Here is a 71,178-nt window from a genome sequence, read left to right on the forward strand (position 1 = left end):
AACTGCTAGAAAAGCTCAGAACAGCTCTGCCCCTTTGCTCAGTCAGCTAGGTAGTATCGACATGTTGCAATAGCTGGGTACATGTACTTTCATGCAGATCTCTTCATGTAAAATTGTGTAAACAATCACTTAAAACAATATGCAATAACTTCCAAAAGAATTCAGATGTTCTGCCATTCAGGCACAGCCCAGCTTATGTCTGGCACGTGCTAGCAAGGACGAGTGAAGGCTGGTCTGAAACCACACAGGTGATTGCAAAAGGTATGGGTTTCCACGGTGCTCCCCTGTTGCAGTGCTCATTAACCAGGGATCTGTGCATGTGTACCACTATATTGCCAGGGTGACAGCAGGCAAAGCGATCCCAGCCAGAAGCTGAACACACAACACTTTGTTTTGGAAGATATCAGGACTGGAAACAATTTCTCACTGATAAGAACAAGCACAGTTGAAGAAGTCAATATCAAACTCGTTTATTCTTCGTATGTGGATAATACAAAATATTCATAAATACTTTGAAGAGAAAATATTCCTTAAACGAACCTATTATAAAACAAATACACATTCTCTTTTCATTTAAAAGCTTGTTAAATAAGCATTCTATTTTCATTTAAAAGCCTGTAAACACCACAAAAAGCAAGGACAAAGATGCTGCTATTACTGAATGAAAACATTTTCTAAAACATAATCCTTTATTCAACTCTAAATATACATATAAAATTCAGGATCTGTGAGTAGTTAAGAGAAAAATAGCATCTGTTCCTCAAATGTTTCAGAATATTTAATAGGTAATGAGGTCTGTCATGCTTAAATCCAATGGTCAAAATATAGTAAAGTTCTATGAGAGATATAACAGCGAAATACAGAAGTCCATGTTCTAACTACTGTCACACTTCTCTGTTACTTCATATACTCATCTAAATAGTTTTATCTAAGTGATACAGATTAGTGTACTTAAGATTAGCATTTTCCTGTCCTCAGGTGAGTCATATGCAATAAATCATGATAATGGATATTAAATGTTACATGTTCACAGAAAATTGCATTAGTGACCCGAGTAAGCGTTCAATTATCTTCATATGACATAGCCATTTCTGCTATATGATTTTAATCATTTACCATTTACTTTTTTTTTACTACCTTGCTAAAAATACAGCAGCTTGCTATACAGTCCTCCCCAGACTTTGTGGGCCAGATAACAACTCCGTTTTCCTGGGCCTGCCATTTTAAATCCTGCCATAAAATCCTACTTGCAAAAACCCTGCCACTTAAATCCTGCCATTATCCTATTTGCAAAGTACCTGTAAATACCACCAAAAAAGAGGTAGTCATTAAAAAACAAAAACAACAACAACAACAAAAAGGAAGGTCAATACTTCTTAAATTCACGACAGAGAATTATGTTTATTACAACACTGATCACGGTATAAGGAAAATTACAATAAAAATACCCTTTTTGTTCTGGACCTGCACTTATCTCACTATCTATGTGGAAATTCCCATGTGAAGAAGCGAGGCAGACCAAAGACTTCTTCAGAATGCAAATGATCAATGGGAATTCTCACAAATAATCAGCAAGTTAAAAACTCAAAGAAGAAACCAAGAGGCAGCTGCTTCTTTGCTCCATGGCCTAAATATTCTATCATTTAGAAACAGTATTTAACAAAAGCTTCAGTTTTATCAAAAACCTGATCTACCCTGAGAAGCCCACGTGAAGAGGTACCCTATCTATAGCCACAGTGAAGGATTTTGAAACTTCTCTTTTAGTACCACGGAGTACCTTTTTATTATCATGTCCATTAGATAACAAGCAATGGGAAAGGCACAGCTTGCTGCACCAGGTCATTTATCACCTGACACAATGAGACAGATGGTGAATTACGAATTACATCACCTCATTCAAATGTGGCAGCAGCACTGTCAGAAACAGTGTAGACTTAATTAGGCTACAAAAAAAAAAAAGGTTACTGCATAATTAACATATTAAAAGGTTATTATCACATATACTAGCAGTTGTTTTTATTAGCAGTTGTTTTATTATTTATGCATCTTCCTATTGCCAACTGCACGTTTTCAAATCACAGTTTAATGGGCTTGTGTTTGCTAAGGGCCTCTGCAATAACAAGCAAAGCTGTTTTGACAGCCAGCCCCAGGAACAGCAGTAAAGCACCAACCTACTTTTCCTCCCTGGTCCCATGCTCAGGACCTAAATCCTGACCTCCTTTATCCTGGGGTTGTTCAGATAGAAACAATCAAAATTTACCCAGAATGTTTACTTGCTTGCTGCTCTAGAACTTCCTACAGATTTAAATACTTCACATGGTTCCAGTGTACTGGGGTAGAAAATACCAGTGCTTAGAGAGAGATGTGGTCAAGCTTCTTCTAGTGAGCACTGCATCCCACTAACATTCGATGGGGATACGCAAATTGGACTGGCACAAGCAGCTTCAACACACATTACCTCCAGAAGTCCAGTCCCATCACGCTTTTCTTCTCTAAGACCACGTGCTGGGTAAGTCCATCGCACACTCATCACTGATGGGAGTTGTATGTCCTGCACGAGCAAAGTCTGAAGTGCTGCTATGGTTGCATAAGCAGATATGTGGAGGTTTACACGACAATGCTTATTTTCTCAATCTTCAGCATATTCAAAGAGGAGAAGCTAATTGGAGTCCAACAGGCAGTTACTGATTATCCTTAAATCTGCTGAAGATTTTTCCTGGCGGTCACTTGGCATTTATTGCAAAAAGGGACCCTGATTACATTTAGAGATACCAAAGGGGTTTAAACTAAAAATCAGTAGCACAGGAAACAAACAAAAAAAAAAAAGTTAAAAATTTTTTACATGTGATAAACTGCTGAAACAAGTTAGGTCTTGTATTGATTGAGAAAAACAACTATAAAGGTATTTCTCAACAGTGGTTAAAACTGAGTGATTAAAAGGAAAATCAACTGCATGTATTGTGACTGAGCATAATGAAAGTCTTTCAGGCACAAGGCCATGAACCGATTTATGGTTGGAAACAGAAAGTCAACAGGTATTGTTACACAGCTTTCCTGTAAGCCATTACAACATAGATTTAAAGACAATTGCACTGTTAATCTAAAAATCAGGACACCACAGACAAAACTTCAATTGATACACAATGTATTTGAGTTTTACAACCATTAACAGTTTCAGCAGAATTTCAAAGGAATGATTTAAAGATTTTTTTGGAATTACTTTGTATTTTAGCTGCAATTTATGTCACTTCATATGATGAAAATTTAAGCCGATTATGATGTCATTTAAGTTATCTGACAAAATGAATCTAAATTTACTAAAGGAAAAAGAAGGGGGTTTCCAGAAGCAGCGACATTTTACTCTGATTTTTCCCTTGGTAGCCAGCCTCTTGTTTTGGGAACTCCGAGTCACCAGTTTATCTTCTTCAAACTTCTGTTTTAGAGTGTCAACAAAACAGGCAGCTCACCACAGTGCTACAGTCACAGAACGTGAATCACAGGATTCCTCTTCCCCTTCCACCCTTACTGGCAAGTTTGTCTTCAAGCTCTGACAAAATTCCCGAGGACCTGTAGAAAGCAGCAACTAGCTACTTACTTCCATTACTCATCCTGTTTTCATACGGTATCTTAAAAGTTTTAGTATAGTGATAATCATAATCTCTTAATGGGAAATACCACACGTATGGAGTTACAGAGGGGTTTTGTAGCACATGCTCATTGTGTATGTCCATTGCATGTTATTTTCTTAAGGAAACAAAATCTCCTATATAACAAAGCCAAAACAGGATGACAAATAGAACTACTGACATGGTAAATACAGAAGGGCATATATTTATATTAATGTCTAAAATCTCTGTATTTCAAACATTGCATTGAAATTATACTTCTGTGTAATCATCTAGTGTGCCTGAAGGATACAGACCAAATGAAAGCTGAAAACAGGACGCTTCAGGACTTGCTTTATTTGCTTTTTGGCACAGGTTGCCCAGAGAAGCTGTGGATCCCCATCCCTGGATGTGTTCAAGGCCAAGTTGGATGGGGCTTTGGGCAACCTGGCCTGGAGGGAGGTGTCCCTGCCCATGGCAGGGGGTTGGAAATAGGGGATCTTTAAGGTCCCTTCCAACCCAAGCTGTTCTGTGATTCTACAACTCTATGGGCTCTAGGCCTAAACAGAGAACTGAAAAATAATTGTCATGCCTCCAGCCACACGCTGTGACGTATCACCCAATATCACAGCCTGAAAACTTGGCTTCTTTCCCACATTCTCTGCTCCCTACCCACTACGGGGCGAGAAGAGGGAAGGTGAAAGCCACAAACAGCCCAAGGTCCATACACGTTAAGGCGAGGCATCGTCTCTGTTCACCTCCGCTCACCCTGTTTGGAAGGGTGGCTGTGAAACTGCCTCTCCTTTGTGGAAAGCCACAGACTTCTAACTCCGAAATAAATCACTTTTAACGAAAAACGTGACTCGGTGCCGGGCCGTGCAGCACCTTCCCACTAACCCTCACGTCAGGTTACCTCAAACCCATCGGCTGAGCAGGCAGCTCGGGCCGCGCGGGTAGGGCCGGCGATCGCCTTCTGGAAATTTCGGCAATGCCTCTCCTTGTACCGCCGCTGTCGCGATAAATCCCCGCGGGACAGCCGCGGAGGGGCCTGACCGCTGTCCTTGGGGAAGCCGCTCCTCGGCGGGTGTGGGGGCTGGCGGGGAGGCGGGCTGGAGTGTGGGGAGAGGCGGGGAAGGACGGCGAGACGAGTCGGGGCGGCCGGGCTGGGGCGCTCTGGGCTCCGCAAGCGCCCGGCCCAGACACGGCGTGGCCGCCCCCGGCACCGCGGGGACCTACGAGCAGCACGGAGCCGGCCCCGGCCCTGGAACCGGCCGAGGATGAGCGGCGGGGAGGGCGGCGGCCGGGCGGGCGCCATCAGCTGCTCCCTGCCCGCCGTCCCCTCCAGCAAGCTGCCCGACCTGCGCTTCCTCAGCCGCGGCGCCTACGGCACCGTGTCGGCCGCCCGGCACGCCGACTGGAGGGTCCCGGTGGCCCTCAAGTGCCTGCAGGGGCCGCTGCTGGACAGGTAGCGGGGCGGGCAGGGGGGTGCCGGGGGCTGGGGAGGTTTGGGGAGGGTCCGGGGGGACACGGGGTGGCAGGCGGGGCCGCCTCAGCGCGGGCGGTGGGGGGACGTGGGGCGGCCCCGGTGCTTCTTCCCTTTGGGGTGCCGAAGGGGGTGGTGGTGGTTTTGCCCCAAGTCTCGCCGTAATCTTAAATACCAGGTGTACAGACCCCCGCATAGTGCTGGTTTTCACTAGTTCGTCAGCTGGTAGCGATCGCGTTCCCTTTTCCTGGGGGTCAAGTGGCAGCACGTTTATTGCCGAGCTGTCACCCCAGCAGGAGGGAGCAGCTTTACAGCCATCTATGCCTCCTTCGCTCTCCATAATGCCAATTTTTTACCGTATCGATGCTAGTTTGCCTCTCCTTAGGGTGTTGCCTCCTGTTTCTTCTGTAGGTGTCTTTCATCTTTACTGCTTCAGGTTTCTTTGATCCGGTGTGAGGCAGATAGGCGGCTGAGACACGCGGGTGTACGTGTGTGCTTGTGGGCTTGCACGCTTAAACCAGCAGGACACGGGTGTAAAAATGTGTCAGCTGTTCCTCCGTTCACAAGTTTTTTGGGTTTGGTTTTTGGAAGGGTTACAAGCTAGCCCAGAAGACTTCTAATCCTGTGACCCAATATGCTAGAATATAAAATAAGAGGTTGGATGGCTTAAAACAATTTATTCCCCAGGTGTGTGTAATACACAGGCTTTATCTCTGAAATCTTGCCAGAATGAAGCGAAATCTCAGTTATGTTTTTAAGCAGAAGCATTGTGCTGTTGTTAAGTTTACTGGTTTCATTTCATTAATATAAATGTCTTCTTAAATCCCCACAAATCAGAAATGCAGTGTTTTGTTCTCTGAACTCACTTGGGAGAAAACGGTAAATATTATTTTTAGCCTTGCTAGGATTTAGATTACTGTGACATCTAAGCTGTGAAAACTTGACAAAAAGGGCAACCAGGGTAATCAAAACAACTCAGTTAACAACCTTATACTATGCAAAGCTCAGAAATATTATCAGAATAACCAAAAGCTGCAGTAAACCTGCTCTAAGTCTCTGCGGCAAGTAACTTGTGGGTTGTACTGTAGGCAATGTAACATACCATCCTCAAAAAGCTGCCGTGAAAACGGAAGACCGGAGAGTTGGCAGTGCAGTTAATCCTTCCAACCAGGAAGCCTGTGCTGTGTATCGCAGAATTTGGTGTGTGACCTGCCCAACAGCAAGGCAGCCTGGGAGCCGCTGTGGGCTCCTGCTGGTTTAGGCATTGCTCAATGCCCCTCTGGTGTGGAGCAGACAAAGGTGAAGTGACTTACAGGCGCAGGAATAAACCTCCGCGTGTTGCAACTCCTTTCCCGGTTACAGCAGAATCCCATGCAGATGTGCCTCGTGGTCTGGGAAAACCCCTAATTTTTCTCAAACCTATTTTTTACTACAGGGAGGGAGGGAGCCATGCGTTTTGTCCCATGCTCTTCCTGAAGACTGCCTTTTTACTTTGATCACTACCTAGAGTTTTACAAAATAGAAGCTTTTTTCCGTCTCAGAAACAAGGACCAACAACTAGCCTTAATTTAACATACCACTAAATTCTAACTTTTGCTGTCATAAAAGCAGCAGGCTTTAGTTCTCTAGGCTTCCATTTTTCCCCATATACTCTGGAGGCCTTTTCTTTGCGAGGACTACATCTACACTGAGCAGTCCACATTCCTCTGGACCCATAGGTCTGTGCTCTGAGCTGGATGGACACAAAGCAGCTCTCACCTGGGAGCTGTATTGCCAGGTCGATACGACGCTGTGCTGAGTCCTGATGGGCATGGACTTGGCTTGGACGCCGCCTTGCCCCAAGCTCAGCTGTACAGGTGCTGAATCAGGCTGGCTCACATCCAAAGGCTCGGTCTTAGATGTGCTGTATAAGTCCCATGTTTGGTTATCTTGCAGATGTACTTGTACCTGTACCAGTCCCCATTGGTGTAAAGTCTAAATCTTATTTTTTTTGCTTAGACTCCTTCATGGTCTGAGTATCCTCACTGTGGGATATTTGAGATATATGCTTTTTGAGTTATAATATACAATTTGAGATATAATATGATTTGAAATACAAAGCACGCAAAAAAAATCTTTTCAATTTTCGGGGATAAAGGCATACTTATTTTTTAATATAACTTGACCTTCACATACTGTATGCTGCAAGGTCTGAAGTTGTAATGATGCATCAAGTTCACGCTTATGAGGAGATTTGACAATAACAAAGGGCATTCATACCACCAAATTCAGGTGTTGGTCTCTCTCTGCTCCCCGTGCAATCAAAGTGTTTTGTTTTGTTGTTTTTTTTTTCAGAGGGCAATTCAAAGCAGGAGCTGAATTTGAAGGAACAATTTACATGAAAACATAACATAGCTGGTCCTTCCTTTTCTTTCAGAAAGTGAAGGCGTATCCCTTTAACCAGTATTATTTTAGTGCACACCAGTGTCCTCTAAGTTAAAATACTGGAAAATCACGAGATAAGTATTAAAATCTCCACTCTGTAGGAGATAAATAGTGGGCCATAGTGGACACATAGTATTTGAAGATGGACAGTAAAACAGGACAGGTGCAGTTGGTTGTTGCTGTTCTGGTTGCTCAGGGTGGTGCCAGTTGGAGTTCTGATGGTATTCTTATTTACTGGAAACATGGATGAAATGTGTTGTGCAAATAGAGATACTTGTGTAGAACAGCAAAACTAGGGAAGTTGTTTGGTATTTGCAGATTCTGAGTTGTCTTATAGTAAGCATCTTGTTATCAAAGTGCAATGTGGTAGGAAAAAGTACTGAAAGGTGGTGGTGCTGCATATAGATACATAGCTTTTTAAACAGAATGTAGGGAACCTTACATTTGCTTAGTTTCCTAGTAATGGTATGTTAACCTTCTTTATTTTCTTTTATTTTCTTTTTATTTAAGTGATAGAAATCACCTTCTAAAAGAAGCAGAGATATTGCACAAAGCCAGGTTTAGCTACATTCTGCCAATTTTGGGAATTTGCAATGAGCCTGAATTTCTTGGGATAGTAACGGAGTACATGACTAATGGATCACTAAACGAGCTTTTACATGGGGTAAGTGCACTCAAAGTCGTTAAATCGTCCCTGATTGTTTTAAATAGACTGTGATTTCCATACTGTTGTGGTTTAGCCCGGCTGGCAGCCAAACACCACACAGCCGTTCGCTCACCCTGCCACCTCCCTCTCCGGGATGGGGGAGAGAAACGGGAAAGTGAAGTCTGTGAGTTGAGATAAAGACAGTTTATTAAGACAGGGAAAAGAATAACAACAATAATAATAATAATAGTATTAATAGTAATAATGTGTACGAAATAAGTGATGCACAATGCAATTGCTCACCACCCGTTGACCGATGCCCTGCCTATCCCCGAGCAGCCGGCCCCCCCCCCCTCCACCCCGGCTAGCCACCCCTATATATTGTTCAGCATGACGTCAGATGGTATGGAATACCCCTTTGGCCAGTTTGGGTCAGCTGTCCTGAGTCTGTCCCCTCCCAGCTCCTGCTGCATCCCTAGCCTGCTCGCTAGCAGGACAGAGAGAGGCTGAAAAGTCCTTGGCTTGGTGTAAGCACTGCTCTACAACAATTAAAACATCAGCATGTTATCAGCGCTCTTCTCATTCTAATCCAAAACATAGCACCCTGCCAGCTACTAGGAGGAAAATTAACTCTGTCCTAACTGAAACCAGGACACATACTTAAGGGGAGTAGTATAGTAAAGTTTATTATTAATAATACTTCAAATTAAAGGACAGTCACTGGTAGTTTATGTTGCTCATATAGACTTTCTGTACCCCCAAAGGGCAACAAATCTCAGTAGACTTTATTTGTATTGCACTTTTTCCTGTAATGTTGTAATCTATAACAGGCTAAATGATGAATTATTGTGTACAATCACTTTTAAGATCTCTGTTGTTCTGTAATTAGAAGCTGAAATACTTGTGCTTACTTTAATCTGGCTTTCAGAGCTGTTGGCAGTGTAAATATCACAAAAAGACGACTGTTTACTGAATTTGAAACTTTTTTTTTTAAATAACATTTATAGAAGTCAAATATTGCTAATCTAAACAGATACAAATATTTCTACCAGGTCTTACTCTCAGGAGTAAGTTCTCCTGTGCTGAACTCTCAGCTGCTGCAATTAGGTTCACAGAATCACAGAATCGTCTAGGTTGGAAGAGACCTCCAAGATCACCTAGTCTAACCTCTGACCTAACACTAACAAGTCCTCCACTAAACCATATCACTAAGCTCTAAATCTAAACGTCTTTTAAAGACCTCCAGGGATGGTGACTCAACCACTTCCCTGGGCAGCCCATTCCAATGCCTAACAACCCTTTGAGTAAAGAAGTTCTTCCTAATATCCAACCTAAACCTCCCCTGGCGCAACTTTAGCCCATTCCCCCTCGTCCTGTCACCAGGCACGTGGGAGAATAGACCAACCCCCACCTCGCTACAGCCTCCTTTAAGGTACCTATAGAGAGCGATAAGGTCACCCCTGAGCCTCCTCTTCTCCAAACTGAACAATCCCAGCTCCCCCAGCCACTCCTTGTAAGACTTGTTACGAGGTTGGTCCAAGCTAATGTAAAGCTACCGTAGCTGTGTATCAATAGCACTGCAGTCTCTTCTGTACCCTTAATCAATACCTGCCTATGCCTTAAAGAGCTCAGCTCTGTATTTGACACAAATACAATAGTGTTAAGGTAACTTTTAAGATTTGAGTTTCCCTGATTTTTTGTTGTTGTACTTATATTTCTAAAAGTAGTGTTTTGTGGTTAGTTTCACAGCTTTTTTTTTTCCCCAATGTCAGTAGCAGGTATGATTCGTGTCTTTCTTTGTGCAGTACTCATAGACCATGGTTTAAAGGTTTCATATAGTTCATCTGTAACTCATATTTCCATATGAGTAATTATGAGTAATACGGTAAATGTCCTGTATACAAATTATGTATAGCAGTCATGAGCTGTATGAATGTTAGGGGATTGGAAGTATAACATCATAACATGCATGATTAATATTTATGTATTTGTTTTAACAGCTAGCCAGTATCAATGTGCAGTTAATGTAATATATGTTTTAAAAGATTACTGCTTGTCCAACTCACTTTCTTATTATTATGAAAGCCTTTGTGTTATCTTGTCAGATCAGAACAGAGGATTATATTCTGGTTTTGTGGTTTTATTTTGGCAGAAAGATATGTATCCTGACGTTCCCTGGTGCCTGAGATACCGCATTCTTTATGAAATTGCTTTGGGAGTAAACTATTTGCACAACATGAATCCTCCATTGCTGCACCATGACTTGAAAACCCAGAATATTTTGCTGGATGATGAGTTTCATGTCAAGGTAGAGTTATTTAATTCTTATGTTTCTCAGCATCCAGAATGAGCCAAAGTGTTTAATTACTGTAGCTGGAGAAGACTGGGGTTGTCACCACGCAGAAGGGACAAAGCTGTATGCCAGATGTTTGATTTTTATCTTTTCAGACAGAACTTAGAAATTCTTTGGAAAGCTCTGTTTTGTTCAAGTGTGGATTTTTGATCCATCTACACAAAGACCAGAACTCCAGAGTATGGGCTGCTTCCGCTATAGCAGTGTTACTCAATAGCGGCGACACTTTCTGATGACAGCCTCCCAGGGGTAGCTCTGTCTGGCCCTTTCTGAGTAGAAAATAGAAAGTTTTCCTGTCTGAGATGCTCAGGCAAGTTAGTTCTAGAGGTCAGAAAAAACAAACTCTAATGTTAACACCATTTGATGCTTATCATTCAATATGCATGTGTATTTTATTAGTGTAGTATAAGAACATGTAAAACAACTTCAAAATTTGAACATGCTGAGATGGCTCTTTCAAAGCTGCTAGAACAAGCAAACATACGTGAAGAAGTAATGGGTTTAAAACTTGAATTCTGTCTTTTAAAATATCATTGCCACGATGTGAAAAAGAGATTAAAAGTACTTCTGACAAAATGGTTAGGTGATTCTTTAATTGCAAGAGGTCTTCTGTTAATGAAATAAAAATGTAAGCTTTGTTTTCCCTTCAGATCCTCTGTTTTTTACATTGGTAGAATGTACTACTCATGTACACGAGAAATAAGAGGTATCTTACACCTAATTTAATCTTGAATGGCTACTGCTTCAGTTAACGTGAGATGAATCTTTCTGTTGGTCATTTGAGCAAAGATCAAGGATGCAGTGCTGATTTCTTCTTTCTCCCTTGCAAAGACATTTTCCTTGGCAGCAAGGCAGCTTACACAGCATTCCCTTCACTCACGCCCTCAGCAGCTCATACCTCCTCCCACTCAGCTCTGCTAGTGTCACCATCTCTAGAGCTTCCTGATAAACCTGACTGGGAACTGGCCCAAGTAATCCACGCTTTTGTTTTTTTATACTCTAGCAGCACTGGTGCGGTCTGGTTCACTGCCTGACCGCATATAAACAGTTGCTTTGCTAGAGTAATAGGAAGGAAGGTTTTTTGGGCTGTAGCACAGTTCTCTGATTTAGGACAGCTAGCAGGAATTGCAAGGAAGGGAATCGCATGTGCTAAACAGAAAAAGTATTGTACGTGTATAAAAGCAACACCATTCATAGAGTGCTTCCGACTGTATCAGATCTACTGAATGAACAAGATAACCTGACCTGTAACAGCAAGGAAAGCTTCAGTGCATGAGTTGTAAAGAAAACAAGGGTATTGTTTATACTCTCCAGAAAGCTTATTTCTATTACATTAATTGCTCACACAGGCACCTCTGAAAATTACTTTGCTCTGATACAAATGCTGAGCAAGTCCAGAGGTCATTGCTGCCTACATACATATATTTCTCCCTTGCGTGTTGGACACTGCAGCTCCACCAGAAGACCTGTTCTTCTGACTGTGTATCTCCCTGCCTGTAATCTCGTCTGACGTCCTGCTCCTGCCTGGTGGATGTCTGGGAATGTTAACTAAGTCAGTTAATTCTTGATGTAGTTGTACTGTAAACTCTGTAGGAAGGGACAAGGAGACTATTTTGGGATGGCCCCAGAGGTCACGGTAAACAAAATATTTGGTGATTTCTTGCAGCACAGAATTTCAGAATACCAAATTAGTTAATCTGAGATTAATGCTTCATAGTTTTGGGGATGAGGTGGGCTGTCCTAAAATTGTTTTGTAAGAGCAATTGTCCCAGGATATGTGCAGGCTAAGTTGCATAGAGCTATTATGATCCTTATTAACTTTGTGCATTCTAGACAGCCAGTGAGCTGGAAGTACTCAGTGTCTTTTGGTTTGCTTATTTTCTGTGAAAGAAAGTGATTTTCATATAGGACAGGCTTCCACCATAGATACCCCAGCCACAGAGTATGTGAATCCATCCTTAAAAGAACAACAGGACAGGGCAGTGCTGTAGGAATAGTGTGAGTCATGAACTGGGAATGTTTTCTGCACTGGAGCGGTGTTTCCTGTTGTTAAGACAAACACGTACTTTTTATGTGTCAGGTTAAGGATTTTAAACAAGCTGTTCCTTCAGGTGTATTTGAGGAATTTGTAACAAGGGTTAACAGATAAATCCAGTTCTTAGAACAACTGCTCTGTCCTTTCCAGATTGCAGATTTTGGCATGTCAAAATGGCGTGTCATATCCATGTCGCAATCACGCAGCGAAACTTCCTTGCCAGAAGGAGGGACCATCATCTACATGCCACCTGAAGATTACAATCCCAGTCAGAAAACCCGGGCAAGTGTGAAACACGATATCTACAGGTAACCCGTGCTGTCCTCAAGGGGACTTTCTAATCTGAATCAAATCTGAGTTGCTGAAATTAGGTTTTAACATGTTTTCAGCAATTTTATTATTTTCAATAACTCTGAAAGAGTCTAAGCAAAATGAATCAGGAAAAAAGAATCAATTGGTAGCTGGAGTTGTTGATTACCCATTTCTCTAGGAAACACTGTGAGAAATGTAATACTCCAGAGCTTAAACTAGAACTGTGAAAAGAGACAGAGGAGACTGGTTCCTTTGAATGAGAGTGTATACATACAGGGAATGTGGGGAGGAAAAAACTGTTCACCTTGCTTCACACGCCTTTGTAATTTGTGTGCGTCAATTAACATAATTGCAGAATGTACTGGGGGGAAAGAAGAAAAAAATTTTTTTTTTTTTGGAAGGGGTTAGAAAAAACAGGGTAATGGGGTTGGAGGAAGTGTAGAGATCTCCTGTCTCTCACTATCTCCAAATAGAGATCTACTTAAGGAGTAGCTTACTTTATCAATGTTCAGGTAGATTTGCTTCAGTCAGTTCTGAGTTATAGCTGAAAGTAGCAGAGTGGTGGCTACCTGTATAACAGAAATGGCTGTTAGGATATTAGAGTTATGATCAGCTAATTTGAAGAGGTTCACAGAGCTCAAAGGTTATTTGAGCAATTGTGGAGGGAATTATCATACACAGATGGAGATTTAGGAGGTATGAAGAGGCGTATCACTGTGACAAAGTCCATCTGTGTTGCGCTCTACCATCTTTAATTTCAGCTGTCTGTGACAGGGTTGTGTTTTGGTGGAAGATAAATCAGCCTCAGAGGGACTCACTGACATCCAGAGAGACCATTATTTCTTTTAATTATCCTTTTACTTTTGAAGAGCACACGAAGTTCTTTGACATTCTGCTTTCCTCACCCTTTGAGGAGAAAGTGTGGACTAGGTAGACATTGAAAAGGAATACCAATGTATTATGGAGAAAGAAGTAGCAGTGTGAAGTTATGGCTTCTGCTTTTAGAGGATTTGAAAGTATGGATTGTGTATTAATGAGTGAGTGGAGATGAGGAAGATAAATGTTAGGAAAAAAAGTTGCATGTAGAAGAACAACGAATGGGAGAAAATAAGAGGTAAAAGGTAAGTAGATCTTAGAAAACTGTTAAATCAAGAAGGAAATGGAGATTATTTGAGGAGAGAGAAAAGAAACTAAGGAAGTATAGTGAAAACAGATGGAAGTTCAAGGCAGGAAAATGTAGGGGTAGAGAGACAGTGGAGGAAATGACCACCAGAAATATCACACACAAAGACCTGTGCCCAGGGTCGGAAGGAGGTGCTGTGAAGCAGAAATAAGAAAGGAGAACATGAATACAGTAAAGGGAGTATCAGCAAGAAGTGGTATGCTGTGGTGTTACAGAACAGAGAGAATAATCTTTAATTATAGAGAGATTCCAAATTGAATGAAAGGTTGGGTGTCTGATTAACAGACTACAGAGGATAAAACAATGTTGGTGAGATATTAAAGCTAATTTATGATCTTTCTAAAGAAACGAATTGTTTAAAGAAAAGGCATCCAAGCCGTATTAATTTTTACAAGTAATAATTGCCATGCCAAATAAATCAGCCTGCATGAATTTCTCAGGAATGCATCAAAAGCAGCCTTTCTAACAAGGACTGTTCTTATTAAAAGTTATTGAAATTATTATTAACATTGAAAACAAAATACTGTGAATGGAATAAGTAGTTAGGAAAGCTTAGTTTAAATGATTGATTTTAAGCTTCAGTTATTTCATTCTTACTTAATTTTTTTCATTTTTGCCTAGTTGGCAGTTGTTAATTTTTTTAATGTTTCAGGGAAGTTAAATGTAGCCCGCATGCAAAATTTGGTACTTCTTGGTGATCTAGGAAGATGCTATCTTTGTGTAAAGTTACTTCAGTAGTTGAAAAGAATGTTTACTTAAGAAAAACATAATTCTTTGCATTGTATCATTTTTTCTTATGATTTTTGTAAAATGATTTTGAAAAATCAATGGAAATTGGATTACATTTTTTAAATATTAAACTTTACAATTTCAGATCTACATTTTTTTTAAATAAATGTTTACGATCAATTTTTAAACACAATGAGAAACTTTGGTTGAGAAGGTAGCTTTATAATGTTTGACATTGGAAATGACAATCTTGAGCAAAAATACTCACTGCTTACTCACTTCAGGCTTAGAACTGCTAGATTTATTCGTCATGCCAAGTTCCTATTCTTATACAGAAAGCCAGATCTGTTTTCTTTACATTATTTTTAGTTTTTCGTTTACTTTATCTGCACTGATTTTTTTATATAACTTAAGTCAGTGTTGCACTTAAGTAATCTAATTTAAGTTAAAAACTTCTTCAGAATTACCTTTATATTAATATGTCCTGATGACTGAAGAGAGTGACTAGTCTGCTAAAGATGGAGCAGATTTGTATGCACTGGGCCACCTGCATTCCTGTTAATGTGAATGGAAAAGAATGTCACTGGTTTGAGTGAGCAGATGTATGTTCAGTCTGTTGGCTGTCTGTCATTCAGAATGGTCTTCACAAAGTGGCTGAGGCTGGCAGGGACCTCTGGAGACATCAGGTCCCACCCGTGTCCAAGTAGGGACACCCAGAGCAGGGTGCCCAGCACCACATTCAGGCACCTTCTGAAGGTCTCCAAGGAGGAGACTCCACAGCCTCTCTGGGCAAGGTCTTCCCAAAAGTCTCTTTCATAAAGTGAATGTCCTAAGTGACATCTCTTCTTGCAGAGATGATTGCGTAAGTTGAAAGTATACATGTCTGTGGGAGAAGCTGGGGTATGTCTCCTGGTGCAAGTCCATATCTTACCTGACTCTTGAGTTTCTGTTGGGACAGGCATGGTGAGAGCCATCCTGTCTGCTGCACCCTGCTCCCTGTGGGGACATCAGAGTGGCCATCAGGACTGGGAAGGCACCATACTGCTGAAGTTAGGTTTACATGCTGAGATTTAAACTGCACATACGTAATTCGCAACATAGAGCAGAGCTAATACAGATTTGGAAGAGGAGCTTAGATGCCCTGTAGCTTTTCTGTACTTCAAAATTATTGACTAGTTCAAGCTGAAGTCATTGATTAGAATTCCTGCTAGTTTGCATAGGTTTGGGGCATCACTGTATTTTTCAGCAAGCAGACCAGTTTGTGCCATGCAGGATCATATTAGTGAAACATTTCTAATAAAATGCCAGGCTGAGTACATTGTTTTATCAATGTCAGCAATCTAAAATAATATCTTCCATACTTTTTACACTTTAAACAGTTACGCAATTATTATGTGGGAAGTGATGTCAAGGAAACAGCCATTTGAAGGTAAGGCCATCTTTTCCTGTAATTTATTTTTCTGGCCTTGTGTAAAGGCTAAACCTGATACCTGGGAGCTTAAGCATTTTAGGGGTTACTTTGTAATAATCCAGTTTGTGAGCATGTTGAAGAATTGAGTTACAGATTAGGCTCTCCTTGTGTTGTTTTTCAAATTACACTGTTGATTGATAAATTCAAAATACTTTTGTTTTTAAAACAAAAAACGCATAGCCTTATTTTGGTGAACTGTAAATACTATGGCTGTAATCTAAACTATCCCTCCTATAGTAAGCTATTTATGTTGCATATATTTCTAATGAATGCACGATGTCTATTTTGACAGAAGTTATAAACCCCTTGCAGATAATGTATAGTGTGTCACAAGGACAGCGACTAGACTTAAGTGAAGAAAGTTTATCAATGGACATTCCTCATCGAGCTTTCGTCATAAGATTGATAGTAAGTGGATGGGCACAAAACCCGGATGAAAGACCATCATTCTTAAGTAAGTTTATCTTGAGTAATGAGGAAATATTTTTAAAGTGGCAGATTTCTGTCTCACATGGCACTAACAGAGCAAGGTTATAGTCTCGAGAGGGAAATGGTAAAGATGACAAAAGATGCATCTGCACAGTCACGTTGCATGGGATAAGATACTTGTCTGCTTTCATTATGCTTATAAACAAATCTTTGGGAATGGAGCTGTGTGTGCAATAAAATTAAGTTGTTAGTTGGAGTCTCCTGCATTTGCTGTCTCTAATTTCCCTGTAGAGAAAGTAGCATAGATTACTACTTGTGCTTTTTTTTCAGTTTATTTTGAAGGGAAGACTTCCTTTTAATTTTTTTATTCACAGGAAGGGGGGGGAAAAAGGTAAAATAGTAGTGTGAATACTGTGGGATTTGTAAGCCAGCCTGCAAACATACCAGCAAATCATTGCTCATCAGATGAGCTGTAGTGACTTCACCTTGTGTTTGCATGTATAAATCTTTTTCACTGGGACTTTATCTTTGATTGTTCCACTTCCCAGATTCAGAAGGAGCGGGTTGATGCCACACATGTAGCGTTCTCTTTTCATATTTCCTTTGTTTAGCTTTTTGTACATGAGATTAAATATAGATACTTGTAGCCTTTTTACAGCAAATTACAGAATTTAGAGCCTAAGATCGAAGAGCAAGCTTGCAGAGATTAGTGTGGCATGGCATATGAACTGAATTAGTTTTGTTTTGATATAGCAGCCCTGGGTTTGTCATGCGTAACTGGCATACTTGTTGTATGTTGGGTCCAGATTTACTCCCCATACCAATTTCTCCCTTACATGAAAAGCTGCCTATTTTTTTGGTGACTTTTGCCTCTTGTTTGGCCGTTACATAAAGGTAATCCATGAGAGTTAGCTGAAAGTCATGAGCGGGTTGGTGTAGTCACATATATCAGCATAGTGAAGCTAGCAGTGGTTCACACAGCTGCCCAGCTGTGCTTGTTTAACTTGAGTGTGCTTTAAAAAGTCCCTCCCTACTCCTTTTGAAAATGCAATCCTAATTATGTAGGGAATGCTGGATCACATTGGAGAGACAAAAGAAATACAATATGAGAGTTACTAAAAGTATTCAAGTGTAAAACAGCACAGAGAGCTCTGGATTAAGCAATCCTTTATTTTGAGTTTCTCACTGCTTAGCTTGAAAATGCAATGACTCCTACCTGAAATACCAATTTATTTATTTTTTCTAAATTTTTATTTTATTTTACAAGCAGGACAGCAATCTTAATGTTTCACTTGAAGATTTGATGAACAGAAGTTTGTTATTTTTAAAACCTTTATAGACATAATTCCTTTGAATTGGAAAGTATTAGAAAATTACTGTTCAGACAGCTCAAAAAGAAATGTCCATAACTTCACTTTTATGGATCAGTTTGGCTGAAAAAAAAATGGACACACAGACAAACAGATTGAGCATCTTTATTTTCAAAGTTTACGTTGCAAAATGAATTACATGTCCTTTTTAGAACCATTTTTGTCTTTGCATTAAGAACATTATGAAAGCTTAGTTTATTTTGGTGTGAGTCTGGCTTGTATGATTTTAAATTGTGGATGTTTTTTTCCAACTAAATAAACCAATTTATAATATTTTCTAAAATCAAAAAGAATAGATAGATCATAGCATTTACGTAGATATTCTTGCTTTCCTCTGTCACATACCCAAAAATAAAATAGTAGCCAATGTCTGTGGTCACACAGAAGGGATAATTACCTAGGATATGACTACAGCGTGAGCTGTCTTCTGCTCTGTTATTAGTGCAGCGCCTGTGGTAAGATGGTCTTTGAAGGAAACATGCATTGCTTTTCCTCTACTTTACTATCATAAAAAGAAAGAGGAAGTTACAAAACCGTTGCAAGATTAAGGGAAGTAAAGCTCACTGATTGGGAAATTTTGCAATTACCATAAAACAGGAAAAAAAAAAAAAAAAAAAAACACCCAAACCCTACTTTTTAAAATAAACTTTAAATAGAAAAGCTTGGTTAACCTAACTGTTCCCCATATTAAAAAGGGACAAGGATTTATCGTCCTGTTTCTACGCAGATCTGTAATTTTGTTGATTCTCCAGTCTTGAAACCTGCAGTTTAATTAAAATCAATAAAGATTAACAATCCTAGTACCTCAGTGTGGAAAATGGCATGCCAAACCTCTAGACTCTGTGTTAGCTGATGCAAGCGAACAAGAATCCCACTACTGAATTAGTGTCTTGAAGCTGGCGGTGAAAAAAAGTTAATGTGGAAGGAGTGTGGTAAAACTATAATAAATTAAAAATACATTAATAAGAATGCAGTGTAATGGATTTCTAGTACAGTAAACGGGTTTTGCTGAATCAGTGGAATTTATAGAAATGCAGTAGTTACGTGCTGTCATCCTTCACTGACATTTTGTTATACTTGCCCAGTCTCAAAGAGATGTTAGTATAATAGTCATCCTCAAATTTGAAATACTTAGTTTCACAAATCTTTCAGCATTGAAAGACAAGGGAGCATTGCACATGTTGTCACTTGCTTACTGAATTGTCATGTGGCTCCCTATGCAGACAGATGATGTTAGCATCTGCGATTTACTGCCTTTGGTGAGCATGCAAATGCTATTACTTGGATTCACTGGATGTGGTAGGTCAGTGCTTTGACTATCACCATTTCCTCTGGTCCTCCATTGCAGCTTCTCTTCTGGATATTGCTGTGGGGTTTTGTTGTTTGAATTTTTTATTTTCCTCATAATTCTTTGCACCATTATTGGAATGGGAGTAGAGCAACACATTCTGAGGTCTTGCACCTTTTGGTCCCATTTAGCAGATCAAGCTTGTTGGGTCTGTCTTGAAATACAGCAAATCCATCAATCTGTCCATTCCAGGAATGCAAGACTTGGAGTCTGGCACAGTCCTGGATCCAAGCTGCGGAGGTGGACAGATCAGGGTTGGTTTTAGTGATGCAAAACTGTTGTAACAGGTGAAAGCAGGAAACTTCTATTTAATAACATGAGTAGTATGTATTAATAAACAAATTAGTTTTGCAAATATAAGAAAGTAGTTTTAGCGATATGAAAACTTAACTTCCACATCAAATCATTGTTTCTCTGTTTAGAGTGTTTAATAGACCTTGAACCAGTCCTGAGAACATTTGATGAAATAGCAATGCTGGAAGCAGTAATTCTCTTAAAGAGATCAAAGGTAAGTAGCTTTTGTTACAGTCATGAGCTGGTAAAATAAATTGGCAACTTCTGCTTTTCTTTGCTGAACGAAATATAATGTCCTTTATTATTCAATTAGTCCATTATCAAGCTTAAACAGATCAAAAATTTAATATAAGTAAAAACGTCTCTTTCAGTCACAGTATGAATCGCAATGTATTCACAAGACTGGAAAGAAAACAGATGTGGAGAAAACATCTCTAAATATACCTCTGAATCCCCAAGAGGTAAATATTTTGCACGTTGAATTTGGACCTTCCCTGGTATGTCAACATCATTAAAAATCCTGAGAGCTTCAAAGGCGGATGTCTTAGTAAGGGGGGATGGTTTTGCAGTTTACTTTCTTGTGCAGTCAGAAAATGTATTGGCTGAGCTGGGATGCATCATGTGCACAGCCATATAAGTGAAGATAGGAAAGGCTCAATAAGCAGAAATAAGAAGGGTACATTTGGTGTATCCTATAAGTGTGGAAAAAGCAGCTATCTGCTCCAGGAGGAATCCAGCACACAGCGTCCGCAAGTGCTTGTCTTCTGCTTCCTTACACCTCTGTGCAGCTTGCTTACATAGGGTCATATGGATTTGTTTGTAAATTTTGGTTCTTAGTGCTACTTCTTTTGATTCTTACTAATAGTTAAACTCATGCACAAAATTGCTTTCTGCCTTGGAAAAACACAAGCATTAAGGTTACATATATTTCTTTTGTCTCAGTATATTCTAATTGTGCTGTCTATTGAGTATTTAGAAAATAGGGAAAAGACAGTGATGGGGAAGTACTTGGTAAATCATTGCATCTTTTTATTTATTTAATGTGCATTTATTTATTAAATGTATTAATGTTCATTATATAACTGGAATCGTTTCAGGAAACGTGTTCTGCCTCCATACACTGTGATGCACTTCCCCTTCGAAGCATCTCTCCAGATATATCAAGACTCAAGTCTATTCCCAAGTGTAATATCCTCTCATCAGGTAGGTACTCATGACTTCATATAAACTTAATTTGCCATCACAGCTTTATGCTCCCTTTCTGACATTGCATTTGCATAGTAGGTTATTGGATATCTGTTTATATCAGAAAAGAGATGTGTTTTATTGCTGTCAACTTGGTATTCTGGCTGAAAAACTAATGTATTTTAGCTCTGATTTTATGTTCCTGTCACTTGACAAATCCTCACAGCGTTAGTTTTCCTATTCAGGGCCATGAGCGCAGCAATAGCATTTGCTTGTCAGTTTGTCATCTGTCATCTTGGCAGTTTAGTTAATCATTTGTGAAGTATTTCTAAATATAAAAAGGCTAAATATTGTGAGGTGTTCTTAAAGCTGGGTAAACTGAAAGTTTCTAATACAGCCCAACCCCTAGATCATTTCTCATTCAATCAGTAAAAAGGCTTTATTAAAGAGATTGGCTTGCAAAAGTGTCTGCACATATCTTTTGTATTTATCACCTCTGACGAATAAAAGTTGGCAAAATTCCTGGGCAAAACTCAGTTTTGAGGTTTTGCTGACATCAGAAGCCAGAAAAAAGATCTGGGACTCAGATGGAATAGCAATACATTATGAAATTAAAACTGCATTTAAGTTTTGAAAGAATGTAAACTTATATTCCAAAAGAATGGGGCATCCTTTGGCTTTGCAGGGACCATTGGTATTAAAGCAGACAAGACAATTAACTGTATTGTTATAGAGCATCAAAAGGTGTGCTGGGACACTGCAAAACTGGAGATATTCTACCAAGACCCATGTCCCTTAGTGCCATGTCGATAAGTCTCTTAAATACCTTCAGGAATGGGGACTCCACTGCTTTCCTGGGCAGCCCATTTCAATGCTTGACCGTAATGGTAAATGTCAGCCCTTGTTGCTGCTGTTTTTTATTAAAAGTTGCCAAATCTTCCTGTGGAGATCATTGACTGTGATGGTACAATTAAACTGACTGATCAGTTGGTGGTCCTTTATAGAGTTACTGCTTAGATGTTGCTGTATGTGTGTGGAGAAACTGTAGTGCCTGTGTCTACAAAACCCCTATTTTCTAACAGCAATTAGAATAAATGGAATTGTGACAATGGCTGTTCAAACCCAATGTATTTTGATAGAGGTGACAAGATCTTGTTGACACACGTGCCGACTAGAAGAAATATATGAATTTCTTTACATAATTTTCATTCTTTCATTCAATTCTTTGTGAGAAGTCACAGAAGATATTATTACATCATTTGTTAAATTATTTTGCTAGGACCCAGGTCTGCTGTCCTTCTTATTCTGGACACTGTAAGCAGACAGATAGCTATGGTCTGTCCTGAAAAATTTGTTTTCTAAGAAAACACGAAATTCATGCTTGCGACATCAAATCCAATAAAAATATAACTTGGAATTTGTAAAATTTGATCACCAGGAAAAAAAAAGCCAGGACCTGTTGTCTACTCTGTGCATTTAACTGTTGCTTGATTTGTTTCAAGTACTGTTGCCGAAGTGGTACCATTATATCCCTGTTGTTATCAGCAGATAGCTCGCTGTCACAGTCTTGTTTGCAGCCCATTAGTAACATTCCAACTATTTTGTAGCTTTGCCTTTTTCTGAATTTTATAGCATACAAATGCTTTCAGATTTGTCATTTACATAAGTCTGAGTTTTTGCAAGGCCCAGCACAACAATGAAACATTTTTTAGACATTTTATGAAGCAATGCTTTGAATCATTAGAGTCATTAAGGTTGGAAAAGACCTCCAAGATCATCTGGTCCAACCATCCCCCTACTACCAGTGTCACCCACTAAACCATGTCCCTAAGCACCACGTCCAACCTTTCCTTAAACACCCCCAGGGACGGTGACTCCACCACCTCCCTAGGCAACTCATTCCAATGCCCGACTGCTCCTTCTGAGAAGAAATGGCTCCTCATTTCCAACCTGAACCTCCCCTGGTGCAACTTGAGGCCATTCCCTCTAGTCCTATCACTAGTTATCTGTGAGAAGCGGCTGACCCCCAGCTCCCCACACCTTCCTTTCATGTAGTTGTAGAGAGCAATAAGGTCTCCCCTGAGCCTCCTCTTCCGCAGACCAAACACCCCCAGTTCCCTCAGCTGCTCCTCATAGGACTTGTGTTCCAGGCCCTTCACCAGCTTCGCAGCTCTTCTCTGGACACACTCCAGGGCCTCAATGTCCTTCTTGAAGTGAGGGACCCAAAACTGAACACAGCACTCGAGGTGCGGCCTCACCAGAGCAGAGTACAGGGGGACGATCACCTCCCTGGTCCTGCTGGCCACACTGTTCCTGATACAAGCCAGGATGCCATTGGCCTTCTTGGCCAACTGGGCACACTGCCAGCTCATGTTCAGGCAAGCATGTTAACTCCAAATCTAAGCACGTCTTGCTTTTATTTCATTCAAGGAATTCATCTGTTGTTCTAGGATTCTACTGAGCATGTTTGGGAGCATGATATTTCTTCCTTTCAGAAATGAGGTTTTATATTGCATTTGATGAATGTGCTCACATATATTAAAAGGATGTTAAGGTACTTGAACATCCAGAGAAGGGCAACAAAGCTGGTAGAAGGGCAGGAAGGCAAGTCCTTTGAGGGGAGGTTGAGGACACTTGGGTTGTTTAGTCTGGAGAAAAGGAGGCCAAGATGTGATCTCATTGCTCTCTGCAACTTCCTGAGGAAGGGAAGTGGAGAGGGAAGGGGGCTGCTGGTCTCTTCTGTCTGTGAGCCGATGACAGGATGAGTGGGAAAGGCACAAAGCTGAACCAGGGGAAGGTTGAGAGTGGTTCAAATTAAAAAAAAAAAAAAAATCTTTACCTTGAGGGTGGTCAAAAACTGGAACAGGCTTCCTAGAGAGGTGCTTGATACCCCATACCTGTCAGCGTTCAAGAGATTTTTGGACAATGCCTTCATTCATGTGCTTTAACTTATGGTTAGCCGTGGTTAGTCTGGCAGTTGGACTTGATGATCTTTGAAGGTCCCTTCCAAGTGAGGCCTTTTCTATATTCTAGAATTGTATTATGCCTTCAAACCATACATCCATATAAATGGATACTGATGGGAGCAGCATCTCATTTTATGACTTGCTTCTGCACTGGTATATTCTGAAAAGGAAATTATTTTTCCACCTACAACTTCTTAGTCACTCTTTAGAATCTGAAGATCTATCTGTACATCAGTTAAGTTTAGTACTGTGTCTAGAAAGTACCTCCTGGGCCATCAAGTTCATTCTTTTATAATTGCAGGCATTCGTTTCATAGAACAACGTTTATAAACCAATCAAGTTGCCAGTAAAAGTGTATGTTATTACTTTGCTCAATAGCCTTTTTTCTAGTCAGCTTATACACATTTGTTCTTGAGTATTGCTTTAGGTTTAAATAGTTCTTTCCCTCTTTTCCCATTTTATTTCCAATGTAGAGAGTAATCTCTTACTACACTTTGTTTTACTAGATAAACAGGATAAACACTTTTGAAGTCCTTTTGTAAAATAAGATACTTCATTGTCATTGTATCCTGCTAGTCCTTGCTGTGCATCTTCTAACTTAAATTACTGAACTAAGGCAGCTACCAGACCTCTGTATTTAATATTATAAAAGAGGTGCAACAACTGTTTTCTGTCTGAAATAAAACCTTTGCTTAATATATCTTAGAATTTCTTTTCTCACATTATCCTTTGTTACAGAATAATTTACCTTTTTTTTTTTTTTCCCTCATGTCAATTGCAAATCACCAGGCACTGCTTGAAGCTAGATTTCATATTTTGTGCTACTGAATTTCCACTTCTTTTACTTCTGTGTCAACTAGGTTCTTTCTGAATAACCTGGGTTAGCCTGTTCTTTCTGAATGACATTGGCAAACTTCATTAGCATGTTTCTTTTTTTTTTATGCTATGGTCGCTGGTCAGGGTCATTCTCTCATACTGGTGTACAGTTCCAGTAGTTTTGTCTCTACTGTTACTAGAGATCTGTGTGTGCCTAGAGATCTAGAACAATCTAGCCCTGCAGAACTTTTTAAAATCCTTTTCTAAAGTTTCTTTTCTCACACCAGTTCTCTCCTTATCATTTCTCATTCATGCAGCAGATAATACCGCATCACAGTACATAGTTCTGCCCTGCTTACTTTCTTTGCCTTCCACGAAATAAAATACTAGCTACTATGAATTCTAGTCCATTTAGAATCATGAGTTTTGGTTCTGTTTAAATAATTCGTGTATATTTTTTTCACGTTTTCGTATTCCTGCTCTTCACAGCGGCAAGTCAACATTGCCATCTAAGCATACACCTTCAGAATCCCACATTTGTCATGTACCCATAAATCCCAAATCGTGCATGGAGTGACATCTTATTGTCATGAGATGCTCTCCTGATTCTTATATCAGTATCTGTGTTTCTTAGTTAACATAGCCAAAGCTCTTTGTCAAGTGAGACTGTGAAAGTCTGTAATGAAAACTATGTACAGAATTGGGTATATGCCCTGTAATTTGTTTCTGATCAGCTGTTTGTCATCTCTTCTCTCCAACTACTGCTTTTGTATCAATCATCATCTTTTTTCTGCTATTAAAATCCTAAAAGTAGAAACTATTATGTTCCCCACCTGATAAAAATCCTTCTTTCCCTTTTTTCATAAAGTTTACACAAAGCTTTCTTGATATCATATGCTGTTTCATCAGACTACCAAAACCTTCCATTCACATCCCACTGAATGTATTCATTGGTCTTCATGTTCTTTCCCTCCACCTGAATAATTTTTAATCTTTCCACCTTTGTTACACTACCAAACTTCATAAAAATAAATTAGTCAGCTTTCATGCTGACTCGCACCTCTTTGCAAACACTTCAGGAATTGTTTTGTTCTTCTAGTCCCCACATCAAATTTCTGTCCATCAGAGCTTTGACAGTTCACATCTACTGGATTTATTCTCTGTGTTCTTTTAAAATAAAACAAGACCCCCAAAAACACAATCAAGCCCTGGTAAAAGACAAGGGAGAGAAATGTGCTGAGAAGCTGAGTTGAAGGAATAATGTTGCTGTATTTGAAATGATGTTAGGTTGTTTACAATTTGTGTTATAGAATTGCTCTAAATATTGTATTTTACAAGCATAATGAATGCAGAACTATTACAGCTTTTTTTCTTTTTTCCTAAGATGGAGATTCTGGTAGTCTACACTCTCTCAGCTGTCAGAGCGTGGATGAAAATCTCTCCATAACTCAAAGTGCCAAACTTTTTGTGCATCCATATAGTTATCTTCCCTCATCTGACAAGAGTATTTCAGTTCCCTCAAATTCCTCATCATCTATGCTGCGGACATCACCAATTCCTTCAGGTATAGCAAACACTGGTTTAATTCCAAGTCCCATAGTAAGTGTCCTAATATTGAATATATGCGCATATGAATTGGAAACCGGAACTGTTGTTCATCTGTAAAATGCAAACAAAGCATGCTGCAAATTAAGAATGCAAGTGATTCTGCCCTTGTAGCCTTCTATTACAGAGTAAGTAAAAATAATGTAAATTGTGGCGTAGTAGATGTACCTGTAGTTCCTAACTTTTTTCCCTTCATTTTAAGCAAACTTAATTCCTGCTGCCTTGGGAGCATTCTCTTTACTAATGTTATTTTTCCTTTCTCCTACTGCTGTAGCAGTGCTGCAATCCAGCAGAATACAGAAAAAAAAAAGTTAGCTAGAGTTTAATTCACAGACAGGTGTGGGGCAGGCATTTATCAACGTAGGGGTTCTCATCCATATAGCACTAAGAGTAGTTATGATTACTGTGGGCACTTGAGACTGGAAAACACATTGACTGAGACTGTGAGTGGGTTATCTGGAAGCATTCACTTAAAAATTAGTTTCTGAGAGTAAACCAGAAACAATTGAAAAATGTCAAGGGAAGGGACAAAGCTTTTTACAGCCTTCTACGCAGAATCTTGGATCCACTGTGGTGGGGGACTCCTAGGAATATGAGGATCTGTACCTTTTCACTGTATAAATCCTCAACTTGAGGAATATATGCTGGAAGCTACACAGGCTTTTTCAGTACACTTCCCAGGGGGATTTTTATTGAAGCTAAGTTAGCACCTCTCTCTTTTTATTACCAAGTTGGGTCAAACACTAGAACAGTTTGTCTAAGTCTATAGAAGTTTCATTTTTGGAGATGCTCAAAATTCACCCAGAGGAGGCCCTGAGACACCTGACTTATCTTTGGGTAGCTTTGAGTAGAACATTAGACAAGGTGAGGGTTCCTTCCAACTTAAATTATTCTGTGATTAGGAATAAAAATTATATATTCTAACCAGGAAATTTGGCAACTATCACATTTTAAACGTGGAATGTAAGATAATAATCAAGTGAATATCTGACGGAAAAAAAAAAAAACCAACACTTTTTACCAGCTCTTTCTCAGCTCATTCTTTGTTTTATGGCACTATTTATTAACAAGAAGTGTTAAAATATTAATCTTTTTTTCTTTTTTTTTTAATCCTCCATGATCTCAGATTTTGTTTTGGAAACAATGCAACAGAATGTAGCTCATCAATGGATCCAAAGTAAAAGAGAAGAAATTATTGATCAGATGACCGAAGCATGTTTGAATCAGTCACTGGATGCTCTTCTATCAAGATTTTTACTCATGAAAGAAGACTATGAACTTATAAGCACCAAACCTACAAGGACATCAAAAGTCCGACAACTACTCGATACCTCAGATAGCCACGGAGAGGAATTTGCCAGAATTATAATACAAAAGTTGAAAGACAACAAACAGCTAGGACTTCAACCTTATCCAGACATTGTATCTAATTCTCTAAGACTGCATCTTTAAATCTGTTTGTTTTTTTTGAAGCCCTGTGAATATTTCTTAATACACAACCATTGTTTCTATTTAGAAGTTTTATATCTGTACTGCTTTGTCTTTACTACACCTTTGTAGAGTCTCAGAAAAGACACTAGACTTTTCATCTAGGCTGCATTTGGTGATTTACCAATTGAATCAGTTGGAGTGCAGCCAGAAAGCCAAACACTTGACACTTGTTGACTGAATTCATACAAGTGTTTTGTTTATACGTGACAAAGTAAAATCATTAAATGATCCCTGTTTTACATATTTTGTGCTTATACGTATCATATTTTGTGTTTATACATAGCTTTTCCTACCATTGCACAGGACTGAGACAACTTATCTCAACTTGGTATTAGTTGTCTTCCCTTCACCTGATCTTTCCTGTAGACGGGGAAAAAAAACTAGGTGCTCTATTTTCAGGCTTGCATGCTGTGTTTGTAAATAAATTTCCTTCTTCCAGCTATACTGAGTATTCCTCCCAAGATACCTGTGAGGAGTGGTAGGTGGGTGGAAGTTTACACTGTATTTTCACAGGATTTCTATTATTGTTTTGTTTTCCCTATTTTGTTGCCAGGGTAAGCACTTCAGACCACTGCATAAGAAGAGTGTGAATCCAAAGAGGAGCCCCAGGGTGAAGACGACCTCGTGCTGATCATCATTGTCCTAAGAATTGATACACTAGAAAGGGTGGAGCTCTAACCTTATATTATTTGGTTACACCCGCTTAAATTCCTCTTGAAATTAGAGTATGATAAGATCCACATCCAGCTTGTACAAGGGAACCCTCAGTTAAAGCCTTGCTTATAGTCACAGTTTTGTGTACATACTTCTTGTTCATGCTGCTGGATCAAACTTCTAATTCAATTTTATTTTCATATTTACATGACAAGCAGTAGTTTGGTTATGTACAAAGATCAAACATGCACTGCACTGGCAGGCTGGAATGTGCGTGAGCCTCTCCAGTGTGGCAGCAGAAGCAAAGTGCTCAGATGTTGAGGGGAAAATGCGGTACCCTGAGCTACCTTAACCTTCTCTGGACAACATCTCTGCTAACCTTTTATGTCTCAAGGATGGTGCTAACATGTTGAGACACAAGTGGGGCAACCTGAGAGCAAAAGGTATGTGTTGGTTTTAATATTTATTTATTTAAAACTCATTACTTTGGTGGCTTTAAATCCTGTAAAATAAAATGATTTTAATTTGCCAGAACACAGCACAGGCAAATGATTTTTACAGGTACTAATAAATAATTTCAAATACTGTCACTACTATAAAATCTGGGAAAATCCAAGCTTCTGGTGCAAGAAAGCTGAAATCTACCCATGCTGCCTCAAAAAGGAGCAGATAAATGAGAGGTCCTAAATGATGGCTGTTTGTAAATTGATGGAGGTATGAGATCTGCTCCATTTCAGTATGATTCAAGCCTCAGTGTTTTCAGCGTTATTGGTTGCCATTAGCTTCATCAATATTTATCTTAACTTTGTGAAATTAATCACAAGAGTATGATGTATAAACTATTGGATGGAAATGAAGTTTTGCAGTTTTTTAAGTAAGTTTTTGGCATAAGCTGTGAGTTTACATTTTATCATGCTTCCTTCTGAAGACTGTAAAATTCTAGCTAGATAGCTGAGAACAGGTTAATAGTGCAGTGAATGGGTGTGCTTTTTTGTAGAGCTGACCTGATGATGTCTAGCAAGAACAGGCTCTGAGGAATGCTACCAGCCTTGCCAGTTGGAGTTCGGTGCCAGACCTGCTCGTTTCGTTGCACATCACACTCTCAGCCATATTTTCTCATTATTACTAGTGCCCAAAGAAAGATTTGTATCGTGGAAGGTAGCAAAATCCTGCTGGTTAGAAAAATCTAAAATCTGGTGTGTATTAAGAGCTTTCCTGAATTGCAGCTTTAGTAACTAGAAAAACAGAAGCTTTTTTGTCAGTACCTTTTTACAAGCTGGTACATTGTGCTTGTAGTAGGGTCTGCATGAGTTGCAAAGTTTGTTATTTTAAATTATGTGTAAGAAGATAAAAGCAGTCCTGTTATGCCAAAAATAAGCCAGAGCGCTCATTGTCCTGCCATGTATCACCTGATGTGTCACATCTACACAGCTGGAGGGGTCAGGGTCTGTACCTCCTGCCCATTTCTCCCCCCTCCAAAAAAACAGTGTGAATGCCTCCTGCAAATGATTGCAACCTCTGGCTTGGATCAATGGCACAATGCTTTGCCCCTGCAAAACTTGAGCATATGAGAGATGCTGTGCTTCATAGCTCTCCATGCTGTGCACAATACATGATAATGTCAGCAGGACTTAAAAATAAATAATAATTAAAAAAAAAAAAAAGCAACTGTCTGTGTGCAAGCTGGCAGGCTCTGTTCCAGATTTGTGATTTGTGCTCTTGCTTCTTCTTGGTACTACTGCTGTACCTATGTACTTACTTGCCTCTGACATGCTCTGCAGCTTTCCTGTATGCCTGATGCAGCTTTTCTGTCAGCACTTGGTGAGCTGCTGATTCCCGGGTATTCTGTGTATGGATGGAGCCCTGGAGAATGGATGGGACAGATCCTAAAGCCATTCCAGGTACTGCCAACTGACTGTGTTAGTTGCCCTCCCTCCAATCTCTTCATAATGCAAAGGAAATGTTAGACATGGAAGATGCGGACCCACTGGTAGGACACACAGCTGAGTGAAAAGAGTGTCCTGCTGCTTTCTGAAGTCTCTTCCTGCTTCTGCCCATTGCCTGTCAGTAGGGAATAGGGTTGGAGTCAGTTAATAATAACGATAGGTCTGGCCTACAGCATCAGATTCAGGAACGGGGCTGCCATGCTCCTGTAATCGCTGTGGGCTGACCCCTTAATGTGCAATCACCTGGAGGTGGCAAAGCTGCAGAAAAAGTATTTTTCTACCCCCAATCCTAAATATATGTGCATCTATAAATTCGTGAGTGTTGTTCTGGCCAAAGCTCAGCACTCCAAAGAAGTCCTGAGGCCACTTATTGAGCTCTTTTCTATCTCCCTCCTCTTTCCTTGGACCATGAGCCCTCCTCCCTGAGGAAGTAGGATCCATCAACCTGCCTTCTCCAACACATTAGGCATGTGCAGATTTCATCAAGAGTGAGGTAGAGGAGGGGGCAGCCACACTGTGGACTAGAGGGATACAGAAGGAGGGTAAGGAGAAAGCTTTGGGGTAGGCATGGGGAAAGGGAGGTGAAGTCTGTGCCTGAGCCGTGGAGGGTGTTTGAAGGGTGTATGGAAGTGACGATTAGACATGAAAGTTAATGAGTCAATGGTTGCCTCTGACGATTCTGTTGTTTCATTCCTGTGAAAGAGGAACAGTTTCTGTGCAGCTGGAACACAGCGCTGATTTTGACTGCGGCAGCATGTACAGGGCTGGCCCAAGAGCCAGGCACAGTCATGCAGTTCGTGCACAGCTTCACCAGGAAGTCCAAGTCTGGTGTGTTTGGTACAGTCGTGCTCAGTGGGACCCTGGTCTGTGCGTAAAATGGTTGCAAGCACTCAGGAAGACTACTGCTTGAAAAGCTAGCCGATTTCTTTATTTACACGCACACACTCTGCCATTACAAGACAGTATTCTGTGCACTCCTTACCTCTTCACTAGTAATTCCTAAGAGATTTTTCAGCTTTCTCACTCCCAAGGAGGAATGCTGCTGATGTTTCAGAACACTACTCTTGCTGACAATCAGAGCTTTCCTCTGAGTTGTAATAGCTCTTGGACAGCCTTTTTATATGTACATTGGAAAAGAAGGAAACAAAAGACAAATTATTTTTGTACTTCTTACCATTATATTTCATATACCATATGAGCACCTAACCCTTTAGTATTGTAACTGCTTCAACTATCTGCAATCATCTTCAATTTTCACTTTAATGAATACCTTGTGTTATTAGAATCACAGAATATCCTGAGATGGAAGGGACCAACAAGCATCAAGTCCAATTCCTGGCTCCACACAGGACCACCCAAAAATCAGACTTTGTGTCTGAGAGCATTGTCCAAGTGCTTCTTGAACTTGAGCAAGCTCCAGGCCATGACCACTTCCCTGGGGAGCCTATTCCAGTGCCCAACCACCTTCTCAATGAAGAATCTTTTTCTAACATCCTCTCTGGTTATTTTTCACCATCTTTACTATACTTGTCTTCATTCACAGCACCCAGAATCCATCTGGTATTCATGATGTACTTAAAAAAAAAAAAAAAAAAAAAAAAAAAAAAAACTTCATAAATAGTCTGTGCTTCTGCCAATATAAACTGTTGCATCCATATAATGAGGAGCAAGCCCAACCAGAGGTCAGTCCTGCAGCTGTTGCTGCATCATTAACACACCGTAAGGCCTTTGATACGGTCCCACGCAACATTCTAATCTCTAAATTGGAAAGATTTGGATTTGAAGTGTGGGCTAGCAGGTGGATAAGGAATTGGCTCAGTGACTGCACCCAGAGAGTGGCGGTCAATGGCTCTATGTCCAGGTGGAGACCAGTGATGAGCGGTGTCCCTCAAGGGTCTGGCTTGGGACCAGTGCTTTTCAATATCTTCATCAATGACATAGACAATGGGATTGAGTGTACCCTCAGCAAGTTTGCAGATGGCACCAAGCTGAGTGGTGCAGTTGATGCCAAAGAAGTACGAGATGCAATTCAGAAGGACCTGAACAGGCTGGAGAAGTGGGCCCATGTGAACCTAATGAGGTTCAACAAGGACAAGTGCAAGGTGCTGCAGTTGCGTCGGGGCAATCCCGGACATGAGTACAGACTGGGAGAAGAACTCATTGAGAGCAGCCCTGCAGAGAAGGACTTGGGGGTTCTGGTGGACAAAAGGCTCGACATAAGCCAGCAGTGTGCAAGTGCAGCCCAGAAGGCCAGCTGTGTCCTGGACTGCATCAACAGAGCAGGTGGAGGGAGGTGATTGTCCACCTCTGCTCTGCCCTCGTGAGGCCCCACTTGGAGTGCTGCATCCAGGTCTGGGGCCCCCAGCACAAGAAGGGTCTGTTAGAATGGCTCTAGAGGAGGGCCACAAAGATGATCAAGGAGCACCTCTTGTACAAAGAAAGGGTGAGAGGGCTGGGGATGTTCAGCCTGGAGAAGAGAGGGCTCTGGGGAGGCCTCACTGTGACCTTTCCATACTTTAAGGGGTCTTATAAAAAATATGGGAGGACTCAGGTAGATAATTAAAGGACAAGGGGGAATGGTCTTAAACTAAAAAAGTGGAGTTTTAGACTAGACAATAGAAGGAAATTCTTTACTGTGAGGTTGGTGAGGCACTGGCACAGGTTGCCCAGAAAAGTTGTGGATGCCCCATCCTTGGAGGTGTTCAAGGCCAGGCCAGATGTGGCCTTGGCCGACCTGATCTAGTGGATGGCATCCCTGCCTATGGCAGGGGGGTGGGAGTTGGATGATCTTTAAGGTCCCTTCCAACCCGAGCCATTCAATGATTCTGTGATGTGATTCTGACCAGCCACAGAGTTTGCTGATCCTCGTGTTCCTTGCTGATCCTCATGTTCTGCTCCCACACCTTGAGTTAATGCAGTTGGCAGAGCTCTGTATGCTGTGCTCTGTCCTGTATGAACTTTATATAAAGATCTGTTTACCAAGTCAACACAAATATTGTCCCGATGTTGCTTTGTTAATGGCAGCTAATGGCAGAGGACATCATCTTTTCAATTTGGGTTAACTGTAAGTGCATCTGTTGTAGACAAGGACTGTGGGGATCTATGCTGCCTGAAACACCAAGATGCTTGGTGGGAATAGGAGGAAGGGGACAGAGGTAGGAAATAGGAGGAAGAAGAGGAGTTGGCAGTGGCTTGGCTATGCTGTTAGCTGCATCAGGGCAGTGGTATGAATGAAGAGGGCTCTAGAAATAGCTGGAGTGCTCTTGCTTGCAGTGCAGAGTATAAAAAGCCTTCCTGAGCAGAAATAGGAGTGTAAGCAAGAAACCAGAGGATGTCATAGCCTTTTCAGGCAAGTATACTTCCCTTTGCTGCTCCACAAGCAACTGTGTATATGTGTAGCTACAACACAGAGAAGAATTGCTATGTGCAGTAAATTGGAATGAGGGGAATCCTCATTGCTGAAGGACTAGTCATATTCTGCTTGGCTTTTAAAATGAATAAGAAAAATGTTATGAAGAACTGAATGAGACTTCCTTTATGTTACCTATACTTACTTAAAATGCAAGGTAAGGGTAATCGTCCTTAGCAAAGGACCTAGAATTTGTGTTCACAGAGGAAATGTCTGAGAAAGAAATGTTTTTCATGCAGGCTGCATGCTTAGTGATTGCTCAATGTTGATCTGTGTGCTGTTGCTCTAAATTTGTGGGAAATGTCAAATACAACGTAACCATTAGGGTCAGGCCAATAATAATACGGGAAGCATTAATGAAGACAACATTTTGTTTCATGTTCCAACATGCAGCCTCTACCGAACTAAAGCAGTGGACTGAAGCTGGCTCAAGTGGTGGGTATATGAACAGTGTAAAGGTGCTTGCCAGCTCTAAGAGGGGGCAAATGCCTGATGACAAAGGTCCTCGGCGTAGCACACAAAAGCCAGTCCAGTGCCCAAACTGAGAAACGTGACAAATTCAAGTTCAAATTTCAGAGTGAAAGTAAGTATGCATTCTTGAAAATAGGATTGCAGACATGCTTTTTAGGCTATAGTCTGTTAACACTGCCCAGATGAGAGCAAAAAAAATTTAAGATGACTGAGTCTCTGGTTAAAGAATGTGGCACTCGGCCTCTTGGCTCTCCCAGCAGAGAATAACATGCCTGCAAAACAGTTCTGTTGCCAAAGTGTGTTTTGATGTATTATAATGTACAGAACCACAGGCTTGCAGGCAGCTGAAGTTGTGCAATCTTTCCATGCAGACTGAGAGAGCTTTCAGGGATAAATAACTTCTTCACAGATAAAAAATAAAATAACTTGGAGGCTGTTTATTCAAAATACTTATCGTGTACCTGCGTTTAATAGTGTTTAAAAAAAGAAAACAGCCATTTCCACGTAAACATTAACTGCAGACCTCTCTCAGTCTATCTCAGAAAGCATGTTTTTACAAGATGTTACTTTAAAAGGAAGAAATAGGAGGAGCACTGACCTAGGATAGAAAGGTTTGGGTTGTTAGTATTTTTCCTTTGTGTCACTGTGGGTTACAGAAGGGAACGTGCAGCACGATGCAGCTCTCCTGCTCGTTTTCCAGTCGGATTACCGAGGCTGACTGGAGGGATATCTGTGTTTGAATTCAATTAGTTCACTTTCCTCTCTGGATTAGTAGCCCATTCTGATTAAGTCCTGTTATCTGGTGCTTCAACTCAGTCCAGCAACTGAAGACTCTTGATCTGCCGGATCAGCTCCTTCCAAATGCCCTTTGACACACGAATACAAATCCATGCCTTACTATTGGTCTTGTTGTTCATGGAAAACAAAAATTCCAGGTTAGTGTTCTTGCATTCATTAACTATATGATCTGCCCAGAAGACTTTATTTTCTGAGGTTTTACCTATTTCGGTAGATACTGTGCTGCATATTGTACTGGCTCCTTTTTTTTCCAAAAGGGAGGGCAATATATTGTTTCAGAAGACAAAGGTGAATACATTGGGTAAGTTGTTTCAGTCTTTACTTATTTTTTATCCTTTTTTAATGTTTATTTAATTTAAATAAGAACTTTACATCAGATCAGCATGTTTTGTGTATCATGCATCTTGTCAGAAATTATTTCAGAAATATTACAGAAAGTCCACAGATACATAATTTTATGGTTAAGAAAAGTAACGGAGTTGTTAAATAATTTAATAATGAATAGAATTAAAGAAAACATAACAAAAAGTGCACAGGTAAACATTAAGTTGTTTGAAATGAAATAATACCTAGGTTTTTCAATTAGCTACCATTAACATTACTCCTCTGAATATCCTTCTATTTTGCAAACTCATCCAACAAGAATAAATGTATTCTTTGTGCGCGGTGTTAGAAACAAGTCTCATCGTGCCTTTCTAAATTAACAGGAGGGAATTAGACTGCATTCACTTACTGTTAATGTCTGGGAAACTGTTGTTCTTGTCTTCAGTGGCACGTGGATGAAGGGGTTTTGTTTTTATTTGGGTTGGTTGGTTGGTCTTTCACCTTCCTTGTTGTCTTATTTCTGTCACGACTTTCTAAGGAATAGAGAGCAGCTGATCTGCAAGCTCTCTTCTGCCTGCTAATGACCTCAGTTGAGGTTGTTTGGAGAAACCACGTTCCAGGAGAGTCTGGGATCTTCTTTCTTGAAAGCTCTCATTGATTTTAGTGTTCACGTAATACCGTAATAAAAATAGCAGCTCAAGGCTAAACTGAGAGTGCGAGAAGAGGCTATTCATACTAGGAATAACTACACTGCCCTGGTGAAACAGATGTGTGCTTATGTAGAGCAGCGGTAGGCAGTCCCTATTCAATTACAGTAGCCTCTCTGCTGAAGGAAGCAAACGTAAGCTGCCGCTTTCTCTTTTCATCTCTTTCTTAGATTTGGACTAGAGTAGCTTCTCTCTCAAATATCCTCCATGCCTTGCTTTGGGGTGGGAATGGAGCACTGGGGGTGGAGCAGGTTCCTCATCTGGGAAAATCAGCCTCTGAGCACGCTAATGTGGCTGGAGCATTTGAAGCATTAATTCATCAAATATTTTTATAAACATAACATTTAAAAACCAAAAGGAAAGCTGATCACTTCCTACTAAGTGGGATGTTTTCTTCAGAGGAGGTCAAAGTGGATTATTTTTTCTATTGCTTTTGTATTTCATGCCGTTCCTTCGTAATGCATAATGTTGGGTTTTTTTTGCTTCATCTTCTCTCACACTGGAAAATGTTTGACAGTGTTACTTATCATGAATACTCCCTTTAAGATTTGCTGAAGTTCATGCCTAGAAACAGTGTTTTAAAGTTCGATCCACACATTTTTGGTCATGTTGAAAACTTCAGGCTCATCTGATTTCATTCCATGGTAGCTATTAATACAAAGGTATATGTTGGTTGTTTGTTTTTTTTCATTTGGTTGGTTGCTTTTTTAATATATTTTGTATTTTTTATGTTATTTTGTTTTGTTTTCTTCATTTTTGATCATTCTACTACACACAAGAAAAAAATAGAGTGTACTTGAAGAAGATACTGTGACTTCTCACGATTTTTTTTTAATGTCTTTCTACACATATATTGGCTCATAATGTAGACATATTTAAAATATTCTAGATTTTGTTTTTAGATCTCTCTAACATCATTCATTATCTAACTGAAACTAGGAAACCTTTTTTTTTCCAGTTTTATTGCCTGGCTTGAGTTCGCTATGTTTGTTGATAGTATAGCAGACTTTCATTATTGAAAAATTACATGGCAGTAGATAATCAAGTAATTAATAGATCATGAAGTTATTTGAAATAACATTAAGCAGTAAATTTGATGCCTGGCATGTTTCCAGCGTCATTGATAGGATATGACCTTCTAAATGCCCTCCTTTTGTAAGGGAATCTGTTAAGGGGAACTATGTTGGCCTTCGAAAGAGATCCTCTAAGCTATCTACTAGTATTTCTTCAACTAAAAGCCGGGAATTTCAAAGCAGCCTAATGAATAGAAGCAGCTCAGTCCCTCGGGAAGTCTCTGTGAGCGGTCCTTTAGACGTCACACTTCCATAACCCCTGACCAAGCCTTTCTCAATCTTTTGGCAAAGGTTAATTACCTCCTCAAGAAGGAGGCAGTCACTCATTAGGCGGTAGATCCCTGAAGGATGGGGAAGTGTTTGAGAAAATGCTACCCTGCCAAACCAGTCCTGAGCTAATTTATGGAAGAACTGGCTTTAGTTCAGCTTTGGTTCTCAAGTATTAGTAAGCTGTCCCTTCTTTCTTCACTTTTACATGACTTCTGGTGGTGACTGGAGGGAAAAAAAAACAAACAAAAAACTGTTAAGAATTATCCCTTTATGGTATCATTTTTCTTAACTTTCCAGCTGACAGTCTACAATTTCCTTTCTGCTGCTTTTTGTACAGATAGTTGTTGTGCTCTTTTTTTTTTTTTCAGAGAGGTTGTGAAGTCTCCCTCCTTGGAGATATTCAAAAGGCTCTTTGACATGGTCCTGAGCAAGCAGCTCTGGGTGGCCTTGCTTGAGCAGGGGGGTTGGACCAGGTGGCCTCCAGAGGCCCCTGCCAACCTTAACCCTTCTGTGATTCTGTAAAATACAGCTGGGAGGTAAACATGAGACTGCAAACAATTCAAGGCCATCATGCCTATGTATGCTCAAGGCTTTCTGCTTTTTCTCCAAGAGGAAAATTTTCTTCAGTTTGTTGAGGGAGCTCCTAAGAAAGAACAGGACGTGCATGCAGACAGGATTTTGGAGTTCTGTGGTAGAGATCACTTGCCAGCGCAAGGCACACAGGCAAGTGTTTGCAGCTGTTTCACTTGCCTGCTGAAGACTCTGAGGCACATCAGCATGTTCATACCTGTCTGAGCCTCTGATTTCCACAGTCCATGGGGGCCCATAGAGCAGGGACTTCCCTTCATGCCATGAAGCTTTTATGTCCTGCATTTCAGACTTCAAACACAAGAGTGACTGAAATACCTGTACATATATTTTCGATGTCATAAAGTTTTCTTATTGCAATAAAGTTAGTTTTTGCACTTTCAGACATGTTAAAGAGAAATGTCAGAATGGAAAGAACCTCCCTTTTTTAATTACTGCATAAATTAAATCTCAGAATGGCACTCTTAGGAAGCCATTCTGATTTCCTGTCTGCTAAAGGATTTAGTGTAAGGACTTGTTGCCTGTTATAATGAAGGTTTTTGCAACTGAATATGGCCACCCCATGTAAGAAGTCAACTTGTTACAGCTGTGATGGGTGTCTCCATTGTGAAAGCCCTCCCAGGCATTAGCTAGTACTGGCTTTATCTTGGATTATGTGCCTTGAAATATCACCTACAGGGATGCCTAAGTGACAGTGAACAGAATCATGTTTGACCCGTGAGTCTTAATGTAAGCTTTTCTGCTCAGCAGCTCAAGGCAGAAGCAATGATGGTCCCAAGAGGGGGAGACAACAGGATGAAGAGTACATGACACATGAAGGTGAAGTGACATGAATGATAGTATGGCAGGGCAGAAGACAAGACTGTGGGTCAGGGTTGGTAGGAATAAAATAACAGAAGCTATAAATATGGGAGAGGATTAGACCATGGCAATAGACCATGGCACCCCTTCAAATGTTTTTGCCATTCTCTGGATTGTAACAGCAGTTACAATCTTTGCACTTGTGACAGAAGCGTCATAATTCTTCTGCTATAATACAGGAAGATTTGTACAGGAAACCAGTTCCTAATTTTCATAATATCTTGAAGACTTTGCTGGGAACTAGTATGAATCCTAAGTAAAACCTTGTTTATTTAAGGAAGACATAGTCCTAAAGAAGGAAAATAAGAAGGAAAAACTTCAATATCATGACCTCACTGAATGAGACCAGTGCACTGTAAAAGCTAGTGGGAATACTGCAACTTGGAGTAGGGAGGGAGCAAGGCTCCCCAAAAGGCTTTGTCCTTAAGGAGCTACTTTCTTGCAGATTTTCAGCTGACATAAATTGGGGAACTCAAGCACAGTAAAGTCACACCTCTTTGTTATGGAAACTGAATCTCTTATCCTTTGATTCTCAGGCTGTTCCTATTTGTGAACTTAGTGTCTGGTTAAAAGTTTTGCTAATGTGGCATTTCTCAAAGTACAGAAGTTTGAACTGTTTCTTGTTCTAATTTTTTTTTTCAAAATGTTTTTATCCAAGGTCACTTATTTATGAAAGAAATATTTCCCTGCACAGCTCTGGTTACACATTTTTAGAGATCTGAAATAACCTTTTGCTAGCACAAGAGAAGAAAAATATGCAGAACATTGTTACTGAAAAAAATAATTTAATCTTTAACTAAGCATCAAAGTTCAGGTTTGATATCATGCACGCAAGTTACCTGTACTACTGACAACCTATCAATTGCATTATGTGTCTTACTTTACAGGCAAACAACTTTATCTCAATTATCAATGAGACTTCATTTCAGGAAAACAGATAGCCGCTGGTTTGATCACTCTACTTGCATAGCTCCACGCTCAGATCATCTCAGGAACAGCTGCATTTCAAATTCTGATTCCCTTCGAGCTGTGGCCACACTTGTGCATTTTGGCTTAGACTCAGAGCTGTGAATGACCCAGGAAAAAAATGTATATATAAAGCCCAGATCAGGCAGAAAAAGCACAAGGTGATTTTATACCAAGTCTGCTGCCAAATAGTGGATTTTGAGAGTTAAACCAAACTCTGCCTGAAGTTCCAGTGTGTTGCTGTCCTGATGGGCTGTCCAGACAGCTGCAGTCACAGGACAGGGCTCCTGCCAACATCTTGTGTAGCCATGGAGAACAGAAACAGAGACAGGAGCTTCTGGAAATAGTACTTCTCCTCTCCCTCTCCTCTCCTTCTTTTTCCCTCTTTTTTTTCCCACCATCAGAAAACTTGTGTCAGTGGTAAGAAACTGGGTATGCTCATTAGGAATTTTAAGGGAAACATGACTGGTGTATTTGATGCCTGAAATTTCTCCCCCAGACCAAGGTGATGTTTTTTATTCTTCAAGGGACAAAGTGAAAAGTAAAAGGAGTCACCTGTGTGTGAAGAAAAGGTCAGCACAGGGTGGAAGACTCAGCTGTCATGCTTGAACACCTATGGCAAAAATTAATATTTAATTTTACTTCATTGTTCCCCCAGTGCTTCTGCGGTTAGAGAAATACATTTGGGATGAGGAAGGCATTTAATCTTTAAAGAGAGTTTGACATCTTTTAATCTTTAATCCTCATCAGGCCTCATTAGTTATTTGATCAACTAGGAGACTGAGTTCATAGAATAACAGAATGAATATATCTTTGAGGTCCCTTCCAACCCAAGCCAAATATATATTGGATATATATTCCAATATATATTCAGATATATTTTCAAATGCAGTGACAGCCAAGGGCAGGGATGTCACCCACTAGATCAGGTTGTCCAGGGCCTCATCCTACCTGGTCTTGAACACCTCCAGGGATAGGGCAAAGGAGTTGCACCCAAACAAAAGCTATAAAGGAATGCATCATTATAAATTATTCAGGGCAGCTAAAACAGACATACATTACAAAGGAAAGCAAAATTTTCAGGAAGTTTAGGATTTTTTTTTAATGGCTATTGATCCACATTTTAACAACATATTTGTAATCAAATATTTCCAGCCAGTGTCCTGTGGAAGAGTTTTGTTCTGCACTACACACACAGCTTTGCTTTATCTCATAAGATTTTGAGGAAGTTTTCTTTGGAAGTGCTTTGGAGTGAGGGAGGGGAAAGGAAGGAGAAATTAATTTCTCTTGAGACAGGCACCAAAAAAAGTCATTGTTCTAAGCAAGCATTGGTATGAGTAAACCTGACCCAAGAATGGGTGTAGTCAGGGGACAATCACTGCCATCCAGGCTGTTACCGTTCCCTTCCCCATCCCATCCCTCACCACTGCAGCCCCCGAGGGGTGTGATGTGTGCACAACGCTGATTTCTCTCTGCAGCTACACAGTTGGGTAGTTTTCCCCAGCTCCTGCTGTATTTGGATCTTGCCCTGTGAGCAGTGGTGCTGGAAGCTCTCACAAACATGTTATATTGGGCTCCCTTGTATGAAAGTGTTCCAGGAACAGGGTGTTCAAAATTCAATCCCTGTGCATGCGAGTGGCTTTCGCCCAGAAGTCAAGTGAGGTTAATAACTAAACAAGATGCATTATTCACTGCAGCTGTAATCTCATCTCTTGGAACAAACAGCTCAAGCTCTTTTCCTCATCTTCATACATTAACATTAACCACCTGAAGCTGGAGCTTTTGAGTATCTTTTTTTTTTTTCTTTTTCCTGTGTTCTTCAGTAGATTATTTTCAGATGTATATGATTTGATTTATATATATATATATATATATATATATATATATATATATATTTGAATAATGAAACAAAGTTCTTCCTGGGCTATCAGCATAATTTAGGGAGAGGTATACCTGTGTGGGACACTTGAGTTCTATTAGAGCATGTTTCCAGAGGAAGAGTGTCTCTTTCTTCCCTAAGATTACTTCAGTAGCATCATGTAGACTTACAAGTCAATACAAATGACAAAGGTGAACTCAGAGTTCAATTTCAGGAATGTGAAATGAAGAAAGGAAAGTTACAGGGTCTGTGACCAAGGACAGTGACCTCTCACTCATCCATTAAAAAGGTACGCAAGGGTGAAAGGTAAGAAGATACACTAGTATGTGATTCCTGGACTACAAGATGAAAGCAGGCAAAACAATTGTTCTTTGTACCATTTGTGCCTTGTACAGTAATTATCTTACTCGAGTCTCTGATGCCACATGCTTTACAAAAGATGTCCTCTCCTCTTGTTTTCAGGTAATGGTAGTTGAAGATGCCGGCGCCCTGGCGAATATGCTGCAATAAAAAATCCAAATCCAAGACTGGAAAAGCTGAAATGGACGATATGGCAGACACAAGTGATAAAATGCAGATGAAAAAAGAAATTACGTTACTAAATGGAGTTTCTTTAATTGTCGGGAACATGATTGGCTCTGGGATATTTGTATCTCCCAGAGGGGTTTTAATGTACAGTGCTTCCTACGGACTCTCTCTAATCATCTGGGCTCTTGGCGGAATGTTTTCACTGTTTGGAGCTTTGTGTTATGCTGAATTGGGAACATCCATTGTTAAATCTGGAGCCAGCTATGCCTACATCCTGGAAGCATTTGGTGCCTTTGTGGCCTTCATCAGACTGTGGTCTTCTTTGCTAATTATTGAACCAACAACTCAGGCAGTGATAGCAATCACATTTGCTAACTATATTGTTCAACCAATTTTTCCTCATTGCGAGCCACCATATGATGCAGTCAGGTTGATTGCAGCTGCTTGTATTTGTAAGTAAAGTTATGATTGCTAGAAAATAAGGATTATAATTGTAGGTGCACAGAGATATTTTTCACAATTTCTATGCCTTTATCTTTCATGAAAATAATTATTGCCTCCGTAGAACATATTCTGAGGAACTCATATGCTTTTTGTTTTGTATTTTATTTGAGGCTGAGATTATTAGAGGGAAGAGGAGAATTCCAACAAGTTGAGGAAAATTGTAGCTACTGATTAAACATATCTCTGTGAATCATGGGTCTAATTTGCAGCCCACACATAGTCTATGTCCTCTCTCCCCTATTTCTTGCAAATCATTTAAGATGAGTAAAAAACTTAAAACCCATATGAAATTAAAAAAAATATTCTGCCTAATATGAGTTTTGTCTCAGGAAATAATGAGTAGCAATCACATACTCCTCAGAGTTGATTTCGTTAAACACAGGGGTAAGCGTTACAAGTCTATCCTCCAGTAGATGGACTGTACTCAAATTCTTTGCCATAAGATTTGTATTTGTCAAGATAGGTCATCCTTCCCTTCCCCTCCCCAATGTGCTATAGCGTGATCTTTTTTTAAATGGCTTAAATTGTATAACAACAAAAACTTCTAAAGGGATGGGTAATTTTAACTTAAGTTAGTATAATGTATACTGACAGTTCTGCAAAGGTGTTCTCTCTGTAGCCCCGACTCTCACCAGCATGGTACAGAAGAAGTTAGCTTCTGAAGAAGGCTCCATGATATAACTTGAGACCATCGTGGCCACTCCATACTCTAAAAGGCAACTAACGCTTTTCCAAAAAAAAACTTTAATCAGCTGAAAGTCTCCACTTGCACAGGAAAGCAGTTATTTATTAGACCAAAAATAATTTCCCCAGTATTCTGCATGCCTCTCTTGAAGTCACTTAAGAAAGCCAGTCTTCAAATACTGATGTTTCTTTAAGCTTTTTTTTTTTTTTTTTTTTTTTTGGTTATTCTTGCTGTAGTCTTCATGTGAATCATCTGTGGTGTACTCTAGTACCTCTGATTTCCATGAGCTCATGTACCAGGTGTGGCTGGCAGCTGCTGCTTTCTCATACAGAAAATTAGCTGCCTCACTACTGACTAGGCCTACAACCAGCATTTTGGGTAGCAGCCCAGAATGCTCGGAAAATTACAGTTTATTATATTGACTGCAATATGCAGTATCAGCAAGCTTATTACTAGCTTGAACAATTTTGATAAGGCTCAGGAGCAGTAGATTTAGTTGGCACCTCACCAACACAGTGCAGAGAACATTTACATCTATACATTGTATGATTTACTGGGAATCTTATGGCAAGATCCTGCTGCCTTGAATTTAAAGACACTGAAGCACATAATACATGTTGTGTTACATACATATGCAGTAAAAGTATCCCTTGCAGTGTTTCAAATAGCACTTTATAACATCACAAATAATGCATAAATGTTCAGTTTTAAAAACTTCAGTCAACACATATTCTATCCTTTTTAAGAAATATTTGCTCCAGTTCTAGCACTTACTGGTATATATTACTTTATTTTTAAATGAGACGTATGTTATTAAGTTATTGAAAACAGATTTTTTTTTTAATTACAGAGCATAAAACATATTTCAATGTCTATGCCACATTTACTAGAGCAAGATTTACAGCAGTCCTTTATTTACAGACAAGTTTAACTTATATTCAAACCTGACACTGAGCAGGAACAATTATTATGTAACCTCTTGGGGTTTTTAACACCAGAATAAAAATAAAATTTGTCCCTATTGCACAACATTGATATGTTAATAGGAAATAGTGAGGGCACATCAGGTCCCGATGCCATAAATAGTTAGGTGCATCATTACTTTGACAGCTGGCTGGACACCCAGTCAAATATGCAGAGTTGCTCGTGACAATGAAGACAAAAGTCCTATGAGCATCTGCAGTTGGATGCTAATTTCCTTACTATAAAGAAAGGCTTCTAAGTGGTTTTCATTTTAAGCATTTACATTTTTTTCAAAACTGAAGTGCAGATGATAGGCAGGTCAAAGAAACAGAAGTAAAGACCAAGAAGCGTGCTGGAGAAGAAATAGCCCATTCTGATCTGTGCTTGAAAGGAACCTGAACTGCCCGTGCTACAATTTTTTTTTTTTTCTCCAGCAGCTGGGCTTCATACCTGATACCAAATGCACACCTGTCTCTGTTCTGAGTTATAGAGTGGACAGGGATATGAGCTGCCTGTGATGCTGAGTGGGTGCTAGAAGATCAGGTGGGCACACCAGCAGGTGGGCAGCACTACGGTACACAGTGCTCCTCACAGTGTTTTATCTGCTCCTTGGGTCTAACTTGTGCAGCAAAGCTGGATGCAAAGAATACGGCAGGAGGAGGAAAGGAGAACAAGTTGACAACACCCAGTCTCTGCAACCAAACTTCTCAATTATTTCCATTAGATACTGTCAAAATTAATGCTTGAGAGAACTCTCTAAGTAGTTCTGTAACCTTCAGGCCTGGGCTCAAAGCATGAGTGGCTCAGCTCCTAATCCATGGGCACAGTGAGAGCACACTGACACAGCTCAGCTCAGTGTCCTGCAAACAGCAGCCAAACTCCTTGGTGCAGAAGTTGTCCTTACTCTGTATGCAACTAGAACTTGAATCAGCAAGGAGAACTTCAGTGCAAAAAATGGATATAAAGAAATCACATCTACATGTGAGCAACTCTGTTGACTTTAAGAAAATTTAAAGGTTTAAAGATTATTTAAAAGGAACAGGAGTTATCCTAAAATTCAAAATCAGGTGTTTTCTTCCTACCTATTGTAATGGAGTAAGCATCACAGGTATGTCATTCATCTTCATAAATCTAGGTGGTCCTGAAATATTGACATTGATTCTGTTGTATTTCTTGAAAGAAGGGTGCTCTCTGGAAGGAAGCATTTGAAATAGTGATGCCAAACACATTGCGCTCTTCTCATGCATATTACGTTTCTCTACAGGTTCCTTAACATTTATTAATTGTGTGAATGTGAAGTGGGGAACCCGCGTACAAGATGTTTTCACATATGCAAAAGTTATGGCTCTTATCTTGGTGATAGCTGTTGGTCTTTACAAAATTGGTAAAGGTAAGAATATTTTTCATTTACTTGAATTCTTAAAAATGAACCATAGATGAATTTCAAAATCCATTCAGGAAGATCAGACTCTATAAGACTTGCATACAAAGTATTATTTATTCTGAAAAAGTTGTCTGTCATAGCAAGATTAGAGGAATTTTATGGCTCACTAGGCACTGGAGTTTAATTATTCTTCTGTCCTTACTGTGGCAAACCAGCGCAACATCAAGTCCTGCATTGCAAGGCTGAATAGCAGATAGCAGCTGAATTAACATCAGTTTGGTGTTAACCAGCTTAAAGTTAGCCTCGATGTCTCAGTCTCATGCTACTTAAAATTAGTAGACTAGTGTTGCTCCTTCTTCTGGGGCACTGCAGCATGGCAGGTATCAGAGGAAGAAGGAACTTGCTCTTTTCTCCAGCTACAGTAACGAGCCCCTGCTCAGTGGTGAGAGGGTGTGTTCATTCCTAGAAACAGGGGACAAAACTGTAATACTGCGCTCCTGTGAATCACTGTGGTATCATAAGGCATCACAGGATGGATGAGCCATCTTTTATGAGCAGTAACTGGGCTGAACTGTATTTACATAACAGCAAAATGATTGTTTATTCCAGTGCTACTTCTGATCTTTGCATATGACAACGGATTTGATTTTATTAGTTTGGGATCTGGTGCAGTGAAGTCTCTTCCAACTCCAGCTCTGTTGCTTAGTTACTAAGGTTTCTTTTTCATTTTCCTTTCCCATGAAATCCCTAAATAGCCATTGTGTCTTTATTCAGTTAAAATAGAGATGGTTTTCTCTCATTGGTTTAGGAACTGTCTTTTTCTTCTGCAGAAACTAGATTGTAAAACCTAACAAGAGTGATTGTTTTCCTATATTTTCTGGCCTTCTTCTTTCCTTGGCTCCAATTACTATACTGTAAAGCTACACCAGACTTTAAGGGAAGGGTTTTGGTTGGTTGATTGGTTTTGTTTGTTTGTTTCTTTAGCCATAGTGGTGCATGTCAGTTGTCTAATGAAAAGTCTAATGAAAACTGAATAAATGAACGCAGTCCTGAGGTTGGTTCCTTTACGCTGATATCTGAGGTCAGGAGGGAAAAAGGCAAAGAGGAAGTCATCTTTCAAGGAGTGCAAAATGCTCAGGGCTTGTAATAGTGGTAAAGGTCTCATCTCTACTCTGTCTGAACAGAACCAAGCACTTAAATACAGCAAGGACTGGGAGGAGAAATGATCTAGACTTCTGGAGGAAGTTGTGATCAGGTCAATGCCCTCTTTTAAACTCAACAGCTGCTTCAGTCTGTGATTCTGTGATTCAACTGAAAGAACAATTGTCACATTTTAGCTTTGCCATACTCCTTCTGACGTGCTCAGATACGCCTCTTTAAAAGGAAAAAAAAAAAAAAAAACCACTGTGAACGTATCTGATTTTGAGAAGGTTTGACAGTTAGAAAGCTTTTCTTGATCCTATTGGATTTTTCCTTTATTTGTTCCTTCCTACCGTTTTCTTCAGCCATGTTGCTGAAGCATGTTTGGATCATGTAGGTTCACCTTCCTCTATTCTTGCAGTCTCCAGAGAAAAAGACTTTATTATGAATGTGAAAGACTGGTATTTACTGTTCTTCAACGACTGCATTGCTTTTGTGGTATCAGTATATTCCTTAATTTAACCACATGGTGAAGTTTCTTCATTTTATAGCAAAGACCTTACTTTCTTCCCTAATAGAGGTTTCAGTGTATTTCTGCCTTCCTTAATACCTAAACCCACTTCCATTTACGTTAGATAGTTCGCTTTCCTCTGCAAATTCAGACAGGCCTTTCTTCCTCTTTTCAGGACTGCAGTGAAGATTCATGCAGTTTCATGAACATTTCTTCTATTTTGCAACTTTATGCAGGTTGTTGTCTCATCTGATTGAACTAAACTAGAGGAGAATTTTGAAAGGAAAGATTTTCCCGTGTCTTCTCTTAATTTTAGGGAGCAGCTTTGTGGGAGAGAGCATCCTACTGAGAATGATGTCCCAAGTTCTCGCTCCATTGGCCACCAATTCATCTGGTGATAATAAAGGCATGGTTAGGAGAGGAGGAAATGTGAGACAGATTCAGGAATTGAAATTGGGTTTCCCAACCATTTCTCCCTGGCTGAGAGGGCATAATGCCATTTCAGCACATCACCCTCCTTTGGTAGGCTAGGGGTCGGTGCCAGGCAGGGCAAGCTGTGAGTTCTGGTAGAATTTCACAAGTGACATCCAAATAACAAACATGGGAAAACATGTTCTGCTGTCTCCCCGTTAGAGTTGCTGTCTGAATGTCTGTATTACTCTCCTATCTGTCAAGTAAAAATGCAACTTTTAGGTATAGTAATGAAACCAGGAATGAATGGGTTTTATTTGGGGGGGCAGGTGAGACGTTTAGTGTAGTGTCCTTCTAGGTCATAACCTTTGATGTGTAATAGGTAATTGGTATCTGCTCTTTGTACAGGAGAAACAGAAAACCTGAGAGCTCCCTTCGAGGGCTCAGCAACAAACCCGGGAATGATTGCACTGGCTCTGTACTCTGCCCTCTTTTCCTACTCGGGGTGGGACACCCTGAATTACGTCACCGAGGAAATGCAGAATCCTGAGAGGTAAATGCATGTTCTGCTTTCAGAGCTCTGGAAAGTGTTCTGCTAAGGCAGGTGATTGCAGGACAAGCTGCTTTCTATTTGTTTCTGATGGAAGTTATTCCAACCATTTTCTCTACAAAAACTCTAATTTCCAAAAGTACTAGTAAGCGCGAGAACTCTTGTGAATTGTTGTCATCTCTCACCAATTGTATCACACTAATAAATCATTTTCCTACACTTATGTATTTTACACCTTACGCTTTGGGCCAGAATTTTTAAAGCAGGAGAACAAATCTCTGCTAAAAGCAGAGAAAAGTGTGGGTCTACCCAGCCTTCTAAAACCTCCCACTTCTTCTCAGTCAGACAAAACAATTACTTCATTTTCCAAGACTGCTTTTGCCACCAATAGAGTAAAACTCTGTTAAGTTTATGACTGTTTTATCATGTGAAATTCAGCTTAACTGTTTATGGGGAAATGTTTAATTTTGCTAAAGACGAAAAGTTAACTGAGAAATGAAAAAAGTCCACAGTAGCACTGGAAATGCCATCTGCTCCTCTCTGTAGGGATGTCCACCCCACTGATATAGTCCACCTTGTTTTGGGACGTGCAAAGGTTATGAGTCAGGAAAAAATCCTATGATCAATAAAACACCTAAGCATGCATATTAATCTCATTGTTTAAGTGCTCTCTTACACTGCTTTATATAAAAGGCAGTTTATAGTTTACAGATACAAATGCACAATTTTTCTCCAAAGCTTATGACAGACCCACAAGCAGCCAACTAAGCTGCTTATGGAATTGTTCTACACATGGCTGCACTTTATTTTGTAACCTCATGATTAGAAAAGGTTGGATTGCACAAAAGTGATGGAGGTATACATTTACAAACGTTTGAATTTGGGAACAATCTTCTATTTAAATTTAAAAAACATGGAATAATTTTGCCATTTTCCTTTTGCAGGAATTTACCACTTTCTATTGCAATTTCCATGCCTATTGTGACTATTATTTACTTGATGACGAATATAGCGTACTATGTAGTGCTGGACATGTCAGCTCTCCTCACAAGTGATGCAGTGGCTGTCGTAAGTTAAATAAAATGATAAAAACAAAAGTTACTGTATGTAAGTAAGCTCCATACTCTTCCCCTGTGGAAGAATCTCAGGTAGCATACTTATTAGGAAAACAATTGAAATATTTCTATGCTGATGATTTTTGCTTTGTTTTAATTTGTATGTGTGTATGTATAGGAGTCCTGGTATATTAGAAGTTGCACATAAAGTTCATATCCAATAAATCTGCTCTTTTAAAATCCTCTTTTATACTTTATAAATCCTGCATCTTACAGTACTTCACTATCATAGATGCTTTCACTAAAGCCAAGCAGAGGAAGAGCTATGGCAAATCTGGGTAATTTAAGAACCAGGATTTGGGCGTGGAGTTTTGTTTGTTTCTTTCTTTCTTTCTTTCATCATTCTAATGTACACTGGGTGATTTTGAGTGCTGTAGGACTGCAGCAGTATTTTCAACACAAAAATATGCAGTGAAATGCTTTTTTTTAAAAAAAACTTTTCAATATTTTATACAAAAGTACAATTATAAGTCATGGATTAATGAAAACAGGATTTGTTAGATTACACTGTAATCAATACATCTTCATCTCATTAACTTGATCTCAGCTAAACTTTTTTTTTTAAATCCCTTTTTTAATTTATCTGTCATTTTTATTTTTATATTGATCATTTTTTCCAATTTCTAATTTTCCTAGTCGTTGCCAGTGTTAGAGAAAAGCGATGGCTGTGACACTATATTTGGGCTGGTGTGTTCTCATAAGAGCTTCCCAGGATTGTCCATATGGTTAATGTAATGGGCCTCACTATTGTTTTCTTTTTCCATTGCAGACGTTTGGCAGTGAAACCCTTAGTTATGCTAAGTGGATAATTCCTATAGCTGTGGCCATGTCCTGCTACAGTGGGTTAAACTCTTCAATAATTGCAGCATCTAGGTACGAAATATAAGATGTATTTAAAATAATTGAAAATGAATCATTTGTTATTAATCTGAATTCTTTACATTGTAAAAGTGACAATTTTTGCCATGGTGAATTGTTCGTTTATGCTGGAGGGATTGTTATGATCTGGCATGTTATCTCATGCCAGCACTCGATGATCAGCACCAGCTGATAAACTAAAGGCACCAGAGAAAAAAGCAGCATTTACAATAGAGTAATACAATAATTAACGTTGTCTTTGTCAAAAAGCAATAAGACATTCCTCAGCTAACTGTCTGGGTTTTGTGTGTGTGTTTGTTGTTTGTGGTGGTTTTGGTTTTGGTCTTTTTTAGGCTTTTTTACGTTGGAGCCAGAGAAGGACACCTTCCGGACAGTCTGAGCTTAATTCATATAAAGTGTTTCACACCAGTCCCTGCTCTTCTCTTTAATGTAAGTGAAAGCCTGGCCCAGTGCCTGGCGTGGTTTGCTGGGGATGCAGCCCTGGGGATGCAGCCCTGGGAACTGCTCCACCTCCTCCCTGCCCTACACTGCTCCCTGCCTTCTCCTGAGGTGGATGGGGAGATCTTCCTCGAATGGTCAGGATTTTTAAAACGCATTGAGGGTAGAGGTGGGGAGGTGTTACTTTGTCTGGTGGATTTTCTTCAGTGGAAAGAGAATTGCCTGATTCACATTTATGTGCACTCTGTTTGTACAAGTAGTCAGAATTAACAACAGAAGCGCTACTTAGAGATTGGCTCTTTGTAACACGTAGACAGGAGTTAAGTCTTTATGTGCATCTTCAGAGTGTCCGTGGGAGAAGAAAATGACAGGAAAATCTCACAGACCCTCTAGTAGGCTGATTTTCTAGGGCTGTAGTTATAACACTTGGCTAAAGCATTTAAATTTAAATACATATGGTTGGATGCCCATATCCGTATTTACATTTTTCCTGCTCTCACAATACAAATAAATCTTGCAACACAAAAGCGAGGGAGTGTGGCCCACAGAATTAGTGCAAATGATTTTAATAAATAATCCATAAACCTAGTAGATTAAAACGGGGGGAGGATATGCACAAGCAGAGAAAGTGGAATCATTCAAGAGTGTTTCATTGTTTTTTATTTGAACGTGTATTTTATTTGGTATCTCCCCTTGTCATGTGTTATATAAAGTATCATACTGGTCCTGTTTGACACCAGATAATTTATTAATAGTTATTGTCTTGTTATGGATACTCTTCTTGGATAAATTCTATTTGCACTAGTACGATGAGCTGTGTACTCCCTTAGTACACCACCATTCCCCTTTTTCCCAGTGGATTTTTTTTCTTCTGTGCATCAAAAGAAGACTGTATACTTCTGTTCCTCGTGTTTGTAAAAGCAGGCATTAAATTTCTGCTATTTTAGGTTTCATTTTACCCTTTCCATGCAGAGTATATAGCATACCTGCATACCACAGAATTTACTCTAACAGTTTCAATCTGAGTGCATTGTGAGTGCCTCCAAAAGACAAACTAAATTAAAAGCTAGTTTTCAAACTGAATACAACCAGAAGAGCAAAGTAAGCCGTTGCCTGCAGAAGGCTTCTTAGCAATCCTCTCCAGCACCACACAGCTTGGTGTCATTGGCAAACTTGCTGCGGGTGCACTCAATCCCATTGTCCATGTGGCTAAAGACGCTAAACAGCTAAATGTGTTTGAAACGGGTCCTTTCACAACTTTACTACCTCTTTATTTTAGATGACATGTATTTATTTTCCCATTAAAAAGTCTTTCTTTTATTATCTCTAGGGCTTAATGACTTTGCTTTATCTCCTCGTGGAAGATGTTTTCCTCCTCATTAACTACTACTGTTTCAACTACTGGCTCTTCGTGGGTCTGTCTATTGCAGGGCTAATATATCTGCGATATACTCAGCCACATAGGCCACGGCCTATTAAAGTAAGTAAATGAGAGGAAATAAGCTGCGACAGTCAGCTAATGCACATGTTTATGTTACCCATGCTACCAGAACTGTAATATTACTTGTTATGTTATAGGTTATTTATTTCAGCCATAGAAATCCTGTTAGCATACAAGATAAGAAATAAAGGAGCAAAACTTATCTGAGTTTGCACAAAAACATTTGTTCTGATACTCTGTGAGGTTGAAATGATATTTTCAGTTTCTTTTTTTCTTTTCATTAAAATGTAATCTGACTTTTCAGTATAAATAGACTAAATAAATATTTGGGGTTCTTGGCCCGTTCTTGGTCCTTAAGGTTTTGTTCACAGGAAACCTCAGTATGTGATGGGGGCTCCAGGGAAGTTCACACTCTGCTCAAACTTACAAATTCAGCAAGAATCCCTCCAAAGCCCATAAACATCCCAAATTCTGCTCATGCAGAAGTTCAAAAGCTTGAATAATAGGCATTCAGTCCTCCTGCTGTATAGGTCATAGGCAGTGAAATGCTAGCTTAATAACTGCCTGCAGAACAGCATCTGGCTAACAGTTAGGAGAGGGAGCCAGCACAAAAATAAAATACACATACAGTTTGTTTCTAGTTTAATCCAGGAACCCAGGGAAGCAGGGATGGGCACCCAAAGCTTTCCCCAGGCACACAAAGCTACATGCTGGCTCCCGCTTCACTGCGCTCTCCTGGCTTCATGACCTGCATCTCAGCCCTGCAGCGATGCAGCAAAATTATGAAAAATCCAAATGAACATCAAATCTTTTCAAGCCTTTCTAAATATTTCTTCCTTGTTACTCTGTCTTCCTAACCTCCCATGCTGTCTTTACCAGCACTTTTTTCTGTTTAAGTGCAATATCCTGATTATAAAAAACATGGTTCAAACAAAGGAGTTAAGTATGCTAAACATCTACTGCATTTTTAACTTTTATAAGGAAAAAGAAATATTTCTACCAGTATACGTTCCAGATTTCAGCTAGTATTCAAATGCCATCTTCTGGACTCTTGAGGAGGCTTATTACTGCAACCAGTGAAAAATATTCTAGTGAAAACAAATTTCATAAAGAAGTTATTGCAATTTCCTTTATTTGTGATATAATTGCTAAGTAGCCCAGCAAAATGGTTGTAAATCAGCCATTAGGTTTTGTGGAATCAAAATGGTGACTGAAAGCCCAGCTGAGTTTGTTCTATTTCAAATTCACAATAAAAAAAATTGCAATTGAAGTTAGAGGGAAAATTACCCATTACTTTATTATTAATTTTAAAGTACTGCTTTCAAAGATTAGTCTCTCACTAATGTGGAAGGGAACTGTGCTTGTACAGGTCTGAAAACCCGCAAATGGTCAGATACACAGGCATGTACCAAACAAGAGGCTCTCAGCAGCATACACTATCATAATACTGACTACTGACTGTAACCATTCAAAAGATACAGACAGCACATAGTAGTCATGTAGTCACTAATTATATTTTTATTAATGACTTGTCTAATTTTAATCTGCAAAACTTGACATTTTTTCCAATAGAATATTTACTGTTTCTTTTATTAAATGTTGATTTTTTAATAATTTTTTTTCTTTTTTGTCTCCACAGCTGAACCTCTTCTTCCCTATCATATACTGTTTATGTTCCCTTTTCCTAGTCATAGTTCCTCTCTACAGCGACACAATCAATTCCCTTATTGGCATTGGTATTGCCCTCTCAGGCATTCCTGCATATTATTTGGGAGTCTACCTGCCATTTGAAAAAAGACCTAGATGTCTGCAGTGGCTTTCCGGTAAGCAATACCATCTTGTCTTAGTCACTGTGCCAGAATTCTGAATGCTTGGTCAGAAGAAAGAATAATTTTTCCTAAATTCTTTTTTTCCCTATGAAGTTTTGCTATGCTGTGCACAGCTTGTCTGAAATCATTTGCTTCTTCACACGACCCTGAAAACAAAGCTATGCATAAATGTACAAAACAGTCCAGTATGTGGATGTAATATGGCCATTGGTGGTGTTGAGCCATTTCAAAATGTTGGCTCAATAACAGCCCTGTAGGATTGCGAAGAATAAATGCATGCAGTTTGATACCTTGGAAGGCAGAAATACCAGGACACCGTTTCCTGCTCAAGGAGTGGAATATCTGAGTCAGAAGAGTGTGTGTTTTCTTAAATTATGAAATAATGATTACTGGCCTGAAGGCTAGCTTCTACCTCTCAAGTTCAGGCGATCTTGAAAAGCAATATTTTAATATCTTTATTCATTTTGAACTCAAATGTCAATCTGACAGTTTGATGGAAATATTGGTCCAAATAAGAAAGACTTACTGTATAATTATTGATTTTTTTTTTGCATTAATCTATTCATTACATGTGTTTAATACATTTCATTAATGTTCTTTTAAGATTTTCCTAAGATCTGCGTAGTTCTTTCCAATACTTCAAAATCGACATATATGTCTAAGATATTATAACTCTGTCTCAGCTACACATTTTTGTTCTGTGTTACAGTTAAAACAACAAAATGTGTTCAACTGCTCTTCTTCTGTGCGCTGTCAGACCTGGACATAGACATGGAACCTACAGGAGCCAAGAGCAAGTAGAGCTGCACCTTGACATTGAGAGTTGCACCTTGACACGTCCTATCTGGAGCATTTTTTATAACCTGAAGTCCTTCCTGTATCCTCAGTTAAACTAAAGCACTAGCAATTGTCCTATGCATCAGTTTGATGTCGACTAATTTGTGCTTGTTTTATAAACCACTTGCCATCCTCTGTTTTACAATTTAAAACTAAAAAAAATATGTCTGTTAACAGTTATCGAGTAACATTTTGAAACTACAAAGCACCTTATGAACAACTATTTATCAGTAGATAAGTGTTAAGTATTAGGTTAATTGCAAAAGTGTAATGAAAAGTATTAAGTCCCATCAGAATCCTAACAAATAAATTGACAAATATAACAAAAATCAAACCAAATATTGCAAGATTCAAAACCTGAGTTGGGAAGTAGAAACCGTAATGTACTTCTAATAATATCATTAAATTCTTAGCCAAAGTAAAAAACATATAGTTAATACTGATAGACATGCTTTGAATCATTGTAGCATTAGCATTAGACTATTCTAATGCATAATTCCCACCATATATATGGTACCAAATGGAGAAAATGAAAGTTTTCAGTCATTTAAGTTTTGTGAGAAATTTTCGTTTGGTGGTATCCCACATTCATTACCCTTTTGCAGAAGCAGTATTTTCAATAAACAAATGACAGTGTTGTAATTGAAGTATTTTTGCTTTCTAGCAGAAAAACCTGCTGTGGAGCAGAGTGTTGTAAGGGACTTAGCCATGTTTCAACTAGAGTATATTTGGGGAAAACACATTCCCATAGTGTCCACTGCTTGCCTAGAAGTATCAAGATCAAGTGTGGCCCCATAAATCACATTTTTTTTTGCACAGTAGAACTTATTTAAAGAAATCATAAGGCGAAATTAAAATCTATTGATATTTAGAAAATCCCTTGAGTCACTGCCCAACCCTGCAGGCTGATCTATCGCAGTCACAGAATTGTTGATGTTGGCCTCTGGAAGTCTCCTGGTCCATCCCTCTGCTCAAGCAGGGCCACCAAATGCAGGTTGCCCAGGACTGGCCTCACCAGTTCCTGCTGGCACAGCAACCTGCAGCTCTGCTCTTCAGCACAGAGAGCCTCCTGCACCAGCTGCCAGCTCTTCACATCGTTCAGATGCCCATCGCACAGTTGGACGAGTGCGTTCACCAGCAAATGTCATGAAATAAAAGGACAATGAAGAACTACATTCAATCTCTTGAACGTTTTTCAGTTTGGCACACAGAATGTGAAACCAGTCCTAATTAGCTGCCTCCAATGGAAGAGAAAATAACTGTCGCGGGAAAGAAAAAAAGACAATCAACTTTGCCACCTAGGCCACAAAAATGGATGGTCCATTTCTAATCTGATATTCGCTGATATTTAACACCATTTGTTATTCTTGTTGGCAAGTCATACTTCTTTCTGTAATTATATTTGAATGTAACATATATTGTTTCTAATTTTAATGTTATCATTCCTATTTAATTAATCCCAAGTAAGGTACTTTTTTAATCTTATACAAATCCCTGTAACTTCTAGCATTGTCTTTTATTTATGTCTGCCCTGAGAAAGAGGAATGGAATAGGGAAGAAGGCGATTGTTGCCTCTGAAACCTCTCCTCATTCCTTCCATGCAATGTAAGGTCATTTGCCATATGATAATTCCATGCATCTCCAGCTCTGTCCTTGCTGACAGGTCTCCTGTGAAACCTTCTATTTGCGTTTCTATGCCATCCATTATGGCAGTTGTGGTGGGACTTCTTTTGATTCAGAGTACAAATGATAAAAATGCACTAAACTAAGGTAAACATGAAGCTATTAGAGCTGCATGTTTTGCTTTTTGGAAGCTATGACTTTTATGCACTAAAAATCACTTTAGTGTCACAGTCACAAAACATTAAGAGGAAAAGGGTGTAATTTAGCTTGCCCAGCTCAGAACACTCCCACATACGTGTACACAAGTGCCTCTGTTACAGCATAGCACTATGTTGATCCTGCTGTACAGTTTTACAGAAATACTGCATTTTCACCTCATTTTTAAAGGCATCGGTTAATAATAGAGTCGAGATCTCAGACTTTATCAGAGCACACGGAGAGTACAAACCCTACAAGTCAGTACCAAACAAAACCTGACAGTCTTTGTCTCCACAGAGTTCAAAGCTCTGCTTAGTGCTGAGCTATGTGTCATACCAGGACAGCACTGCACCATCCTCTGAAGTTATTCTTAACAGGACCAAAGCTACCAAGTGATTTGAGACAAATGAGGTGATGTATCAGGTGGTAACAGATAGCAGATACCAAAGGTAGTGTAATAAAGTCTATGAACTAAGACCATTTCCATAGAGAAGTCTGAGCTGATAAGCTTCTTCCTGTGTTTTTTTTTTTGCCAAAATCTGTTTTTGCATGAATCTGTTAACTTTCTGAGCATAACACGCAAGCCTCCATTTTCTTTCTTTCAGGACAGGAGACATGTTGAAGAATATCAGTAGTCAGATGCAAAGCTATAAATGTGAATAATGTTATTGAAATTATGTATGGACATTGGAATCTCAAAAATGTTCATGTTTGTTGATTTTTCACTCCTTTCAAATAATATATGTAAGTTATTTTCAAATATCTAAAGCCAAGTCTTAGATGCTGAAGTATTTAAATAAATCAACATTTGATCCTTGGCAAATGCAATAGTTGTCTGGTTTTAAAGCATAAAAAAATAGTATTGCAAGTGAAACTTGCTCTACCGTACCTCTTGTAAGTTGGTTTATCAGGAGAGCAATGAAATTCCAGTTCTTTCTTTCCCCTAGCTTCCCTGTCTGTACCAGGGTTGCCCCATGCTGTATTCTGCACCTGGGACGGGGCAACCTTGGCTGTACGTACAGACTGTGGTACAAGAGGCTGGGGAGCAGCCCTGTGGAAAGGGATCTGGGGGTTCTGGTTGACAGCAAGTTGAATTTGAATTACGTGTACCCTGGCAGCCAGGAGGGCCGACCCTGCCCTGGGGTGCCTCAGGCCCAGCACTGCCAGCCGGGTGAGGGAAGGCATTGTCCTGCTCTGCTCTGCGCTGAGCAGCCTCACCTTGGGCACTGGTTTTGGGTGCAACGGTAAGAAGGATATAAAACTGTTAGAGAATGTCCAAAGGAGGGCTGCAAAGATGGTGAAGGGTCAAGAGGGGAAGACACATGAGTAGCGGCTGAGGTCCCTTGGTTTGTTCAGGCCAGAGAAGAGGAGACTGAGGGCAGACCTCATGGTGGCCTGCAGCTCAAAAGCTCTACAAATAAAAAAGGAAGTTGACTGAGGGAATAAACAAAATAAAGTGCAATACTGAACAAGATGCCATGTAATTTCTCTGTCTTGTATATCAGGGAGCCTGAATTATAACCACAAGAAATTTAGAAGTGCTTATTCAGGAACACACACAACGTAATGTATGTCTCTGAAAGACACAATACTTGAGTGGGCTACTAAATTATTTGGTTATTAACTACCTACAAAGGTCAGTATTATAGCCAAAGGAAACGTGTGGAATTTGTTTTATGTGACCATGATTTTGAAACAGGAGAGGTCAACATTAAAGCAAATGATCATGAATCAATCCTCTCCTAACAGAAAGAATACATAGAAATTATCTGTTTCATGCTACAATTCAGTAAAAACACAGTAGAAATGACTCGGTGTTTGGGGGGGGGGGGGCAGGGATGAAAAAGGTTGTTTAAGAACACTCACTACCTACATGCAGAAACCAGAATAAAGAAAGGAATATGCACTGGTTCAAAGTTGTACTAAATCCTTCATCTTTACAGTGGAAGTGCAAAGAGATGTTTATAAACAGAAGAAAGGCAAATTTTCTGGTAATAACCATAAGTTCAAAGATAAGCTGCAGAACAAAATGCCTGACCTGTTTAGATATGCTTTTACTGTAGTGCAAAAGAAAAAGTTCAGAACCTGCTTGTAATGATGCAGTATGAGCTTGAATCAAAACATCCTTGTTAGGATGATGATACCTTTTTTTTTGCTCTTGCCCATACCACACCATCATAAAAAGGAAAGCTACAAATAAATTCACTTCTCTCTTGCTGTCTTAGGAGCTAGGTTCGTTCTGGCTCAACGTGTGTGCGGCCTCTGAAGCAGAATTTAAAATTTCCAGTGGTGTTACATTTTCCTCCACAAGAGGGAGATGTCCTTTGCTTGATGCTCTCATGAAAAGGAGAGAACATGATTTTGAGACGTGATCAGGGCAGCAGAATCAGAGCGGTGTGTATATATCCGTGCCCACAGCAATAGTCCTAAGAAGGACAGGCTTAGCTCCAGTGAAGAACGTCAGCTACACGTTCTGAGTGATGCTGTATAATAGCCTGCTGCAAATTCAGATCAAGACGAGGTTAAAGTCCAAACATTCCCATCTCCTTATAGGATTGTCTTTGTGCTTGAATTAGAAAAAAGATTTTTTCTAATACTATTTCCAGTATATAATACCATATATAAATACCTAATTCAAAAGAATGATGAACATCCTTTTTGGAACTTCCACATTAAATATAAATAATAAAGTTAATAATAGCTAATAAATTAACTCTTTCGTGGAAATGAAAAAAAAAAAAAGTTCTGTTTGAATATTGGGGACATTCTCTGACCTCAGACTTCCCCTTTTTCATTTTTTTTTTCAAATAAAACCTGTGAAATCTCCTAGTCTGTCTGCTGTTTGGTAGTGAAGACCTATTTATAAAGCCACTCTTCAGAAAATACAGCACTTAGTTCAAATCAGTTGTCTGCAGACCTTCTGCCAAAGTGATATCACTACATGGTCAGCTCTAGCTTTTGTTTTATATATATGAACGTATACATATGCTGTTTTTCCATATCGTAGTTGGATTAAATTCTGCTTTAACTACCTTCTAGAGTAATTCCCTAGCTCTGCCCACTTAGTGGAATATCAAGCTATCCTTACCTTTCATTTCAGCTGCTGACAAGTTTATGACACCCACATGCTGCCAGTAGTTCTGTCGATACATTAAGGTGCTCTGAATTAGCTCCTGCCAGTAATAGTTACAAGGGTATACATAGAAGGGGCAAGATCCCTATAAGCAGTTGCTAGCAAAAGGTAGCAAGTACAGAAGGGTGTGGGTGATTCATATTCCTTTCTTCACTGTGCTTATTTTCCTCTCAGACAGAGCAGCTGTATTAGTTGTAGTTTTGTTACAGATCTGGATGGTAGAGGTACATGCTGGCCTATTGACCTCACTCCATATGTCTCAGCTATTCTTCCCCAGAAATGAGTAAGTAGTAGCAGACTTGACAGTCTTCCCACCTTCCATTCATGCCCTTGTTTGTCAGCTGTGTGGTTTCTGAACCCTGTTAGGTTGCTCGCTAGGCTTGGCTAACAGCACTTGTGCTAGTTATGACAGAGTCATCTTACACCTTTTCACTGCACAAGCTTTGTCTCTTCCTTCTTCTGTGGGACCACGTTCAGGCATGGACTTACACGGATCTGAGGAGGAAGTTACTGATGCTGCAGCAATTCCAGTTGACCCAAAATATACATGGAAAATATCCTATAATTTACCTCATGGCTGAAGGTGAGAATGAGTAGAGCAAGAAATCGAGGGTTCATTCTTGTTCCAGGTAAGAATCTGGACAACAAACTTTCAGAGCCCAGGGTCTGACCAGCCTTAGATATTGCTGTAAACCTCCTCTTTCTGGCAGCTCAGGAGCAGCAGAGAATAAGAAGTGGAAAGATGAACTCTCTCTGGAGTTATAAGAATCAATATCTTAATTCTGTTCAACAAGCAGCTATTATTTTCTTCCACAATAAGATTCTATGCCAAGAAAGTCAGCTGAGTACCTTGAACAAATAAGGTTTATTCCCCTAAAAGACAGAATGCTAGAAAACAGTTAAGACCAAACTGCCCCAAGACGGGGAATCATAAGGACAAACGTGACTGAGATTTATCCCCTCTCCTCTGTTAGATAGAGTTGTGCTCCTACAATTTATCAAGGCAACATAAGTAAACGTTTTGACTTTGAATGCAGAAAACATTTACTTTTACAAATGGCTTCACAAGTAATCTAGCTGCTGCCTGTGGGACTAGTCATGGAATAAATGGCTGCCAAAACAGGTTTAAGCTGTGGGAATGTGGAACAAAGAAGAGGATCTAGGAAACAATTTATTTTGGCTTTATTTAAGGCATTTCAGAAGCTGACTACATGAAGTATCTGGTTTAGTGAGTCATTGTAAGAAATATGCTGCCATACTGTTGGATGCAACCTGCAAAGAAACACAACACAGATATTGTTAAAACTCATGCCATCTTTACTGGAACTATTCCAGCCTTGTTCAGACAAACATACTCTCACAGTAACACTATTTCAGCTTGGGGTGAGCAGTGTTAACTGATTCTTATATATCAATATAGCAAGAATTGGTTTGACCAATTCACAGTGGTTAAAAACTATTACAGTCAATGGAGATTTGTAATTAACTTTTTTGTTTGTTTTTTTTTAATAACCAAAATAGGCATTTTTCCTAAGCCTTTCTCTTTTTATTATCTTTCCTTCCAATGGTCAGTAATGAAAGGAGAGTAAAAGCAGAAAATACTACAGAATCAGAAGAGTCAAGTTAGGATGTAACTAAAAACATGGAACGGTTTAAAGCTATAAATAAACAGATTTTAATAATCACATTAATTATGAAAGTCAGAGAGAGGAAAGTCAGACTGCAGCTGTGATCACCCTGCTGTTCCCAGCTCTGGCTAATGGCCACTTCTGGCCCTATCTTCTCATCACTGCCCTTCACCTCCTTCGTTAAAGTCCTTCCAAATGCAATGGAAATGCACAGAGAGCCAACAGTAAAGGAACTGATGTGGAACCAGGGAAGAAATCAGCACTCTGTGTGCAGGAACAATACCAGCCTTTCTGCAGCAGCTATACTAGCAGAAAACATACAAAGATTTAAGGAAGCAGGTTTTTCCCCTTTTTCCCTTCATATACCAACAGTTTATTTCTTCTTTTCAATTTCTTTTCTTTGTTATTTTTTCCTAATCTTTCTCTCTCTCTCTCTTTTTGTCCTGGTTTCAGTTAGGACAGAGTTAATTTTCCTCCTAGTAGCTGGCAGGGTGCTGTGTTTTGGATTGGGATGAGAAGAGCACTGATAACATGCTGATGTTTTGGTTGTTGTAGAGCAGTGCTTACACCAAGCCAAGAACTTTTCAGCTTCTCGCTCTGTCCTGCCAGCAGGCAGGCTAGGGATGCAGCAGGAGCTGGGAGGGGACAGACCCAGGACAGCTGACCCAAACTGGCCAAAGGGGTATTCCATACCATCTGACGTCATGCTGAACAATATATAGGGGTGGCTAGCCAGGGTGGGGGGGCCGGCTGCTCGGGGATAGGCTGGGCATCGGTCAACGGGTGGTGAGCAATTGCATTGTGCATCACTTATTTCGTACACATTATTATTAATAATACTATTATTATTATTATTATTGTTATTATTTTTTCCTGTCTTAATAAACTGTCTTTATCTCAACTCACAGGCTTCACTTTCCCGTTTCTCTCCCCCATCCCAGAGAGGGAGGGGGGAGGGTGAGCGAACAGCTGTGTGGTGTTTAGCTGCCAGCTGGGCTAAACCACAATACTTTTTTTTTTTTTTTTTTACCTTTTCACTGCCACAGTTAGATTCATTTGTTAGATAGAATAGTTATTATATATAATTAGATATATATATATATAAAATAGATATAATTAGATATATTCATTTGTTAGATAGAATAGAATTTGTTAGATAGAACAGTTAGATACACTATACAACTTTAAGGACAGCAATTTATTTTCATTGCCTTCTTCTCCTCCTCCTCCCCCTCACAATTGTTGTAATGACTTGCACTAATTAAGTTTGAACAAATTCTTCATTATGTTCCTAGATTTTCTGTGGTGTGATCACTTAACCTGCAAATTATAATTGCAGCTTTGGTGCCCATGCAGATTGTTCATTATAACTGGTACCTACTAACTCCCTTTTAGTTGTCATTATAGCTTTACAATCAAGGAAGCTCAGACAGTTCCATTTTAAGAATAAAGAGGATACACTCTAAAAAGAAGAAGCACGTTTCTTCTTCAAACCCATATTGCTTTCATATAATGTTTTTACCTTTTACAAAAAGAATCTACTCAATGATAGCTGGGTGAGTGTGGTAAGAATTAGAACACAGTTTGAAATCAAACCAGTACCTTTGAGCATATAAGAAATGGGCCAAAAATCAAACCAATGTTTCTAGAGCTGAAAATTTGACCCAAGCATATTTTCAGGAGGCAGCTCCGCCTCAGCACTTGCAGCAGTAACTGTAGTTCTCTGCACTGAAGAGATGTCTGGTGGATGTTCTAGGCCTCCTCGCAGTGATTTAACTTCCTTGCAGCTTTCCAAATAATGAAGAGAGTGGTCTGAGACCAGAGATAGTGATTCAGGAGGAAAGCGCCACAATGCAAGGAAAACTCAAAACCAATTGATTGGAGCTTCCCCAAGAAAGGAGGGATGAGGTGCGAGGTGAAAGAAGGCTCTAGAAAAGGTTCTGGATGGTTCTAAAAAAGGCTAAATAGGCCCCAAAAGTTTGTGGGTTGTGTTTAGCAAGGTGCATAAATCCTGGACATGTATGCAAGCTTCTTGCCCCTGCAAAGCACATTTACATGTGCCATTAGAAGCTGCCACTCCTTCTGCAGAAATATCCTGCCACTGCAGAAAGTTTCAAACATGAAAAATAAATCTAGTAATTTTCACAGAATTTACTTAAAGTTTTTAATGGTGAGCAGCAAAAATTTTTTTTATTATTATTTTCTGTCATTCACTCTGAACTCAGGTAAAAGGGTGGAAACAAAGTTACTGAGTTAGAAAATTATTTGGATCTGCGATATTTTTGAATTACCAGAACACCACTGATGCTGGGTAAAAATAGAACCACGTTCTCTTCTGCTATAAATGGCAGAAGTTCATACAAATTGACACTGCTGTATTGCCACTTAATAACCTAACTTAGAGATGAAGAAGTAATTTGCTTCTTTTACTTTTTTATCTTTTGTTGCTTGTAGCATCTCTTGTGCATTTAGCTTTTCATTTCCAATAGCACCTAGAAACCTTCTGAAAGGTTTTAAAAAATTATTGACTTAGTGTCTGTACCTGTAGTCCTTTATTGGCTATGTTAATTAAGCTTTAGTTAGTAGTCATTTTGCTCTGATTTAAATCTAATCTTTTTTTCTTTATCATCAGACAATTTTGCTCTGTATTCTCAGACCCGAGAGCTGTTGCAAGAAAGAGAGACAGCAACTTGTGGGATCATAACCTTTGTGATTTCCTACACAGTTTAGATGAAGGCAGAGTGAGAATTTAAGCTAGAACCATTATTCACAGGCAAACCCTCTTAATAAACATGTTTCAAAACAGATTTCAGCTGTGCCATCCTTTAAAATACAGGATGGAAGTTGCCCAGGAACTACAGAAGTAGATATATTTAGAGACTAGAGTAAAATAACTATTTAAGCAAAATCTGCTTGCAGATCTGCATAAACAACTGTCATGAGTGTATCATTAGCCAAATGGAACTGCATTTATGTGTAACTTCTTCAGGCTTCAAGAATTGAAGCATCACTGATATTTTTTTATAATAGAGACCATGCCATGGAGTCATTGAAAACGGGTAAAAAGGACTTCAACCAGACCCAAGGAGTTCATCTCCATGGCAGGATCAAATCTGTTCCTGACAGAGAACCTCATCTCCAAATCATCATGGAAGAGACAGTTTGTGGTACTGGAATAAGTAAGACAGTGGTACTGAAATAAGTCTCTAGAGTGGATCCACTTCTCTATGTGCTTTTCTGTCTGCACTATATTTACTTCTTACAGGAACTTGTACAAAGTGCAGATTTGCCAGAGAGTGGCGAAGGCCTCTGATAGCCCTCACCAACACATCATTTCCACCAGCAGGCCTTTCTTAGCCCCGTGCAGACTCCATTTGTCTGGGGGCTATTCCTGCATAGTTACTGAGGAAGGCAGCGAATTCCAATGATGAAACAAATCTTGCTACCAGCACTAGCTCTGTCCTACGACCATTTTATACAGTGCATTCCCAGGCTAGCAGAGCTTTTTCAGTGCAATCATCACAGGAACATTCTGCAGCTCATCCAGCAGAGTCCATCAAAGTGGTGCTGTCTTCTCCTTTCTAAATTGCCTTTTCCCTCTGGCTGTTCTCCTCCCTTACTAGGCAGTTTGCAATGAAACTTCTTTACCTGTTTATCCTTTGTTTCTTGTTCATTCCTCCTTGCTGCTGTCCTGATCATGGCCAGCTGTCACACAATTCTCCATCCTGCCATATTTCATCCTTCCTCCTCCCTATCTTCCATGTTACTATCTCCTATGTTAATAAACTCTCTGGGATCTGGAAATCTGTTCAGTGTTTCACATTGTATTGCACTTGTGGTTACTACTGACTGGTGCAAAACTATTGTGTGTAACACTCACAGTCATCCTAAACTAGACGCAAGTCCAAAAGTTCACCGTTTCATTGTATATTGACAAACATTCAGCTAGAAAGTGTCCCAGACTTGCTGTAACCCTGACTTCACACCATGGCACTAACAAATTGCCCCAACTGAGCAATCTGTTTCCACCAGTGAGTATGCTGCTTCAAAAGCATAGAGAAGCCCTGTTGCATCACAGAATATGTCTAGATACATTTAAAGCTGCGATTGCACAACTACTGCCAAGACTTTCACAACAGATAATATGAACAACAACAACAAAAAAAATCAGGTACTGGGGTGAGGGGTTTGCTGGAAAGTTTATTTCAGTTGTTGCCAGATCTGGGGAACAGAAAACTTTCAGCAGTTCTGTGGAGGAGCACTGGCACCAGCACTGGCAGAGTGCTGCATGTTCCCCTTGCAGCAGAGGGGGGTTAACTGCAGTTCAAGCCGGCAGACTGGAGAGAGGTGGGCAGGGAAAGCCCAGCCACCATGTGAGAAGATGACACTGGGCTAGCAAGGTCCCAGGAGTGAGCCACGTGGCCCTTGATGGAAATCGCTGGCCGCCCTCATCCAGGTGAGCACATTCAGAATGGATCTACACCCCAAATAGAACAATGCTACTTAAATGAATTAAAAAAAAAAAAAAAAAGTTAATGAAGCAAGACTTGTGCTAATAAATGGTAAAAAATAGCTAAAAGGCCTGATTCACACTCGTCTAGAATACAGCTTCCTTCAGGAAGAAGTAGGCTGCTAGGTCATGGAGTTCGGTTTACTGGTTGTATTGACACTGGCTTACTCAACTAATTAAAATCCTCATTAGTGATCTTAACTGAAAATCTGCTATTTTCAGGTCAGGTTTCTGCCTGCGTTCATTTGTACGATCCTGGGGTTAAAGCACAGAGGCTCAGCAGCAGAAAATAGCTCTTCCCAGCTATCTCACTGTCTCCTGGTGCGTCCTTGACAAATGACTTACCTCTCTGACTTTCTTTGCCATGCTGTAATGTGCAGACAAGAACTTCCTACTTGTCAGACACACAGAATCTAATTTCCTGGTATCCAAAAAATAAGGTGACGGAGAAAACAGGATTAGTTTTATATATTCAGACATTGACATTAGTCTGAGCAGTCTGTGAGCATAAATAGGGCAACTGGTTAAGTACCCAGAAGAGTTTATGATGCAACAGATTTGAAGCTGTATGTGCACAAGCCATAAAAGCTCTCTGAAAGCCTGTGACTGGCATACCTAGCAATAACACTGGTGGGTGCAATACAGACTTGCTTGATTAAGAAAGAAGAGTAGAGGACTTTCACATGGAGGTGTATGGATCTGTACATGAATACTGCTGGAAGTCAGGCTCTGAGTCACCACTTTCCCCTAAAGCACACTGAACAAGTTTTCCTTGGCTTACTATGTCTTTAAAGGTTTTACACTGGTGTTCTTTAGGTAATCAGTTCATAATACTGTGTTTATGCAGCACACTGTAGGGTTTCTACTTTTAGAGAGATTTTTCCAAGCAACGGATGCTAAATAGGACTGTTAAGATTTACGGTGATTGAAATTGGTGAATCTCCATTAAATAAGCTGAATATGCTTACTTAAAACAAATAAAATGGTATGTACATTAGCATTTAATATGTCTGTCTCCTCCCCATTATATTATGAACAAAGTTCAAATTGGGTCTAAGAATGTCTGAAAATTTTGTTTCTGTAATGAAAACCTTACCTTGGTATCTTGTCACCAAGGATGTTTTGCAGTTTCTTTGCTCCAAATTCAACCCATACCTGAATATGTGTATTCTACATCTGGAGACATGAAAAACAATATAATGAAGAAACCTCCACTTTTTTTTTTTTACGGTAATTGCTATATGGCTATTTGTATGTCATCTCTTTAAACACTACTGATTAATATTCCATTTTCTAATTAATCGTTATTACTAATTTCCCCTTTTAATAAAGGAAATACTAGTGTAACTCCCACTAAAATAAATAGCCTTTAGCTTTTGCTTTACTAGAGAAGAATTGGACAGTACTCAGTTACTCAGATAACAACAAATCTATATATTCCATTATTTTTAAACATGGAACAGAAGTTCTTTTATAAATTAAAAATCCAAATACTTTATAGCACTATATGTGTCAACTGGAGTTAAACTTTTTTTTTTTTTAATATATATGACGTAGGAAATAATCACTCAGACATACTCAGAAACGACTTCCAGAGCCCAAAGAAAAATATAAATCAGGAAGAGGGGAAAAAAAAAAAATCTTGTACAAGGTACAAGAACATGTACCTTGTCACTAAGCTAAATGATGCATTAAAAAAAACTATTGGCAAAAGAACAAGATTAAGTGTTTGCCCTACTATTTTCTACCTGTAAATCTCAGACAATAACCATCAATGCAGCTGCACCAATCGGGGTTGCTGAAGAGTTTGAACCCCTGACTGATGTACCTGCACCAGCCATTTCACTACATCAGTGCAAGAAAAAGCCTCACCAGTGCAGCAGTGCTCTGGGGCTCATGGCAATTGCATGTGACAGCTTGCTAGAGAAGATATTCCTGCACGGGCAGCCAAACTCTCAGCAGAAACAGCCCTGTGTTGTCCTGGGAAGGGCCATCACAGTGCTTTTGGGCACAATGCTGGCAGAGGGCCGGTGCAGGGCAGATGGACAAACCACAGCGGTCCTTCCCAGCAGCTCCACGGGGCAGCTGCATGTCCCACGTGCTGAGCCCCACGTCCTCCGGAGAGTGCTGGATGGGTGGGTTCAGGAGCTCTGTCCTGCACGGAACCTGGCTATGCCATATGGGAAATCCCACATGGTCTGGGATATTTGGCAAGGCTGGCATCTGGCAATGCCTAAGCAATGCCTGCAGCGGGAGCCCAAGCCCTGAGCTCTGTGCTTTCAGAGGATAAAGAGGACCCTCAAAAGTCTCTGACACTGTTGGGCACTTGGGATGGACTCTACAGCTATAAGCTCAGGGGCTGCTGATTTCTAGAGACTGTTTAGTCTTCCAAAAAGCGTTATGAATTAGTGTCATGTTATATGCTGTATTAAATATACAGCATTATCTTTACAGATGGTTTTCAAAAAATGTATGTCTCCACTTGGAAGGAATGAAAGAACTCTGGACAGAGCCAGATGGAAAATATAGAAAATGCTATGTGAAGCTTTGTGATGACACAAGAAGCAATTTGGGAACCAAACAAACAAACAAAAACCACCAAAAAATCTGCTCCGTATTTTGAAATCAGACTATAAAGCACATGTCATAAGAGCTTTTATTCTTATATTAGTGTTCCCTAACTGCTGAGAATACTTGCACACTACAATACCATTGCTAAATTCCTCAGGCTTTTCTATATTTCTCACATTAGTGTAGGATGAAAAAATAAATAAATAAATAAAGGAAAGATTTTGGAGAACATACTGCCCCTGTACAAGATATGAAAATTCCAGGGCATGAGTTGATTTGGATGTGGCTAACCTCTGGTGAGAAGCAGAGAGTGATCCAGTTTCAAGGTCAGGAAGTACTACAGATTAAGAACTGCTACAATTTCCCATGCTTCTTTACTGTTATTATTCTTATATTATTTCCCTGTGAATAAGTTATTTCTTCATCTTCCCAAATCCATGGTCTGTCCTGTGACTTAGATCCTCTTTACCACTCTAAATTTTTAACCAATATATCCTCTGGAAAAAGTGCTGCCCAAACTCAGCCCCAAGCTGGAAGTTCCTGGGATCAGAAACCAGAGGCTCCCAAGGTTCTTCCCTGAGATGTCACACAATGGGTCTGAGTTTCACTGTCATTTGTGACATAACTGCTAGATCTTTTCTCTATGTTCCATTATGGAATACTACAGCTTTGTAGAAGTTCTCTTATAAAACACTGTCATCCCCAAACATTGAAGAATTATGCCTCCATTCAAGCCTCCAAAACCTGGACTTAAGTAGTGGCTTCAAAGGCTAAGATTTACAATATTTTCTATTAGTTTTATTTTCCTGAGCCAATAACTCATGTTTGGAAGTTGTTTTCTTTTTTTTTTTTTTTTTTCTTCAAGCATTTTAATTTATCTGAGATTCATAATAATATGTCTCTTAAAAATAAAAATAAAAACACATGACTCAATAAAATTTGAAGAAATGCAACGGTGCTTGCAGTATTTATAATTTTAAGGTTAACCATATCATAGCAACAGAAATGTTAAACAATACAACAGTGGTGATCTCATTTTAAAGACAGACAAAATGAGAAAATAAAACTAATGGCTTTCAAAGTTGCACCAGAAGTTACCACCCAGCGCAGAACTAGAGTAACTGTCATTTTCCAGCCAGACCATTAAGGTGCAAGGGGAAGCATGAGCTGGGCAAGGGATGCTACACAATAAACACAGTGCATGAAACTGGTGTGAAACATCCTGTACAAAAATGGAGTATAATAAGGAGTTCAATATTCAGAGCAAGGAAAATGTAAGAGCTACAAAGGTGGGCTAGATGATCTCCAGAGATCCCTGCTGACATCAGTGATTCTGTGACTATGTGCACACACAGTTCTGTGCATCTTCTATTCACTGTTGGCATGTGGATTGTTCACAAAAACTACAAAAAAGGTGTAAGGTATTTTCTGCCATGCACTGACTTTTGTCAAGTCAAATAAATAATGTTCTCCGTAATGTAGTAAGCAACATCAAAGGAGAGCAGGAAGAAGTTTTGAGATCACACAAACCAAAGAAAAAGTAACTATAGCATCACTTCAATAAATCCTCCATGGTTTAGTACTAGTATTTTTACAATTGCTCAGTTTAATACTGATGTTAAAAGCATCACAAAGGTAAGCCACCCACCTTTACTATGTGTAAAATGAAACTCTAAAGACCCCCCTCTTGTGGATAATTTGATCCCATAAGGGCAGGATACATATCTGGAGGTTTGAAAAATGAGAATTTAGGGAATATTTTTGGCTGCAACAGCAAGCGACATCATGGGACAGCTTAAGATAAACCAAAGATAACTGAGTTATAAATCATTATCCAAATCAACAATGAATTTCTTGGAAAAGGCCAAAGCACTATGTACAATTCTCTGGTTATTTAGACACAGATTGGATTCCTTACGGTAAATAGGATAGTGTGGGCTGTTAACTTAAACAGTTCAGGCATTGTATTTCAACATTGACAGTAGTCACCAAGAATGTCCATAAGTAACAAGTAAAAAAAGTCAAGATGTAGATGAGGTTAACCAAGGTTAACAACAATCATACACTAAACATCATGTCAGGATCATAACTAAACAGAAAGATTTAGGGAGTAGGTTAAATGCAACAGTATTAGCAAATCCTCCCCCACAGAGTGATTCAATCCAGTTGCATAAATGTTTTAACTATAGTGCAATCAACATACTCAATGCATGATGACGCAGGCCTTACAAAAGCTAATGTTAGCATCATTTATTCTCTTTTCTTGCTGTTAGGGCCTGTTTTTTAAAAGGCAAGGACAGGTCCTTTTTGTTAGTATGTATTAATATATACAAGAAATAAAACAAGACAAACTGTTGGGTACACACAATGTTGAAATAATGTAGTGGGAGCAGAATATCATCAAACTCTTACACACCCTTCTCACTTGCAATTCCACATACTGGAAATTACATGCAGGCAATCATTGAAAGATTTATTAGAAGGCAATCCGATTTTGAAATTCTGCTCTCCAGAACAACCCTTCTAATTACATAGGCCCCAACCTCACTTTCACATTATGAAAGGCAAGCTGCCTGTGGCCAAAACAAACTAAACATATTTAGGCCCTT

General features: G+C 39.6%; 2 protein-coding genes and 3 long non-coding RNA genes across 13 annotated transcripts; 3 read left to right on the plus strand and 2 right to left on the minus strand.

Annotated features, from left to right (window-relative positions):
• Positions 1-454: 454 nt before the first annotated feature.
• LOC121064609 lies at positions 455-4,654 on the minus strand. The gene is made up of 2 exons (XR_005816577.1): positions 4,519-4,654; positions 455-3,567 (listed from the first exon to the last, which is right to left on the minus strand). It is a non-coding gene; the product is annotated as an uncharacterized LOC121064609 (long non-coding RNA).
• A 228-nt stretch (positions 4,655-4,882) lies between these two features.
• Positions 4,883-27,988, plus strand: RIPK2 (receptor interacting serine/threonine kinase 2). Its single transcript, XM_040546366.1, has 11 exons — positions 4,883-5,070; positions 8,023-8,176; positions 10,311-10,466; positions 12,697-12,854; positions 16,150-16,199; positions 16,534-16,695; positions 19,811-19,896; positions 20,054-20,143; positions 20,780-20,885; positions 26,034-26,213; positions 27,381-27,988. The coding sequence occupies exons 1-11, from the start codon at positions 4,883-4,885 to the stop codon at positions 27,704-27,706; spliced, it is 1,656 nt and encodes a 551-aa protein (XP_040402300.1). The 3' UTR covers positions 27,707-27,988.
• A 6,498-nt stretch (positions 27,989-34,486) lies between these two features.
• LOC121064608 (Y+L amino acid transporter 2-like) lies at positions 34,487-57,555 on the plus strand. Of its 7 annotated transcripts, XM_040546370.1 has the most exons (12): positions 34,872-35,160; positions 35,281-35,324; positions 38,736-38,804; positions 42,154-42,671; positions 45,636-45,761; positions 48,226-48,370; positions 49,312-49,435; positions 50,252-50,355; positions 50,694-50,790; positions 52,130-52,279; positions 53,880-54,063; positions 54,779-57,555. In XM_040546370.1, exons 4-12 carry the CDS (start codon positions 42,170-42,172, stop codon positions 54,868-54,870), a joined length of 1,524 nt encoding a protein of 507 aa, XP_040402304.1. In that variant the 5' UTR covers positions 34,872-35,160; positions 35,281-35,324; positions 38,736-38,804; positions 42,154-42,169; the 3' UTR covers positions 54,871-57,555. The 7 variants fall into 7 exon arrangements, with proteins under 7 accessions (XP_040402301.1, XP_040402302.1, XP_040402303.1 ...); XM_040546368.1 differs by lacking the exon at positions 38,736-38,804 and having other exon boundaries at positions 34,867-35,160; positions 35,238-35,324; XM_040546369.1 differs by lacking the exon at positions 35,281-35,324 and having other exon boundaries at positions 34,868-35,160; positions 38,733-38,804.
• A 1,406-nt stretch (positions 57,556-58,961) lies between these two features.
• Positions 58,962-65,671, plus strand: LOC121064610. Of its 3 annotated transcripts, none has more exons than XR_005816580.1 (4): positions 58,962-59,121; positions 60,070-60,143; positions 60,338-60,489; positions 64,519-65,671. It is a non-coding gene; the product is annotated as an uncharacterized LOC121064610 (long non-coding RNA). The 3 variants fall into 3 exon arrangements; XR_005816578.1 differs by lacking the exon at positions 58,962-59,121 and adding an exon at positions 59,915-59,968 and having other exon boundaries at positions 64,519-65,666; XR_005816579.1 differs by lacking the exon at positions 58,962-59,121 and adding an exon at positions 59,915-59,968 and having other exon boundaries at positions 60,338-60,443; positions 64,519-65,665.
• A 65-nt stretch (positions 65,672-65,736) lies between these two features.
• Positions 65,737-70,295, minus strand: LOC121064611. The gene is made up of 3 exons (XR_005816581.1): positions 70,218-70,295; positions 67,095-67,174; positions 65,737-66,419 (listed from the first exon to the last, which is right to left on the minus strand). It is a non-coding gene; the product is annotated as an uncharacterized LOC121064611 (long non-coding RNA).
• Between the last annotated feature and the right edge of the window lie 883 nt (positions 70,296-71,178).

This window comes from Cygnus olor, chromosome 2 (genome assembly GCF_009769625.2).
Source record: "Cygnus olor isolate bCygOlo1 chromosome 2, bCygOlo1.pri.v2, whole genome shotgun sequence".
Lineage (NCBI taxonomy): Eukaryota > Metazoa > Chordata > Aves > Anseriformes > Anatidae > Cygnus > Cygnus olor.

Excerpts from the sequence above, each read along its gene's own strand:
- RIPK2 (XM_040546366.1), top strand. The coding sequence starts at position 4,883 with ATGAGCGGCGGGGAGGGCGGCGGCCGGGCGGGCGCCATCAGCTGCTCC. Across the intron at positions 16,696-19,810 it reads TGAAAGACCATCATTCTTAA|AGTGTTTAATAGACCTTGAA; the intron begins GTAAGTTTATCT and ends TTCTCTGTTTAG. Across the intron at positions 20,886-26,033 it reads GTGTAATATCCTCTCATCAG|ATGGAGATTCTGGTAGTCTA; the intron begins GTAGGTACTCAT and ends TTTTTTCCTAAG.
- LOC121064608 (XM_040546367.1), top strand. The coding sequence starts at position 42,170 with ATGCCGGCGCCCTGGCGAATATGCTGCAATAAAAAATCCAAATCCAAG. Across the intron at positions 45,762-48,225 it reads TCTTTACAAAATTGGTAAAG|GAGAAACAGAAAACCTGAGA; the intron begins GTAAGAATATTT and ends CTCTTTGTACAG. Across the intron at positions 48,371-49,311 it reads GAAATGCAGAATCCTGAGAG|GAATTTACCACTTTCTATTG; the intron begins GTAAATGCATGT and ends TTCCTTTTGCAG.